This window comes from Panthera tigris, chromosome E1, assembly GCF_018350195.1.
Source record: "Panthera tigris isolate Pti1 chromosome E1, P.tigris_Pti1_mat1.1, whole genome shotgun sequence".
Lineage (NCBI taxonomy): Eukaryota > Metazoa > Chordata > Mammalia > Carnivora > Felidae > Panthera > Panthera tigris.
The window spans coordinates 36,106,564-36,167,511 of NC_056673.1; the positions used below are offsets into that span (position 1 = coordinate 36,106,564).

Below are 60,948 nucleotides of genomic sequence, written 5' to 3' on the forward strand. Positions count from 1 at the left end.
TTTTTCTTGCTGGAAGAGCCGGCAACCCCCAAAGCCTCTCTGCTGCTCGGGTTCTCATCCTGGGGCCTCAATCCAGAATCAGGAGGCTCTGGGGAGCAGGACCCTGGGTTCTCTTGCGACAATACTGCCATTATCCCTTCCTGTGCTGATTCCCTGGCTTCTGTGAGTCCTTAGGACACCCCCCCCCCAAAAAAAAAATACACACACACACACCCGCTCTCCACCTGTCTGGGCCATTGGCCTTTGTATCCGGGCTTCCTCCTGCCTTCCCGTCCCCTGTGACCTCTCTGACCCCCCACATCCTGGAAAGTTTCCCCAGTGGACTGAGGGTCTGCCACGTCCAGGGTCCCCCTCCCTGTCCCCACGGCTGCACTGTGCTGGAATCTGCACCCTCGGGCACTTATCGTGCGTGGACGGGCTGGTGGGGTTGCAGAGGATTGACTGAACTATTTTGATCAAGATCAGCAGGCTCTGATCCCCGGAAACGCGGAAGGCCATCTTTTCCGTTCTCCAGCCTCCCAATATGCCCTGGGCTGGGGGCTGGGGGTCTCCCTGGGCATCTGGCATCTTCTCTGATCTCCTCCTCTGGCCCTCCCTACATTCCTTCCTCCCCCAGGGCCCAGGGCACATTCTCTCTAGGCTGTCCACTGCCTGAGAGCCAAAGATCAAAGGGAAACAGGTTGGGGGACTGCAGAGAGGTCCCCTCCAAGACGGGGTGACGTGCGGGTTTGAGGCACAACTGGCCTTCGGAGGAGCCTGGCCCCCAAACAAATCCCCAGAGCACCAGGCAGGGACTTAGGGCTGCCAGGACCCATCCCAGAACCCTCCTCAAGTCTTGTTGGGCATTAGACCTAGGGGTCCCAGGGCATGATGTTCACCCTTCCTGGATACCTTGTGCCTCCAGGCAGGGGTGCCCAGGTTTTGACACAAACCCTTCCGAGCCAACCCATTAACTGTTGATCAACAGGAAACAGGATCACAAGCACCCCCACATCCTCTCTGGAGGCCAGATCTGAAATGATGCCTAATCTCTCCCCATTGAGAGCCGGGAGATGGAATTTGTAGAGCTTGCCGGGAGAGAAGTTCTTCTCGACGGTGAAACATAGGCGGCGGGTGGGCGAGGTTTCTAGGGAGCAGAGACGAGTTGCTCCCCTAGTCCAGTTACCCCCTCGTCCCACACAAGCACTTAACTTCACGCTGGAGCTGCTTCCCGGCTGCACAGTTTACCTGGAAAGGAAAGTGGCCTTTATCAGCCGAGCCTGGAGCTAATAGGCAGAGCACGAGCTTGGTTGTTTGGGGTTCAAAGTACCACGGCGAGCGGAGAAGGAAGGGCCTAGGAAGGAGGCCTTGGGGGTCTGCCCCAAATGCAGTGTCTGCCCTGCCCCTTCGAGCCTGAGCCCTGAAGACAGAGCCATGTGCTTAGTGCTTGGAGAGAGTCAGAGGCAGCTCCTTCAGGATGACCCTTAGCCTCACTCCGGAAGCTTCTGTGGGATGGGGAACAGGTAGGCTTTGGTTCACACTCCTGATCTCAGAGAGCCCCCCCCCCCCCAAGTCTGATCAGGGAGACAAAGCCGTGCCCTGGTGAGCCCTCCAGCCTGACAGGGACAGCATACCCTCAGATCCCCCAGTCTGATGGCAGAGACAGAACCACAGACTTCTCTTGTATAGGGCATTTGAGGAGAGAGGCTTGGGTCTCATAACTTTTTTTTTTAGGATTTATTTTATATTTTAGAGAGAAAGAGTATGTGAGCAGGGAGAGAGGGGCAGGGCGGGGAGGGAGAGGGAGAGAGAGAATCCCAAGCAGGCTCCACGCTGTCAGCATAGAGCCCTGTGAGGGGCTCCAACTCACGGACCTGAGTGGTGAAATCATGACCTGAGTCGAAATCGGGAGTTGGACGCTTAACCAACTGAGCCACCCGGGCGCCCCAATAAATCTTTACAGATAGAATTGTAGCTGCCCGCCTTCCCTCGAGTTCCCAAGGGGTAAATGTACCTCTTTCCCCACCCCACCCCCCCGCCTCTACCCTGCCCCTACGGAGGAAGGCAGCTTGGCTGTAAGTTTGTGGTTCCCAGCTACCCCAGGAACCCCCCATTCTTCGTGTTCCCTCAACGGTCTCACTCTCCAGCCCTTTCCCCCAGCCAGCTGGGATATCCCCCTAGATTTCGCAGCGGGGACATTGCTTCACTGCCAAAGCTGTGAGGCACTATCCAGGGCTGGGGTTCAAAGGACTGTGCCCCGCTCTCTCTGATCCAGGGGCGGCCTGTGGTCTGTGGGAGCGGTCCTACCCCAGGCAATGCCACCCTACTCAAGTGTGCCCTCACCCAGGGCATCCTTTCTGAGAGCACCTGTAAAGGAAGTGGGGCAGGAAGAATACAGGGCCCCGTGCCCAGAAGTGGGGGCGGGGGGAGAAGAAAGGGGACCCTTAAGGTAGCCTGCCTTCTGAGGCAGCTGGAGATACCCAAATGTTAATCATCGATTAGCACAGTTCAGGTGGAAAGGGCAACTTTATTACGCGTAAAATGGACTTAATGTGGCAGGAGCTGCGGACTTAATTTTTTGAGATAAGATGCTTTTAGGCTAATCAGCAGGTGTGCGATGCCTGGATATAAAGGAGCTACCGCCGACTCTCTTGAGAGAGGCTCCAAAGGTCCAGAAGGTGGGAGGAAGAAATCCCTGCCCTGTCCTCGATCTAAGGAAGAGCTGGAAAGGAAGCCAGGTAAGAGAGCAGCTGGGACAGGGAACGGACAGGATACTGGAGGGGCAGTGGATCTTGGCACCCATTAATGCTCAGCACCGTCACCCCTGCACCTCTCTTTCTTTTCCTCTACATGAGAAATAAGGCGGCGGTTCTCACGATTCCTGTAACACCCAGGTGGCCAAGGCAGGAGGGCACAGCAGGACTGACCCCATTTCATCCGGGGGTAGGGGGAGTCTTGAAAAGGGGTGAAAAGCAGTAATGAACCTTCCTCCCAAGCCCCGAGAAACCCAAGCCAGACCTAGAGATGTCTGGGCTCGTCTTCCTGCAGGGGGACCCTGGGTAGAAACAGTGAAGCTCGAGAAGGAGAGGATGAGACGGTCCGGTCCTGCTGGTGGCTTTCACTCGGGGCAAGAGGTTCTGTGATGGTTTAGGTGACGGCCGATCTGAGAGCCCCTGCCGCTCCCCAAGGCGCGGCTCCAGCCTCCCAGAAAAGCCCTGATCCCCAGAGCTCAGTGTCCCCAGCTTTCAGAACCCGCACAACGCTCTGAGGCGTCAGCGGGACGCGGCCGGCCACACCGGCTGTCCCTGAGCACGGTGCTTCCCTCATCCCGGTCCCCTTTTGTCTCTTCCCTCAGGAAATAACCCTTGGAAGATGGGAGCCATGAAGATCTTCAATCTGCTGCTGGGGTCCCTGCTCCTGGCCGCGGTGCTGGCAGAGAAAGGGGAGGGTCACTCCAGGTAGGGGTGCAGGGGAGGAGGCCGCAGAGGATGGCCGGGTTCTGGCTTTGAGGGGGCGGAGGGGATGAGAAAGGGAGGAATCCCAGGCCAAGAGGGAAGAACTGGAGGGAGAACCTGCCAGCAGTGTGTGTGCGCCGAGTGAGGACAGAACCAGAGGGTATTTATTCCGAGCTCCCATTGCCGCAAGAGACACTGCGGTTAGATCTCTGGAAGGACTTCCTCAGTGGCTCAGTGTCTGAACTAGAGGACGGCGCCTCCCTTCCTAGCGAAAGCCTTCAGCGTTCGCGTATGTTCATTCTTCGGTCAAACTGTAGAGAAGGCCTCCTGGGCGCCACCCACAGGACATAAACGTGCCGAGTGGTCCACAAATGCCTCGCGGAACGTACAGGCCCAAGGTGGGGGACAAAGAAACACCTAGGCGAGTTGCAGGCTGTCCCGAGAGCACCGCGAGGAAAGGCAGAATGTTCTGAGCCCGTGGAGCACGGGGCCTCTGTGCTCTGGAGGACCAGGAGGGACTTGTCTGAGCAAAGAGCTGGGCCTTGTCGGAGGCAAGGACTAGCCGTCTTCCCCACAAATCAGCCACGTCAGATGTGGACGAGGACGGGGGCCATCACATAGAAGCTGGGAACTTGGGCTCAGACTGCCCGAGGGTAGATCCTAGATCTGCCCCCTGCTCTGTGTGTGCTACATCAATCTCGCTGCACCTTGGTTTCCTCGTTCCCAAAAAGGGATAGAAAGAGCGTCTACCTGGGGCGCCTGGGTGGCTCAGGGGGTTAAATGTCCGACTGCGGCTCAGGCCGTGATCTCATGGTTCGTGGGTTCAAGCCCCGCATCAGGCTCCACACTTGGCACCTGCTTGGGATTCTCTCTTCTTCTCTCTCTCTCTCTCTCTCTCCCTCTCAAAATAAATAAATACACAAAAAAATATGGTGTCTGGGGGCACCTGGGTGGCTCAGTCGGTTGAGCGTCCGACTTCGGCTCAGGTCACGATCTCACGGTCCGTGAGTTTGAGCCCCGCGTCGGGCTCTGTGCTGACAGCTCAGAGCCCGGAGCCTGCTTCGGATTCTGTGTCTCCCTCTGTCTCTTCTCCTCCCTCACTCACGCTCTGTCTCTCTCTGTCTCTCAAAAAAATGAATAAGCGTTAAAAAAAAAATGTTTTTAAAAATATGGTGTCAACCTTGTAGGGGTGTTATCAGGGTCACATGAGTTTACGCAGTAAAGGGCTTATAGAGGATCTGGAACAGTAAGTGCTGTTACGTGAGGGCTCACTACTGTTGGTATGGATCAAGAACAAAGACTTGAATGGGGTTGGGCCAGGCAAGAGGAGTAAAGGAGGGACCTGAGATCAGTCCCCTGAGATCAGGGGGACCTCTGATCCCTCTCTGCCCAGAAGCGACAGCCACACCCACTAAGGATGCAGTGGGCCCTTGGGCTGAGGACAGAGTCCCAGGGGCTTGATGCTTAGACAACAGGGTGTCTCCATAAAAACTGAGTCCCAAGAAAGGGGGGAGGGTTGTTTTCAAACATCAGCCTCCTGTCAGTGACGATCGATCGTTTGTCCCCGCATCGTGAGTCCCCCTCGCCCCCTGCCCCTCCCACGGTGTCCTGCTTTCTCTCTCGTCTCCCCTCCCTGCCCCCCCCCCCCAGACTCCACACTAGGGTCAGTGGCTCCCGACCTCGAGGCCCCAGGTACGCCGAGGGGACTTTCATCAGTGACTACAGCATCGCTATGGACAAGATCCGCCAACAAGACTTTGTGAACTGGCTGCTGGCCCAGAAGGGGAAGAAGAATGAGTAAGTCAATGCACCTGCCCTCTCTTGGCCCCAGGCTGGCCGTGCCTTCGTTCGTGTAGACCGGACGTCACATGTGCCACGCGGGCCTGTACTTCAACTCCAGGCTGTGCCTTTCCCTTAGGCACCGATGGGGAGCTGGACAATATGGTGGCCCTGACCAGGGCTCAGGCGATAGCCCAGTCTGGCATGGGACTAAGGCAATTTTCCGGTCTTCTTCTAAGGAGAAGGATCAGGGAAGATGGCGGGCAGGGGGGGGGGAGCGGTGCGGGGGGGCTCACAGAGGATCTCCACTGGGCTGGGGACTAAGACAGAGATCGCTGAGCTGCTGACAATGACGATTTGGTGGTGGTCACTTCGGACTTAGGAAATAGGATACACTGCCCTTGTCCTTCTTCTTCTCTTGGCCAAGTCCCTTCCCCTGCCCTCGCTGTTTGCTCAGCACGGTAGACGCCGAAAAGCTCTTTGGCAGCTGAAGACAGGCAGTGGGGCGGCTGAACAAAGACGTCCCCTCTGCGACTTGGGTTAAGGTCCCCAAAGGTCGGAGCGCTTGGGGACTGGGGGACATCTGGAGTCTCCCCAGCCCCACCCACCCCCTAATCTTTACCTGACCAGCTGGAAGCACAACATCACCCAGAGGGAGGCCGGGGCCCTGGAGCTGGCCCATCAATCTAACAGGAAGGAGGGGGCGGCGAGGGAGCAGCAGGGGTGAGTCAGCCCACAAGGGAAGGAGTGGGGGCAGGGCCTCATTGTTCCCTCTCCCAGACCCTGGAGCAGGGCAAGGCCCCAGATAAGCATCCCCTTCCACTCTCAGTTCAAAGAGGGGTCTTCTCTGAGTTCCCGGAGGCCAGCCCAAGCTTAAGGGGAGAAGCCTGGGAGAAATCGGGGCTGGGGTCCAAGGAGGGGTTTGGGGGCCAGAGTCCTGATGACCTAGTATGCAGAGTCACAGAGGCAAGGAGAGGGGGCAGCGCCAGAGGCCTCAGGGATCTGGCTTCCCCGCTTCTCCCCGACAAACTTCAGGAAGGCCGTGTTTGAGGAATGGGGACCCTGCCACAGCCAGGCCCTTGACATCAGTGGCCCCCTCTCCGAGAAAGCTGAGGAAGCTTCGGATCATTCTAGAGAGTGAATGTGCCCTAAATCACCTCTCGGGTTTGGGGAAGGCATTCTGGGTGGGTGGGTGGGACATCTGTATTGAAGACCCCCTATTCCCCTGGCCTGCAGACCAGGGTGGAGCTTTGAAAGCTGAGATGAGAGAGAGAGAGCAGCTGTGTTGACTCCCTCCCCCCCCACCCCCGCTGCCCCTTGGAGTCCCGGGCCCTCTATTTACTCACTCCGGGTGGGGCCGAGGCTAAAAAAAAAAAAAAAATGGCCAAGCCCGCCGAAGGCTTTCTTCTTGGCAGCTCCCTACCCAAGAACCCCAGTGATGAAGATCTGCTAAAGGTTTTACTGATTCGAGAGCTGCTGGCTTGGATGGCGGACCAGATGGAAATCTGCAGGTTCAGGTGGGGGCGGCGGTCGGCGGCTTTGGGCATCCTACACAGCGCTCATAAGCTTGGGCTTCGGGGCCACACATGGGTTCAGATCGTCACCCCAGCAAACCCATAAGCCTCTCTGAACCTCCGTGTTTTCACGAAAATCAAGGCTTATTCAGACCACTCCATGGGACTGTTGTCAGGTTTAAGCGAGATAATCCAGGGAGAGAGCCGAGAGCAACATGTGAGGAATAGGAGTTCAGTGATGTTGGCGGCTATTATCCCTTCTTGAACTTCTGTCTCCACTGCGTCCAGGTGACGGGCTGCGCTCACCTCCCCGCCCACCCCATCCTATTCTCGGCTTTCCCACCGTACCCTTGTCCCATGGCCCCTTCCCAGTGACGGCGCTGGTAGAGTTGGAGGCATGTTTCCTCTCTCTGTGGGTCTCAGTGGTCCTTGAATCGACCTCACCGGCTAGGAAGTCCTTTAATCTATTATGTCCCAGAAGCAAGGGATGACTAACGCCGTGAAGAGATCTGCCTACCTAAAGGACACTCATTTCAAGACGCAAACACTGAGGCGTGGAAACCGAAACACATCTCAGGCTTCCATGCTGGCAAGCCGGGGACCAAATCTGGGATGGCTTCCGGTAGAGGGCAGGAAGGGAGAGGGGGAGGGGGGCGGGATCAGAACGATGGAGAAGAGTATGAGAAATTCTCCGTAGGAAGGTGGCTGCTTTCTGGACTTACTTTGATGACTTGTAATTAAGAAGGTAATTAGGAGGTAGGAGCTGCTGAACCATGGCTGAGCACCAGGATGGATTTGCTTTGCCGACTCTAAGTGGATAATGACCCCCCTCTCCAACCACTACCCCTCCTCTTTCCACTCTCCCCAGGTTTCAGTGACTCAGACCAAACCCGGCTCAGGCCCGGACTCTGCCCTTCACTTGCTCAGGCCTCAGCTGCACCCCAGGGCCCCCGAGAGAAGCCAAACCAATAAAGTTTGAGCCGAAATGAATCCTTGTGGCCACGGTCGAAACTTATTCCAACGTCTGTCGAGCGCTACCAGGGAATGGTCTTCTGTGTGTGTGTGCGTGCCGCCCAATGCAAAGGAGCTATGGCTCCCACCGGCACCCATAATTCATCTCTTTAGTCTACAAACACTTATTGGAAAGCTAACATTGGCAGGGACTGTGGTCACCACTGGGAATACGGCAGCCAAGGAAATGAGCACAGTCCTTGCCCTTGAGGAATTTGCAGTCCCGGGATGGAGACAGCCTTTAATCTTCAACAGACATACACACACGCGCGCGCGCACACACACACACACACACATTAATAATCACCTAACATCCTAAGCCATGTGAAGAAAGAGTAGGGTGCTAGGAGAAAGAATGGAGCAGCCTCATCTAGATAGAGTGGGGGGGGGGGAGGTCGGAAGGCCCTCTTTGAGAACGTGACGTCCAAGCGGAGTGAACTTGCAAGGATAAAATGGCCAAGGGATGAGGCGAGCCTTAATAAATATCGCCCCAGTGTTCTCACAAAGCAAAACAGGCCATGGGAGATTAGCAGGAACAGATGCTGGTTGGGTAGGCAGAGGCAGGGTCTTAAAGGTCATACTGAAGCTTTTGGAGTTTATCCTCAGACCAAGGGCAAGGTCCTGAAGGATTCTGAGCAGGGGCAGGTGGGAAGATCTAGAAGCGTTCCCAAACAATCATGAGTGAGGACTATATACTGAGATGAATAGAGATGAAAGCCGGAAGGGAAGACCACTGCAGGATTCCAGGCTTACCCTAGCATGATGGTGGTAGGAAAGGAAAGGGGCCAACTCCGTTTGTCCAAACGTCAGTACCTTTCTCTTCCAGTGTTCAAAGTCCCCCTTCCCCCCCTCCGCCCACCGCCTTCCCCCCAGTGCCTGGTGTCCACAGAAAACAGGGCTGTCTACCCACCCCTTTCACTCGGGTTATCTTACCTGGAATGCCCTCTCTCCCCTCGATCTAGTCCTATTTTAGGAGACAAGAGTCAAACGCACCTCGATTCAAAGATTCAAATCGCTTACTCAGTCCGTGACTTGGCAAGTTCGTTAGTTCCTCACTCTTGGCCTGTTTCCCGTCTGTGAAAAAGAAGATTCCTAACTACCCAACTCCTAGGGTTGAGGTATTAATTCAGATAATGCCCGGCACAAAGTAAATGGTCAATAAAAGTTAACTTTTGTTATCATTTACCCACCTAAACCTCAATTTAGAAATACAAGGGTATTGGTTTTAAATCAGGGAGTGGCCAGCTGGATCGGCTGAAGGGCCGGGCCAGTAGCATAATTGAGAAAAGTGGGGAGGCTGTAAGACAATGGGGAGGATGGGGACTGTGAAAATGGAAGAGACACGCTTTCTGCTGACCAAACAAAACGCTTTTGAGAACTGAATTTGCCTGAGGGCTGCCAGGCACTGTCTTCCAACTCCGATATTGTAGATTTCCTCTCCCCTGAACTCCTTGAGGTCGCAGAGAATGTGTGTCACACAATTCAGAGCATGCCTTTGCTCAGAGGATATAGTTTAGTGATTCTCTATGGTAGAGCTGGTTGTCCTGGGGAGAAGTTGGATCCCTGTCTCTGGAGTCTTGGGTTCTCCGGGGGTCAGGGAATCAGAAAGGGCGATTTAAAATAATCTTGGTACAGTGTTCTTATTACGGGCCAGGCATTGTGCTCGGTACCTTACAAACATCACTTAAAGCCTCATGACATCATTTTAAGAGAAGAACGTAATAGCTGTTAACCATGCACTACACTGCCTCCGTGAGGTAGAGAACTGAAGTCCCGTGCTCCGGCTAAGGCCAGTGAGTCACTGAAAGCAAGGGATGGCAAATGTGATGGGCTGCACACAGCGTATACTGGGGCTGAGCGCTTCTGGGAGCCGTCGTTAAGTTGTCAGGAATTTTGTGAGCAGGTTGTAGAATCATTGTTAGCTTGAAATTGGCCATGGCCAGGGTGCACCGTGGAAATTGACAAGTGCCATAAATCAGAGCTCCTCCCTCCCAGCCGGGAGAGGGGCTCGTTAAACATTTACCAGCACATTACTGGTCAACATACTTTCTCTAAAATTGTAAGAGAGAACAAACGTGTCCGAATAAGGGAGTGAAGGTGTCCGCGTAAGTGTGGTCACAAGGTTTGTCTCGGGCCAGTGTTTGCACCTATGGGAGTGAGTATGTGTGTGTGTGTGCATCTGAGGGTATGAATAGTTCAATTTGAAGACATGGGTGTGAGGGAGGGATCAGCGCATGTATCTCAAGGGGTCATACGGTGTGAGTCAAAGAGTGAGAAATGAAGCAGGTGTGTCTATTTGTGTCAGTGAGTCGCGAAGGGAGCAAATTTTTGTGTCAGGGAGTGGTGTAGGAAAAGTATGACGGTATGAGGGGCGCCTGGCTGGCTCAGTCAGTGGAGCGAGCAACTCTTGATCTCTGGGCTGTGAGTTTGAGCCCCACGTTGGGTGTGGAGATTACTAAAAAATAAAATCCGGCTCAGTCGGTCAGGCGTCCGACTTCGGCTCAGGTCAGAATCTCACAGTCCATGAGCTCGAGCCCCGCATCAGGCTCTGTGCTGACAGCTCGGAGCCGGGAGCCTGCTTCAGATTCTGTGTCTCCCTTTCTCTCTGCCCGTGCCCCGCTCCCCGCGCTCGCTCTGTCTCTGTCTCTCTCAAAAATAAAGGTCATCCAGAGGCAGGGAGCTCACGGCTGGTGTGACAGTGACAGTTCCGCTGCATGAAATCCTGACGGACCCAGGCTCATTGGCTCCTGGCTCCATAATCCCTTAAGGACCAAAATGGTGGCGGACGATCGCCCATCCTCTTCTAATCCTTTAACTTGAAACCTCTGGTAACATTCCTCACATTCACGATTTTACCTTGCTGCGGATTCTGGATCTGTGTAGCTCTGCCCAGCTCTTTCTGTGGACCTTCCTACTAGCACATCCCGATGACCACTGGCCATCTCTCCTGTGATGTTACAGAGACCTCGATTTCAACACGTTCAAAACCACTCTTAATTACCTCTCCAGCTTCATCCTGTGGTGTCAGTCCCTGTCTCCCCACGCCCCTTCTCTGAATAGCACCATCCTGTTGCCCAAGCCAGTAAACGGGAGCATTTCCCCCCACCCACACTGCCCTCATCTATCGGTTTTACCATTCTGCCTTCCAAATACCCGTCTGTCCCAAATATCCCGTCTGTCCCATTCTCCCTGTCCTCGTGGCCACTCTCTTAGTCCTAGCGTTCACCATTTCTTTTTTTGTGAGTTTTATTTATTTAAGTAATCTCGACACCCAGTGTGGGACTCAAATCCACAACTCTGGGATCAAGAGTGGGCATGCTCCTGGGGCTGAGCCAGCCAGGCACCCCCTAGCTCTCATTCCTAGGTTGGATTGCTATGACTGACTTAAGTCTCTCTAGGTTGTCACTGATTTTTCTGTTTTTAAAGTTTATTTATGTTTACATAGAGAGAGAGAGAGAGGGCTCATGTTAGCAGGGGGAGGGGCAGTGAAAGGGGAGAAAGAGGATCCCAAGCAGGCTCCCCACCGCCAGCGCAGAGCCCCATGTGGGGCTTGGTCTTGGGAACCAGGAGATCATGACCTGAGCAGAAATCAAAAGTCGGATGCTTACCCAACTGAGCCACCCAGGAGTCCTGGGCTGTCAGTTTTTGGAAAAAACCAGACTTTGATCTTCTTACTCCCTGACTTAAGAATCCTTCACTAGTCCTTTTGTTAGGCTCAATGCTATAGAAATCACTTATGGAGGGGCACCTGGGCAGCTCAGGTCGTTGAGTGCCTGACTTCCAGGTCATGATCTCACCGCTCGTGAGTTCGAGCCCTGCATCGGGCTCTGTGCTGACAGCTCAGAGTCTGGAGCCTGCTTCGGATTCTGTGTCTCCCTCTCTCTCTCTGCCCCTCCCCCACTCATTTTCTATCTCTCTCTCTGCCTCAAAAATAAATAAACATTAAAAAAATTAAAAAAAAAAAAACTTATGGAGCTTCCTAAACACACAGACGGATTCCACCCCACATCTGGTGAATAACAATCATAGCGGATGTTTACTTATGTGTCAGGCATCGCCCTAAATGCTTGGTTACATATTTTCTCCCTTCATCCTCACAACCACCTCACGAGTAGGTTACTCTAAACCAACCGTGGCCAGTAGACCACGAGAGGTTCAGGACTTTGCCGGAAGCTACTAGATCATAAGCAGCGGTCGTGGGCTCTGGGGCCAGGCTTTCCGATTCCAGAGTCCCAGTTCTTAACTGTAAGGCCTGCCCCAGTCAGAACCTCCGCGTTTAACTCCAACGGGGTCGGCTCCATTAGAGCAGAATACGTTGGGTTTCATGCTCAATGTGGAAGCTTCGGGACGACTCCGCGCCTGGCCCCGTATCAGGCGGCCGGAGGCTGGGTGGCGGCGGAAGGGCAGCCGCGCCAACAAGCGAGGGTCCCAGGCACCCACGTGGGTGGGGGAACGCGCGGCCGACAAGGAGGCCGCCGCCACGCGTCCTCGCCGCCTCGTCCTTCCCCGCCGCGGGGCTCCGCCGGGGCTTCTCCCAACCCGGCCACCCGAGGAAGGCGGGGCCGCTGTGCCCCGCGGCAGGAAGTCGGCGCGTAGCTTCCGGCGCGCGGAGATGACGCGCGGCCCGCGCTTCCGCGTCGGGAGCCGGCGGCGGATCCCGGGACGCGGAGACCCGGGGTCCCGGCAGCGGGGCGGCCCGCGGGCCCGGGGCTGGGATGCATCGCCGCGGGGTGGGAGCCGGCGCCATCGCCAAGAAGAAGCTGGCCGAGGTGAGGGGACGAAGGCCGACCCACAGCCACCCCCGACCCGACAGAGACTGAAGTCTTGGAGCGGAGAGCTCTGTACCCTCAAATCGCACCCCCCATCGCAGTCTGACAGCAGGCTGCTCGGGTCCCGGGGAACTGAGACTCTTCAGCTTCCGGTGGGTTGGAGTGTCAGCATCCCCGGGTCCACCAGCCCTTTCCCCCCGCGTCCCCAAATTTGGCTACAGACCAGTCGTCTATTGTTCTTCCTCATCCCTCTCCCTAAGGAAAACCATTTCAAAGACACCCTCCTCTTTTCATACTTCAGCCGGGGCAGTACAAGTGGGAGCCCCCAGTGCCCACTCTCAACTCACGCCGGTCTCTTTGTCTGACAGGCCAAGTACAAGGAGCGAGGAACTGTCTTGGCTGAGGACCAGCTGGCCCAGGTGAGTCGGTTGGAGGACTCCAGGCAGGAGGGGAGACCCGACAGGGTGGACAGGACGCCTTTAATGTAAACTAGATTGTGTGGATTAACATTTTGAAATCTTTATTTATTTTTGAGAGAGAGAGACAGAGTGTGAGCGGGGGGAGGAACAGAGAGAGAGAGGGAGACCCAGAATCCGAAGCAGGCTCCAGGCTCTGAGCTGTCAGCACAGAGCCTCCCGCGGGGGGCTGAACTCAAGAACCCCCGAGGTCGTGACCTGAGTCGAAGTCGGAGGCTTGACCGACTGAGCCACCGGGGTGCCCCTAGGTTGTTCGGATCGAACTAAAGCCCGACTCTTTGGCAAATCTTGGTTTCTGGACTGCTCAGACCATTTGCCGACTTGCTAATGACGGTGATAGCTGACATCTTTGAATGATTACATGCTTTCATCCTCCCATGCACGTGCCCGTTTTTTCTCGACCCTGTCTTGTTCATTCATCCTGACAGTCCTATCAGGAGAGAGCTCTGTTCTTCCCAGTTTAGAATTGAGGACATTCAGGGGATTTGTCCAAGGTTACCTGGGTAGTAGTTGGTAGAGCCGTTTGACTTAGATCTTTGGAGGCTTTCACTTGACGTGCCGGGGGATAACATGAAAATATTGCTTACTCTGTGCCATCCAGCCCCACCACTGTCCCCTCCAGAAGTGTGTGTCAGTGATGGGGCGCGGGGCCTGCAGTTTCCTTTTCTGTCCATGCCCCAAGTTTACTCAGTTATGACGACTGGGGAAGGAGAGGAGGAAGCAGTTAAGCAAGGAAATGGGGGTCCTTGAACTGAGGAAAGAGACACAGGCTGTGCTCTTCAAAAGCTCCCACTCATAAGGGAGATGACATACAGGAATCAACTGGAAATGGTGATTATAATGTTTCTAATATGTAGCAAGTGAGGAGTTGTTGGGCCAGGAGCGGTTACTCTCCTGGCAGGTAGAAAGTAGGCTTTGTTAATTAGAGAAAGGGAAGGAGTCACAGCCATAAGTCAGAAAATCCCCAAATCATTAGTACCTTAGCTTTGGAATGCAGTCTGGTAGGCCCCCACCCCTCCCTTAGGGATTCTTTTTTTTTTTTTTTAATTTTTTTTTTTTTAACGTTTATTTTTTGAGACAGAGAGAGACAGAGCATGAACGGGGGAGGGGCAGAGAGGGAGGGAGACACAGAATCGGAAGCAGGCTCCAGGCTCTGAGCCATCAGCCCAGAGCCCGATGCGGGGCTCGAACTCACGGACCGCGAGATCGTGACCTGAGCTGAAGTCGGACGCTTAACCGACTGAGCCACCCAGGCGCCCCAGGAATTCTTTCTTTTGGAGTTGATTCCAAGAAGGTCCATGACTGAAAGATTAAACAGTCACTGCACACCTAATTCATTTTCTCCTATTTAGCCTTTCTGTCAGTGACTGGAGATTTCCCTCTCTCTGAATGCTGCATTCCCTCGTTTTTAAAAGTTTATTTAGAGAGGGAGAGAGAGCAAGCTTGCGAGTACTCATGAGTAAGAGAGAGGGAGAGAGAGGATCCCAAGCAGGTTCCTCGCTGCAGGGCTCGATCTCAGGAACCATGAGATCATGACCTGAGCTGAAATCAAGAGTCAGATGTTTGACTGACTGAGCCACTCAGGCAATTCCCCCCCCCCCACCTCATTTTTAAGACAAAATGGATTATGAGGTGCACCTTCAATGTAATGACAGTTTCTGTGGGAAAAAGAAAAAGAAGGCACTACATTAGATGTGCCACTGATTGTTAGAGGCATCCTGTCTTTAGAACAGGAACACGTGGGGGGGGAAATGTGTTTTATTTTTTATTTATGTTTCTTTTTAAAATATCTTATTTGATTTATTTTTAAAATTTTTAGTTTTTTTAAAATTTATTTTTGAGAGACAGAGGGTGAGTGGGGGAGGGGCAGAGAGAGAAGGAGACACAGAATCTGAAGCAGGCTCCAGGCTCTGAGCTGTCAGTGCAGAGCCCGACATTGGGCTCGAACCCGTGAACCGCGAGGTCATGACCTGAGCTGAACTCGGCCGCTTAACTGACTGAGCCACCCAGGCGCCCCTAAAATATATTTTTTGATGTTTCTTTATTTATTTTTAAGACAGAGAGAGAGAGAGAGCATGAGCGGGGTTGGGGCAGAGAGAGAGGGAAACACAAAATCTGAAGCAGGCTCCAGGCTCCGAGCTGTCAGCACAGAGCCCGACGCGGGGCTCGAACTCACGAACCGTGAGATCATGACCTGAGCTGAAGTCGGACGCTCAACTGACTGAGCCACCCGGGCGCCCCTAAAACATTTTATTGTTAAGTAAACTCCACCCAATGTGGGGCTCAAACTCACAACCCTGAGATCAAGAGTTATGTGCTCCACTGACAGAGCCAGCCAGGCGTCCCCCAAAATGTATGTTTTAGAATTGAGGAAACATTATAGCATCCAAGTCAGCTGACAGCAGAACCACGAAGGAGAGTTAGGGATAAATAGAGAAGGAACAAGGGGCTCCCGGGTGGCTCAGTCGGTTGGGCATCTGACTGCGGCTCAGGTCATGATCGCGGTTCGTGAGTTCGAGCCCTGCATCGGGTTCTGTCCTGACAGCTCGGAGCCTGCTTCGGATACTGTGTCTCCCTCTCTGCCCTTCCCCTCCTCGGTCTCTCTCTCTCTCTCAAAAATGAATAAACATTAAAAAAAGATTTTTTTGTTTTTAAAAGAAAGGGGGGATAAGAAACAGCATAATAGTAGGCCTGGAGGAAATGGGTTATTTTAGCCCTTGCCCTGCCACTGGGCCAGGAACTTATTTTTGACATCTATCACTTAGCTGGGCTGCCCCTAACCTCCTCCTTGTCCACCCTACAGATGTCAAAGCAGTTGGACATGTTCAAGACCAACCTGGAGGAGTTTGCCAGCAAGCATAAGCAGGAGATCCGGAAGAATCCAGAATTCCGGGTGCAGTTCCAGGACATGTGTGCCACCATCGGGGTGGATCCTCTGGCCTGTAAGGAGTTGACTGTAGGGGTGTGGTATTCTCCTAGGGACAGGAGCGCATCTCCTTGTCATCACTGTTGTCAGGGCATCTTCTAGAAGGGCCTGCAGGGAGAGCCAGAGGATGTAGTCTTTGGTGTGGGCCTGGCAGGGTGGCTGAGGGCCCGGCTTTGATGGGAAAGCTGGAGAGGCTGGAGAGTAGGCTGGTAGCCAGTGTGCCTGACCTCCCCTTCGATGATCTACAGTGGAATTTTTTAATGGGTTTTTTCCCCTATTAAAAAAGAATTTCGGGGGCGCCTGGGTGGCTCAGTCGGTTCAGCGACCGACTTCGGTTCAGGTCATGATCTCACGGTTTGTGGGTTCGAGCCCCGCATTGGGCTCTGAGCTGACAGCTCAGAGCCTGGAGCCTGCTTCAGATTCTGTGTCTCCTCTCTCTGCCCCTCCCCTACTCGCTCTTTCTCTCTCTCTCTCTCTCTCTCTCTCTCAAAAATAAATAAAACATTAAAAAAAAAAAAAGAATGGAGCGTCTGGTTGGCTCAGTTGGTTAAGCGTCCGACTTCAGCTCAGGTCACGATCTCACGGTCCACGAGTTTGAGCCCCGCGTCGGGCTCTGGGCTGATGGCTCAGAGCCTGGATCCTGCTTCTGATTCTGTGTCTCCCTCTCTCTCTGCCCCTCCCCCATTCATGCTCTGTCTCTCTCTGTCTCAAAAATAAATAAACATTGAAAAAATTAAAAAAAAAAAAAAATTTCATTTTAATGAAAGTAGCATGTAATTATGCAGTCGGTCAACAAAGAAGAAAAGAGAAAAACAGAAAATAGAAGTCTCCTGATCCTGTCCCCTAATTACAGGGATACATATTAACAGTCTAAGGTTATCTTGCTGGACACATACATTGTATTTATAAACTTTTTTTTTTTTTTTTAACATATTGGATTATGCTATAATTACTACTCTATAGCCTGCATTTTTTACTCCATAAACTATGGCCTTCAATGGATTTTTGAATGCCCGGTCTGCATATTGGTTTTTTTTTTTTTTTAACGTTTATTTATTATTGAGAGACAGAGAGAGACAGAGCATGAGCAGGGGAGGGGCAGAGAGAGGAGGAGACACAGAATCCGAAGCAGGCTCCAGACTCTGAGCTGTCAGCAGACAGCCCGACACGGGGCTCGAACCCACAAACCGTGAGATCGTGACCCGAGCTGAAGTCGGCCGCTCAACCGACTGAGCCACCCAGGCACCCCTGCATATTCTTTTTTCTTAGCCTTGTCCCATTATATTTCCCTGTATGCTTTGGGAAAGGAAAACTCAGTTTCATAGTATCCTGGAGCCACTTAGCCAAACAGAAATGCCTTTTAGAAGGCCCACCCTTTACAACTGTCTGAGCCTGTTTTTTTTCTTTTAATGTTTATTTATTTTTGAGACAGAGAGAGAGAGAGACAGAGCATGAACGGGGGAGGAGCAGAGAGAGAGGGAGACACAGAATCGGAAGCAGGCTCCAGGCTCCGAGCCATCAGCCCAGAGCCCGACGCGGGGCTCGAACTCACGGACCGCGAGATCGCGAGATTGTGACCTGAGCTGAAGTCGGACGCTTAACCGACTGAGCCACCCGGGTGCCCCTGAGCCTGTTTTTTAGCAGGAATTTCCAAGAGTTCCAACTGTTTGGGGATCCTGAGTAGTAAATGGAGCACAAGGAGTTAGGCTAGGCAGGGCAGGCTTCCTACAGGATAGATGTTTTAATCTAGCTTTGAAAGAAACTACGGGCGTAGGCTAACATATGACCTAGACTGTTGCCTTTCTGTCTTTTAGCTGGAAAAGGATTTTGGTCTGAGATGCTAGGCGTGGGAGATTTCTATTATGAGCTGGGTGTTCAGATCATCGAAGTGTGCCTGGCCCTGAAGCACCGGAATGGAGGTGAGTGTGGCGAAGTCTCTTGACTGGGCTTTGGGCTTCCCTGAGAGAGAGAGAGAGAGAGAGAGAGAACCCTGAAAGATGAGCTTTTCCAGCCTTCAGTCTGCAGGCCAGTGAGATCTTGAGAAACTGTTTGGTCTTCTGAAGCGTCTCAGCCGCTTCATGCCCTTGAATCTATACCACGTCTCCATGGCCAGGGGTAAATGGAATGGCCTGGATGATTGTCCCTGTTCTCTAGAGACCTTTGCCCCGGGGAGGTCCAGCCCCTGGTTAGTATAGAAAACAGTAGGGAGGTAGGAGCTAAGGCCTTTTCCCCTGATACACAACGTGTCTGGGTTATGACTTTATCATGAGGAACTCTAGGTCTGCCCTGCCACTCCCAGGAAAGTAGGGTGATGCCGAGTTTCTGTGCTCCCCAAAATGTGACCTCCAAAATGGGCCTCCAGCGGCGTCCTCTTAATGAGCGCATCGAATGGGCTGTGTTGAAGTCAAGAAAGCAAGCGAGCTTAGACCCAGTTAGAAATCACTGGCCGTAAATAGATAACAGCCTCGACGTTGAGCGAGTGTTTATAGCTTTTGGGAGATGCTGCCGCCTTTGCTTTTTTTAATTGGTTTGGTTTAGCGGACTTCATCTGCTTTCCTGTCCCCTCCAACAGGTCTGATAACTCTGGAAGAACTACATCAGCAGGTGTTAAAAGGAAGGGGCAAATTCGCACAGGATGTCAGCCAGTAGGTCGTGCCTTCCAGTCCCTTGGAGTGTAGAAAAGCCTTTCTAGAAATCACATGAAATCTTTTCTCTTCACGGCTCGTATGTCTGGGCTTCTTTAGGAATCATTTTATTCCAACATGTTTTTTTAGAATGCCAAAAGTGCACAGATATAAAAAACCAAAAACCACCTGTAACTTCTCCAGCGAGAGATTACAACTGCCAGCGTTCCGGTGTATTTCCTTCTAAGCATCATTTATGTATTTTTTTCATGTCTACGTAATGTATTGTTGCTTTTTTTTTTAACTTGGGGCTGTGTAGACTCTGGATTACTTGGGGTTCAGGAAGCTAGCGCGCCCGCACGGAGAAAGGCTGGGGAGAGGGGTGGGGGCCAGAAGATGGGGGGAGATAGATTGATCTGGTTTGCCAGCCTCTCTGTGGGACTTCAGGGTGAGAAAAGGTTTAAAAAAACAAAAAGAAATGCTGTCAGCATGTGGGCTGGGTATGCGGACCCACCGTGTTGCGGGTTTTCTTTTTCCCTGGTTGGAGTTAGTGGGGAACTAGGGAAAAGCCACATGGCAGTAGTCAGCCGGGTGGCCCTCTGTAAAATGGAGAAGCGTTTTGCACTTGGCCGTAGTCCACGCCGCTCCCTGCTGTCCCCTGCCTTTAGCTCCTTCGTTCACATTTCCTGACGGGCCCCCGTAGGCGTATTTTTGACCTGTCTGGGGTTAGGAGGGTTTGCTGAGTGCGCGGGCTGATCGCCGGGCACCGTCTCCTTTGACAGGCAGCGGCACCATTTGGTGCCCTTTGACCCCGCCTCTTCGCTAATGTCACTGAACGTCGCCCGCCCTCTTGGGTCTCATGTCGGGGCGCTCAGGGCCGAGCCGGAAGTGCGTCGTTGCCAGGTCCGCTCGGCCCAAGGTGTTTCAGCAGCGTTTCCTCCCCTCAGAGACGACCTTATCAGGGCCATCAAGAAGCTGAAGGCGCTCGGCACCGGCTTTGGCATCATCCCCGTGGGTGGCACCTACCTCATTCAGTCTGTTCCGGCTGAGCTCAATATGGACCACACGGTGGTGCTGCAGCTGGCGGAGGTACCGCGGGCCTCGCGAGGGGCCAGGGCTCGCGGGGAGGGGAGGGGAGGCGTGTGCGTGCAAGTGTGTGGGCGGGGCTTCTGGAGCCGCGGGGCGGGGTGGGGGGCAGGGGGGCGGGGCGGTGGGGGGTCTTCTGCCCAGACTGCCTAGCGGATGCACCAGTCAGACCTGACCTTCTTTAGGAGACGTTTATTGAGCAGCTACAGTGCCAAGCACCGGGCCAGGCTGCGGGGCGCAGAACGACGGGTACCACGTGGTTCCTGCTCTGCGGGAGTTTACAGTCTAGCGGAATAGGCGGACATGCAGACGACGAACTGTATTTTCTTGGGTAGACAGGTTCTTTGAGGTCTTCTTAAAACTGGGTGTCGATTCCGCAGAACAAATGTGTAATCTTGTTCACCGTTCCCCCTGTTCCTCAGCACGTTCCCCCCCCCCCCCCCCCCCCCCCCCCGCCAAATCCTTACCATGGCTTTAAGAAAGAGGGGTTCGGGTTTCTTAAATCTATACCCCCGAACAAAACTCAAGAAGGAGAGGGCTTTTCTCCCTGGGGAATGGTCACCGTCCCTTCCTGTCCGTTCATTGTCCTGAATCAGATCATACTCCAAAGTTCTCTGAGAAAGTCTAATGTTTTAGTACCAGGGACCCCACTTTTTAAGACTCCCCCCCCCCCCCCCCCCCCCCCCCCCCCCCCACACCTCGTCACCCTGAAGGTTGCTTCTCTCTCTCTTTGCTGGGACTTCTAAACATTCTTTTTTTGTGCTCTCATAGGCTTCGCCCAAGGGCAGTTTTTTGTCCCATGTGGGTAAACCCGTTGTTCCTGGGCGGATGCTGGGCTCTTAGGGAAAGTACGCTGTTACCTGACTCCCCATCCCTCCTTCCTTCAGAAAAATGGCTACGTGACCGTCAGCGATATCAAAGCCAGTCTTAAATGGGAGACCGAGCGAGCGCGGCAAGTGCTGGTATGTGAATTTTGGAATGGCCCAGAAAAGATGGGCCCCAGATGGGAGGAGGGTAGACAGGCAGCACACGGGCAGGACCTAGCCTCGCTCCGCCGGCCTCTTGCCTTGAAGGCCCACAGAAGTGACCCCACGTCTCTGAGGGTGGCCCTGAGAGGTACAACCGAGGCAGGCTCCTGACTGTGGCAGGCGAGCCCCCCCACCCCGCCTCCTGTCTCTCGGCCTGGAGAGCCTGGTGAGACCATTCACGTAGTTTGTATCAGAAGTAACGCTGTTAATACAGAGTGAGAGGGTTGTGAACTACTTAATGACACATCCACGATCATATTCTGTTACATTGCGTGTTGTGGTTACAGTTTTATAGATACAGATTTCGTGGCGCTAACGAGAGGCCGATGTTACGAGAAGGAGTATGAGACCGTAAACCCTGGCCTTCAATACCTTCTTCCTCATCCAGGCAGTTAAACTAGATCTCCTTTTTTTCTGGAAAGCAGGGTAACAGAAACATCTATTTAATGCTGTGGGGCACAACCAGCCCCTCTTGGGCCTCTTTCCAGCTGTAGGAATCGGGAGTCCATTCTAAGCTAACACAGCCCTTTCGTTAACTTCTCCCTAAAGGTTTACCCGCGAGGTAACGGACGCGGAACTAAGCACGGTGGCTCCCATCGTGTAAACACGTGAAGGCACTCGTGTAGATGTAGCCCGAAAACCCCACTGAAGCCAAAACAGGTGGGGGGGGTTGTCAGTCTACCCTGCGGGGGCTCCCTTGTCCCAGAGGATTCTTCCTCCCCGTTCCCTCCAGGAACACCTGCTGAAGGAAGGGCTGGCCTGGCTGGACCTACAGGCGCCCGGGGAGGCCCACTACTGGCTGCCCGCTCTTTTCACGGACCTCTACTCCCAGGAGATTACAGCCGAGGAGGCCAGAGAAGCCCTCCCCTGACTCTGGGAGCGCCCGGGGGGTGGGGGCCGGGGGCCCGGCAGCTGGCAGGGAGAGGAGGGGAGAGCGGTTGGCGAATAAAACCCCAACAACTTTGCTTTTGTCTGTTTTCTTTCAAGAAGAAAGAGTTCCAAGTTTTCTTGCGCCCTCCGTACGCTTCACCCATTGGCTTGTTTTTTCTTAAAGTGCCTTCCCGTAGCATCTTTAGTGGAGAAAACCTCATTTATCCAGGAAGGAGGACCCGAGTTACACAGAACAGCGAGCACGGAGGGAAGGACCTCTACAGGCCGGTCTTCCAAGCTCACGGCGAAGCCGGGTCTAGGACGAAGGCTGTCCGCCTCCTGGCTCGACAGCCTAGTCTCTCTCTAGCCCTGAGGCATAAATCACAGCCCGCTGGCTCAAAGCTGGTCCCTAGGAAGATGTTTTGATCTCAAACCAGCAGACCCTAACGGACCCGTAAGTCATAGCCACTCGTCCGGTCTCATCCAGCTTCCTTGAGGGCCTGCAGGTTCTGACAGACACGGCTGAGTGTGAAGCAGAGGTCAAAGTCAAGTGGTGGTTAGAGGAAACCGTGGAATCTGGGGGAACTGACCGACAGTGGCCCTACACGGTGGTAGTTCTCCCGTTTCCTAGTGGGTTTCCCTCTCCCGTTGCTCACCGGGTCCCTCTAGCCTCAGTGGCGGCAAGGGCATTGTTTAGTGAACACCTACCCCACGCCATTTGCGAACCCCCTCTAATCCTCACGACTTTACTTGGGTAAGTAGGTCTCCTTAATGTCTCAGGCGAAGGGTCCAAGTCCTCTACCAGAGGCCACCAGGCGGAAGAAGCAGAGAAAAGCCAGAGCTAGGTCCACTCCCATCAGACCCCCTCACTTTCCCGTATCCTGGCTGCACACGGCACGGGGCGGCATTTTGCAAAGTTTCTCCCCACGCCCGTGGTCAGCCAGGAAGAAAAGCCTCTGCGCCGGAAAGCGGGGGCCTTGTTTACCCAGTAGGGACAGGGGTGTGGGGCGGAGGCTGCGCGAAGCAGCGTCTCCACGGTCTCCGAACGCTGGGCTCCTGAGGGCTGTTTGAGTGCCAGAAAACAGAAAACCCAGTGGTTTGGATTATCCCGAACATGGACACCCTATCCTTACCAAGGGACACTCGGGCCAAGCCCAGGTGCCCAGACTCGAGGCCTGCCCGTCCTTGTAGGACCTGGATCTCTCTGGAAGCAGCCGAGGCCAAGGTGGCACTCCTCTCCTTGGCGGCCCGAGGGGGGCTCACGAAACGCTCTTCTCCTTCTGGTGGGCGGGAAACTGGTCACCAGCAGCCCTGCATCCACCCAGGTCACATAGGCGGGAGCTTCCAGCTTCCAGACGGTTCACTGAGCGCTTTCTTCCTCCCTGACGGTTCCAGACCCAGGGGAGAGGTGTGGTTGTCGAGGAGACCCACGCTCCCTTCACGCAAACCCTCCCACACCCACAGGCGCTTCCTCCTTCTGCCAAAACAAACTTTATTGCACCAAAAAGAAAAAAAAAAAAACAAAAAACTTCATTTATGTACAGTCAGATATAAAGACATCTCTTTGACTCCTGTGCATATATTTCCTCAACTCAAGATTAGGGCGTAAAAGTCGGGCCGGTATGCCAGACATGCTCTGCCCATGGCAGGGCCAAGGAGAGGATTGTCACTTGAAAGTGGGAACACTTAAAATGGATGACAGACGACCACTGGACCAACAGACCAAGGGCATTCTTCTAAGCCCTGCGCTAGCTCTGGGAATGGAAGAGGGAAATGGGAAGCAGGGTCCCTCTTTTGAGTCTCGTTAAGAGACTCGGCCTTCGGTATCCAAGATAAACTTCCGTTCCCCAAGCCCACGTCCTGTCCAGTTTCTCAGCTTCCTGCCCTCCCAAGTAGGACATTCTCCTTTGTGCCCGACCCCCCCACCCCCGAACTCCCCCAGGGAAGTCCCACCACGACCCCCAGGCAGCCGCCTCCACGGCAGCGGGCGGGGCAGGTACGCCGTCTCCTCTCCCTTCTCCCTTCCACGTGGCTGGATGCTGCCTGAGGCCCTGCGTCACATGGGTCACCGACACCCCACTGGGAGCCTTAACGGGAAGAATCCGGAAAATATGGGGCGAACACACCAAAAAGGGGAAGGCTGGATTCCCTCAACGCCCAGTACCACAGGGCACCTAAAGCCCATTTTTCCGAGCCAACCGGCTAAAGAATCACTGTAGCTAGATACAGACAGAGAAGCGACACAGCCAGGGGACACCCCTTAGAGCCAGCGGCAGAGCAGCCGGGAGGGAGAGGGAGGGGAGTGGCGAGAAGGGGAGCCCAGAGTCCCAGCCACCCCCCCCCCGCCCCCCCGCCATTGCCTACCTTGCTCCCCACAGGTTCCTGGGCATTGAAGTTGAGGCGGGGGGCGGGGGGCGGTGGCGCGGGAGGGGCTGGGGTGAAAATACACAAGGACAGCCAAACGGAAACGCAACAGGACGAGCATCAGTCTCCCCGCCGCACCCCGCCCTCAGAAGTGCCCTCGTCGTGGCTACTAGCCTTTTTGAAAATCTGTAAGAAACTATTCTATGTAGTGGCTCCAATCCCATATACACAGCAGCTGGCTGTGTGGGGAACTTCTCAAATCAGTGATTGCGGGAACAAAATCAGCCTCTCAGGGTGCCTGTGCGGGCTTTTAACCAAGACTCGGTTCGGTCCCGGGGCCAGTCCCCTTCTGTCTTCAATCCGGGAAGGGGCGCGGGAATGCGGGGCAGAGGAGAAAGGTGCTCAGGTGCTAGGTAAAGCTTACTGATCAGCAGCCTAGACTCCACCACTGTTCCTTCTCTTTGGTCTGTCTAGAACAGTGACTATAAATTAGGAAACACAAAATTATGCTGGCCCATGGGAAGTAGTGGGAGAAGAGAGGCAGGGGGGAAAAGGGCGCTGGGAAGCCCTGCTTCGAGACTGCAGACAGACAGACAGACAACCACCCAGACTGCGTAAGTGTCACAGACAGCCCCCCCCCTCCCCAAAGCTCCCTTCCAGATAACCCCATACGTCGCGTGGGCACACTCCCTCTTGGAATTACAGCCTGTCTCCCACCTATCCCTAAGGAGCCGGCCCCGTGGAGAGGTGTGTCGGTTGCCGTGTTTTTGCCAGGGGCCCTCGCCCCGGGTGTTCCTGCATAGGTACCTGGGCCCCTGCTATGGGATGAACATGGCCCCGGATGCTCGAGAGCCAGGGAGGTCAGATCAGGAACGGCCTCCCCGCTCCCACACCCTGGGATCCGAGCTTGCTCGGTTCTTGCCATCTTGCAGGATGACGTCACGTCTGGAGGGAGATACACACTGCCTCTCCGTCCCTGGGGTGGGGGGGAAGGGACTTTGCCGGGACTCTTGAGTGGGGGAAGGGGAGAAGGGAGCAGGGTCTAAACCCTCAGGCTCCCGTGCAGGTCTGTCTCTGTCCCAGACGAACTGCTATCAGAGTCCATTTCGGCGTTCTCATTATGGAGCCTCTCCAGCACTTTCTGACGAATCAGTCCCAGGCGCATCAAGAGGGACTGGTAGTCAAAGTGGCCACGCTTCTCTCCAAAAGGGTCCTGTGGGGGAAAGGAGACAAGCGGGATGGAAGATTCGAGTCTGGACAGCTCACCCTAGAGACAGCAGCTCCGGGCCCACGCGGGACGCCCGCTCCGCTTCGGAGTCCCGGGAGCGGAGGAGGGCGTCGCACCGACGGGGGCCAACAGCGGACGACATGACACAGGACTAGTTCAGGAACGTTATGGCAGGTGAACCACCCCAGACAGGTCCGGCTGGGGCCAACGTGAAAATGTACTTTTGTTCCCTGAAAGCAAGCCACTATGCGGGAGGTCAGAGGAAAGGCGAGGTAGATAAGGAACAGAAATTGAAGACCAGAACCGTAATCATGAAGCGTGCCTGGGTTGGTTTTCAATTCACTTCACAAAAACCACACGAGAGAAGAGTTATCCTCCTTTCCCACACTCAACAAAGGGGAACTTGCTTTTCCAACGTCACAGGCAGGTCGAGAACTCAGGAGCTCTGACTTCCAGATTAAGCACCCGTGCACTCTTCCACGGAGACCTGTCACCACCTTCCTGTCCAGGTTTCTGGGCATGACTCCAGGGCCACCCAGCTCAATCCTAGATCAAAGATCTCCAAACACTCTGCAGAGAGGGGTTCACGGTCCCGAGAGTCTCGAGAAGAACTATGGTTGGAGCGGAGGGCATAAACAAAAGGAATTTAAAATGCCACAGAGAGGACACGGCGGCCAAGCAGCGGGGCCGGGGTTCAGGCGAGGGGACCGCCTTCCTCGAGAGTCCCGAAAAGCCAGCCGGTTTTCCCCTCACATTCTGCTTCTCGCACATAAACGCCTTCCACACTCTTACCCACACGTCACCCTCAGGGTCAGGGGCCAGGGAACACAGATCACAGTCCCCGGGGCGCCAGCGCGTTGCCACTTACGAGGGTTACGCTCCGCCAGGGCTGGACGCCACACTCCCTCTGTGGCGGTCAATTTTTCAAATCTTCCCTTTTTCATCCCGGGCTCCAGAGCCACCCACTTCCCTCCTCCCCAGACGCTGCTCCTCCCTCTCCTTCTCTCATCACGAGTTATTTTTCCTCCACAGGGTGAACGATGGAAATGCTTTTAAATACCAGCACTAAGGGTTCCTGAAACCATGGGAGGAAGCACCTCCCATGTCCCCTAAAAAGGGGATTAGGAAACAAGTTAACCCTGAGCCGCCCCTGCCCTCTGAGGTTGTTTCGTTTTGTTTGTTCAAGTAATCTCTACACCCAACGCTGGGGCTCAAACTTCCAGCCCTGAGATCAAGAGTCGCACATCCTACCCACTGAGCCAGCCAGGCGCCCCTGCCCTGTGAGTCTGCACGTGGCAGGTGGGTGGAAAGTCCGTGAAGGAAGGAAAGGGACACCGCCATTTGTAAGCAGCAGCGGAGGAAAGAAGACATTCACCCCCGCGGCTGGTGGCGAGGACCGGGCGGGGGAAAAGGCTCAGAAAGAGCTGGGGAGGGACCTCAAGGACATGTCAGTCACTTACCCAAGTCAGCAGGATTCTAAAGCAAGACGGCCAGTAAATGACCCAAAAGACACAAGACCTGGTCCTCGGGAGAGCAGGAGTCTCGTCCTCTTAACAACCGGGTTTTTTAATATTTGAGACCATTTACAATTTGGTTTAGTAAGAATCTCCTCTTGAAAACAAGTCTAAACTCTGCATTCTTTTTTTTTTTTTTAAAGGAGTTTTAAAGTTTATTTTAAGAAAGAGAGAGAGCACGTGAGAGAGTGCACTTGAGAGGGAGGGCATGAGGAAGGGAGGGAGGGAGAGAGAGGGAGGGAATCCCAAGCGGGTTCCGCACTGTCAGCACTGAGCCTGACTCGGCGCTCGATCTCACTAACCCAGAGATCTTGACCTGAGCCGACGGAAGCCTAACCGGAAGCCTAACCGACTGAGCCACCCAGGCGCCCCTAAGCACTGCATTCTTATTGGAAGTGGAAAGTACGTTTCCCCGGTAGAGGCAGAGACTACACAAGGGCTTGCTATCTTTTGCCACGGGAACCCTCCAACCCACAGCGCCACACATCTGACGCTTCCCGCGGCCTCGTTCTCTGAGCACCCCTCTGACCTAGGGACCGAACTCCAATAGGGGATTCGCCCTTGTAATCGCGGAGATTCCCAGAAGGCCGAAAGCTCTCGCGTTTGAAAAGACTACTACGAAGGGAAGGCATTCCAGACGAGCAAGCAGGACGGTTCGGACTCTACTCGTGAGCGCCTCGTTTAGGCCAAGAACGGAGAAGCGATGCCGCGTGTCTCAGGCAAGGCAGTCTCCTCTCTGGGCCGCGGCCGCTCAAACCGGACCAAGCTGCTCTCGGCTCTGACTTCTGAGGGCTGCGGGCGCTATCCTTGCCGGGGCGGGGGGCTTACAGGGTCTGCGGGAAGGCGTCTGGAGTCAGTGGCAGGGGCTGCGTTACCTGCATAGTCTGGCCCTGAAGGTGCAGCCGATCTTTGCAAGCCACCTCATAGAAGTCGTAATACTCCAGGAAGGACTTCTCCATCACCCCTCTGGAAAAGAGGCAGAGAAGCTGACGTGAGGAACACGGCAGGGGAGGGCTCCCCCCTTCGTCATCTAGCCTCGCTGCCAAACCAAGTAAGAGTTCCCGAGCCCGGGTGTGGCATCCTACAGAAATCTTTCGGTGGCAAATGGAAAAAGGAACAGCCGACGGCCCGTGGCTGATTTCTCTCCTACCTTAGGGATGATTCAAGGAGAGTGACTGTTAATACTTTCCCAGCAGGCTCGGCACTCTCCCAGGAAAAGAGAAGCTCTCCGAACTTCCTCTCGAGTAACCCTCGGGCACGAGCCACATCTTTCCTTTTTCCGTATCTCCCCTGGTGCCCAACGCTGGATTCTGCCCCGAAGACTCTCAAAGGTACGAACCAGCTAAACCTCCAAAAACAATACCGAGTACCAAGTGGGTACTGACTCTCCTGACGCATACATACCGTAAAGGTTCAGGGCAGGGACACTTTCCTTCCATCATGTCGCAGACCGCCACTCTGATGGTCTCATGCCGAATACATTCATTGTAATTTTTGCTGTCTCCTGGATGCCTCTCCTGCAACGTTAACAGATACCAGAGTATCCAAGTACAAAATTTAGGCAAAGAGAAAAGTCAACAGGAGGAGACTTCACGATGAGCACGGGGCACGTGACCCACGCAGACGAATCCAGAGAACACCTTTCCGGCTGGGTGGCAGATCCTCGAAGAGCAACCAAGTTTTTATTTTTGGGACCATTCACCTCCCCCGCCACTCGGGCCGATACCCATCCTCCGTTACGGGTCACTCGACCTGTAAGCAGCAACCTAGGTCCGTCACCGTTTTCCTAAGGCTGAAACGAGAGGCCTCTGAGGTCGATTCTGTGGGAAAGAAGCACCGGGAGGGATGGTGGCGGGACAAAAAAGGCACACTTATCAGGAGTCTCAGTGAAGAACTCTATAGACACCAGGATGCTTCCCGGTTAACTCCTTTTCAGGTCTGCAGGGATCCCCCATCACTGCACCAACTGATATGAATCTATCGAAGGGGAACTTGAATCTTCCAAAAGAAAACCCCAACTTGGAGAAAGCCGGTACGAGCGCACGGGTATAAATGGAAGGGGGTACGGTTTTCCATCCTCGTAACTCTTCCTTTACTCTTCAACGCTCCTCCTGCCACCAGCCCGGCAATCAGAACCCTGGCCTCTGATTAAAAACCCAGCACTTCTTTCAACAAGAAAGAGATACACACCCTCGGCCCATTGCCACGGTTTCCAAAATGCACCACAGTGAGATCACGGGGGTGCCGTGGGGCGTGCTGAACGTTTTGAGGAGAGCCACAGTAGTCCCCACCTGTCAAACACCACGCAAACTACTAGCTGGCGCTCAGCGGGTCGGTTCTCTGAACCCCAAGCAGGCTCCACGCTGTCAGCACAGAGCCCGACGCGGGGCTCGAACTCACAAACCATGAGATCAGGAACCTGGGGCGAAATCGGGAGTCGGACACTTAACTGACTGAGCCACCCAGGCGTCCCCCCGCGGGTCAGTTCTTTTGTTACCCGCATTATGTTCTTTCTGGTGATACGTTATCTTTGGGACGCTGGACTGTCAGTGACTACTTTGATAAACAGCAAGTAGCACGTGAAAACGGCGGGGAAGACAAATGAGGACAGTGGACCTCATCTGATTCCGAGATCTTCAAAGTTGGGTGGGGCCCAACAAGGGTACTTACTCTTCCTGTCATTAAGCCATTTCAGTCACTTAAGAAAGAAGTTGCTTAGCCTTAAGACTTAAGAAATGGGGGCGCCTGGGTGGCTCAGTCGGTTAAGCATCCAGCTTTGGCTCAGGTCATGATCTCACGGTTTGTGGGTTTGAGCCCCACGTCGGGCTCTGTGCTGACAGCTCGGAGCCCGGAGCCTGCTTCGGATGCAGTGTCTCCCTCTCTCTCTGCCCCTCCCCGACTTGTGCTCTGTCTCTATCAAAAATAAACATATATAAAAAAAAAAAAGACTTAAGAAATGGATCAGCTGGGCACTTCCTTCCTTCTGGGGAGCTGTGAAAAAGCCACCTGGACACCAGGAGGCTGTGAAGTGAGAATGTTTCGGGGTATTAAGAATAAAAGTCACAGGATGCCTGGCTGGGTCGGTCAGCGGAGCGTGCGACTCTTGATCTCAAGGTTGTGAGTTCGAACCCCACAGTGGGTGCAGAGATTACTTAAAAATGAAATCTTAAAAAAAAAAAAAAGAAAAGAAAAGAATCAGTCACCTCTGTTAAATTTCCAAACAAGGAAAGACCTTAAAATCAGCTCCTTGGTTAGTGAGTAAGGCCCTTTTCCATTTCTACCGAAGCCTGAAATCAAATACACTGTTTGGAAAGGATGGTTGTGGGAATAACTTTTGTTCATTCTTAAAAGGTACTTCCCTTTGTTCCACATAGTTTAAAACTCAGTTAACTGTTTTAATCACCTAGACAGAATTATAATCTTTGGGGATTATCACTGGAACTCTTTTCTTGTACTCATGAGTAATCCTGGCAGGCAGTTTTAAACAATGGAAGAACGCTGGGTTCCAGGCAAATGCTGGGTTCTACCATGATCTGGGTGTCTTTGTGAAAGTTAATCAACCTCTCCACGTGACCAACACCTCATCTGACAGTGGGGATAACAACAGCTACCCCGAGTAGAGATTAAATGAGATACTATATATAAAAATTCGGCAGTAGCTGGCAAATTGCAAACCTTTGGAAAATACAACTTTCCTCTGCCTTCTCTTCGGTAGCATTGACTAAAATATTCTTTTTTTCCTTTTTTTTTTTTTAAGGTTTATTTATTTTGAGAGAGTGCGTGCGCGCACGAGTGGGGGAGGGGCAGAGCAAGAGAGGGAAAGAGAGACAAGAGAGAGAGAGGGAGGGAGGAAGGAAGGGAGGTGGGGTGGGGGAATCTCAGGCAGGCTCTGCACCGCACCGTCAAGGCGGAGCCTGATGCAGCCTGATGCGGGGCTTGAACCCACGAACCGTGAGATCACGACCCGAGCCAAAATCAAGAGTCGGGACGCTTAACCGACCGACCCCCCCCCCCCCCCCCGGCGTCCCTTGACCAAAAATGGTTGCCCTGGCTAATGAGTAGCTCCCGTGGTTCTTTAGCTAACAGCACTTGGTAACTCCGGGAGTAGGAGTCACCAGGAAGTACCGTAAGGGGGTACTGGAGAATGGACACGTGCAGAAGAACCCACCGGCTGCAAAACAGCCCCCAAAGCAGGCTTAGAATTAATTTCCGGATGACTCCACTCATTCCCACGTTGCAGAGTCACCCAAGTCACGTGGCAAGAACTTGACGGTGTTATCAGGGCTTACGAGGAAAAAAAATTCATTTTTAAGGAGCCCACGAACCAGCTCCCTTTTCCTCCTATGGTGACAAACAAATAGGACCCCGAAGCAGACCTCTCTGATCTCTTCAAACCCAGTATTCTGCCCACAGTTCCGCGCCCCGCCCCGGTCTTACCTGCTCAAAGCCAGGCTCATTGTGATAGGGGTTCTCAGTCATTAGGGACTGGATGGAGATGAGCACAGAGGAGATGCTCTGGGCTGGGCTCCAGGCAGGGCCGGTCCACGTACTGCAAAACACAGCAGAGGGGAGTAGCCGGGTGAGGCCAGCTCGAAGGCCGTCACCGAAAGACTAGCGCACCAGTACCCTGGGGCCTGGCCACACCACAGCACCATCAGTGACTCAACGTTTCTCTTTCACTATTAATGCTCTGGAATTTCCCAGCCTGTCTCACCCTCATTCACCAGAAGTCAGTCAACTGCCTAATCCTCTTATCAAGTGGGACAAAAGAAAAGAGGGTAAAGCAAGCAAGATAACTTTGAAGGGATTTTCATTGGCCTAAGAAAGAAACAGTAACCAGGGAAGGTTCCATTCATCAAAATGAAAGGAATAAGGTAAGAAAACAGCCTCAAAGGCAGTCTAAATGTTAACCTCTGTGGATCTCAGAGCTTCCTTATTTAAGGGTGGCGAAGGAGTCAGGAGGAGACAGAAGCGGAGAGACAGGCACAGAGGGGCCCGAAGCCATCTGATTAGAGGCCATGTTGGGGGGGGGGTGTTGATGATCAGGGATCCCGTTCTGGATCCAGCCCCCAGAGAGCGTCGAATTCTCTGAAGACTACAGAACGCTGCCAAAGGACAGGAAGGGGGTAAGGGGCATTTCTACACTGCAGAGGGTCTGAAATAATAGAGTTGCAAAGCATCCAGAACAAGACCGGTCCTCTCCTCCACATACGTGACTGCGTATCGGAGGAGGAAGGCAGCTTGGACATGACATTTCTTAGCTCAGCTGGCACCTGATCTGGAGGCCGAACACAACCTAAGCCAGGACAGGCTTGTTCAAGCTGACTGGCCAATCTTCTACCCTATGACGCTTCATGGGAAAAGTTCACAATGTCAAGGTAGCTTCTCCTTTTCTACCCCACCCATTTCTGCCACGTTCACCCTGCCATCTAACTTCCCCTGTTTCTACTGTGGGCTGTTGTTTGTTCAAAACAGTTTTATCCTGGCCTAGCGGAGAACTTCGTACAGAGACGCTGTCACGCACAAATGTCACACGGAAACAACGGAGTGCCTTCACCACTGTGGGCTATATATACCGCTATCCTACCAGCAGAGACAAAAACCCCGACGACATAAAAGATCTCTTTAAGGGCAGCCTCTTTTGAAGGACTTCCTCACTGCCACCATCACAGAACACGTCCCTGGATCTAAGAGATTTAAAAAAAAAAAAAAAAAAAGAAATCCTGATCTCCAGTTTGATTCAGCTGCCTTCTCCCCCACGCACACTGGGAAACATGCTGGACAAGACAGACATTGCTGGACAAGAGAGAAAACCGTACCGCCGGTTTGGGCAACTTTCCCAACTTCAACCTGTACTTGTTCTCTGCCCTAGGGAAATTCACCCACACGAGAAAGAGCTATCCAGAAGACATTAGAAGGTGTTTCCACTCTGAACTGGTAACCCCCAAAGGGCAATGAAAGGGAACGAGTGAGAACTGCACGGAGCAAAATCTCAGTAGCACCCAGACTCAAAATGTTCCTGGAGCTTGTTTCTGACCTGATGTGATTTCCAACCTCGTTTTTCATTCAGCTGTTAACATATCAGAATCGTGTTCATCACTACCACCGCCTCCAAAGCCACTCACTGAGAGACTCAGAAACGAGACACCCACAACCTTACATGGCATAGACCCGCGGCCTTTCTCAACCCGTTCGGGAGAGAGGTTAAGCCCTGAGGCCCTAAGGGAGTGGTTCTCAGGCTGGACTGCGCCAGACATCGCCTGGAGGGCTTGGAAGACACGGACTGCTGGGCCCTACCCCTGGAGTTTCTGATGTGCTAAGTCTAGGGTGGAACCCCAGAATCTGCAGGGCTACAAGTTCCCAGGTGCCGCTGGCGCTCAGGGAGAAATCGCTTCGCTGAAGCATCCGTTGTGGGTCATAAATTAACTTCTCTCTTTTGCACCTAGAATGATATACGGTTGTGTACCATCCTGGGGAAAAATGAGGAAACGGTCACTCCAGTCATTTGCTGTGTTCCGTGCTTCAGGCGAGGAACCCTGGTTGATACAGGCTGGCCTGCAGGAATTATTTGCTAACAACCAACTTGGCCACTTAGAAGTCTCCTCTTACCCTAGAATACTCAAGCAGACTTTCCCATTGCGGTAGAAGTTGGGGTTAAACCTCACTGTGTTATTGCCCGTTGTCATCAGTTTGACCCGAGGTGGGTGGATGGGATAGTCGGGCGGACACCGAAACACGAACAGGAAGAAACCCCCTTCATAAGGAGTGTCAAATGGGCCTGTGATCAATGCATGAATCTGCAAAATAAAACCCCATCTCAAAATTGTGAGGTGATGTCCCATCCCAACCCCTCCTGGCTTCCACTCGCTACCCACACCAGAGGCAGGACCTTCATCTGGTATTCCATCCTCCATATCCTCACCGTGCAGCCCGAACAGCCTGTCCTCACTCATACCGAGAAGTTATGTCTGGAATTCTGAGAAATCCCACTCCGGTGGAGGGGCGCCTTACTCAGGGATTACGGTTCTAAGGTTAGAGCCCAAGGTGGAGATCGAATCGCGTCAAAATCACCCTCCCTCGAGGGTCCCTTAAAACTCCCTCGCGGCGTGCTTTTTTGTTTGGGCCTCCCTGATCAGTGTTAGATATACAAATGAAGATGGAACACCGCTGTGGAGTTAAAGTTGGCATGTGTAAAATATTATCCTAGCGTGTTTGATTTTAAGAAACGAATGCATGTTTTCACGGGAGTCCGTCCGTTTGGATCTGCGTAGGTTAAACATGCCTACGAGGCAACTCCACCCTGTTTACGTGGTACAAAGCTGGGCGTGGGGGGTGTAAGATGAATGGAAAAGAGCAGAGGGATTGGTGGCCACAGCACCAGTGGCAGTCACAGCGCAGAGCTGAGGGCTGTGACGGAGGCCGAGGGTGTCTGCTTCCTCCGCATGGGATCAAACCGACTGTGGAGGATGTGGCTCAGGCAGCCTCCAGCTGGGTCAAAGACACACAGAGTAACGGGGAAAACTCAGGGTCCATTTGGAGCCATCAGACCATCCCCAGAAATTTCCCCGATACTGTAGGTTAGTTTAAAAAGGAAAAAAAAAAAAAATCGGCAGCACTTAAAACAGAACGCTAAACTCTTTTCCTCCGGCCACAATCACTGAACGAGCTTTCCTCTCCTGAAAGGAGGAAAAGGTGAACGGACCCCGTTATATTTCTGTTTCTACAAAGGCTCCTAGGCATTTAGGTTTGCTCAGAATTTTAACAGCAAGACGAAAGAGGCCCTGCAATCCAATGCCTCAGTCCCAACTCTGCGCGGGTGGCACCCCGGATTATCTTTTTGCCCTCAGTCATTTGGAATAACAAGCTCAAATGGCATCAACATGACATCAGTTCTGGGACCCGGGGGACTGGCATAGGAACAGGGACACTTGACTGAGGACAAGATGTCCCAGGAAAAACATTTCCAACCACATAAAAAGAAAAAAAATCAATTTACAGGGAAACCTATTCAAAACAAAAAAATAGATATACCAACACTAGAACGTCTGAACTTTTAACTGTAAGGGAATGTGAAACTATGGAGAGTTTCCTCGATTTAGGAAATCTGATTTCTTCACAACATCAGATCAAGTGAACATTGACTCCCCGGGGTAGAGCACTCAATGACAGAGAGGCCTGGGTATCCACGCCAAGGGAATTTAAGCTTCCTCCATGTTTATGTGGAGGACAAGACAGGAACGGTCTTTGGGATGGAACGGATATTCGACAGTAACCAGTAAGGACAGGAGCCTGAACAAGGCCCTTTAAGCATAAACTGCTTACTCAGGCTCGCCCCATCCCAACCTTCTCCACATCTGATTTACAGCACCCTACTTAAAAGCCAAGAGTGGCAGGATGGGGAAGAACTGGGTAGTTAAAAGGAACAGGGTGATCATATCATTTATCAGCCAAACTGGAGCATTTTTGAGAGTGAAAGAGTGTCCTGACAATAGTCAGGCTGGGACAAGAGGCATCAACAGGGATTTTCCAAGCCAGACCGACTGGCACCCAAATAAAAGACACCTGTTCAAGTCTCTGCTCCACCTCACCGGGTGACCTTGGGCAAGCCACGGACTCTCTTGGGATCTCGATTTATTCATTTCTGTAATCAGAGGTGTGGGCTGGATACTCTTTTAGGCTCTTCCAACTTTCTGGGCCCAATTTCCCAGTAGCCCCCGACCCCTTCCGAGTTACATACCTTAGTCATGTCAACAGTATCAGGAACAACGAACATTCCTGGAGGAGGCTCCTTATAAATGGACATGATATCCCTGTATAACACCAAGAGGAGGTGGGGAAGGGAGTGAGGGAAAGGAGAAAAAAGGGGAATCCCTTGAGCAGAACAGTTGTTATCACCTCAATGAGGCCAGGGTTCGAGAAAGTGGTGCTTGGTACCACAAATGTCTGCACTGTCTCGCTGGCTGAGAAACCTCAGCTGAGTACTCGTCAGGCAAGCAGAGAGCGGAATTATTATCAAAAGGGCATTGTTTCCTCAGGGGGAGGGGGAAAAAAAAATCAGAGATCCCAATGGCATCAGATGTCACCCTGGAAAAGCCACATCCCATTTACTCTCTCTTCCTCCCACAGGGCAATTCATTCACTCCCCACCTCCGAGATTCCCAGGTACTACCGCTGAATGCTAAATGAAGAGTGCTCAGTAGCTGGGAAGACATCACCAACTCCACTAAGAAACGAATGCTGTAAACCATACAGCGGACCGTTGTTGGCAAGGGGATTGTAGGAAGCAAGTGAGCTAGCGAGGGGCAGTAATGGTCTGCCTGCCCAGGAGTCCAAGGCGGGGGGGGGGGGGATCTCTTCAGACTGGAGGTGGGTGGAACGGGAGGGGGAGGAGGACCCTCTGAAATAGCCGAGAATCTCACACCGGGAAGGAGAGAAGGACACGCAGCGGCTGCTGTAGACGGGAGGATTTGTAGGGTGGATTGCACAACCTAGAACGCATCAGCCGTCAGCAAGGGTCTAAAGGACATTCTAGGTGGGAAAAGCCTGGGGACTTGCTAGGGTACATAGGGACATCAAGGGCAAACAAGTGACAGAGCAGAGGGGAAACAGTACTGGCGCAACTCACAGGTAAGTCGGGGATGGAAGACTGTACAGGAGTAGAGAGGGGGGTGCTGAGGTTCTGAAGTTAGAGGTGGCAACCCGGATGGAGCTGGCATGGCACTGGGCCAGACACTTCACACACAGCGGGCTGCTCAATTTTATCACCACCTTGAAAGGTAGGTAGAGACACGGGAAGGGACTCCGAGCGTGGGGGATGGGACTACCCAGGGGAGGATGGCTGCAGTGGGGGGTACGGGGAGAGGAAGAGGCTGGTCATCAAGAAACAGGTCTCAGGATCAGAAGCGGCTAAAAAGCATTACTCTTTTCCTATGCAGTAAACACTACGCCAAGCATTTTTGCAAAAAAACATTATCTATTAAATGATAGGATCTGAGGTCAGTCACCCAAGAAATAGGCACAGAAAGGACTTGGGCCTTTGTTCCTATATTTGAGCAGGGTGGATTTGCTTCGGAAAAGTAAACCAGATGACCCAGAGGGAAAAACACAAGAAAGTCCTGAGTGGGATATTACAAGCCAGAGTGAGACTCGGGTGGGGGGAGAAAGCGTGCGTTTCCTGGAACAGGTGTGAGAGCGGACAGCTTCGGGGTTCTGCAGAAGTGATTCAAGGGGAGACTGCGGGTACGTGAGGGAAGCGATCCAGACTTGGGGAGAGGGTCTGAAGAGATGGGGAATAAAAAGAAAGGTTGGCCTCGAGTCTGAAGCCAAGGAAAGCAAGCCGTGTTACAAACGGGGCTCCGGAGGAGACGACGCGGGGGTGGGGGGGGGGACGATGGGTGGGGCCTCCGGGCAGCATCTAGCGAGGCTGGGGTGGGGAAGGGGGGAGAGAGGCGGCGCGGAAGACGGGAGGGGGTGTTGCTGAAGCGCGAAAGGGTCGGGTTTCGGGCGGGAGGTATGGGGGAGGGTATGGGGCACCGAGACGAAGGGCTCAAGGGAGGGAGCCGAGGGGCGGGGTCGGACCTGGGCACTCGAGGAGGGGTTTGGTACGTGTGGAGCTGCGGGCGGGGGAAGAGGGGACTTGGATCGCGACGTTCCGGGCTGGCAAGACGTGGGCCTTGGAGCTGGGCCGCCGCGAGGGAAGCGCGGAGGCAGCGGGCGGCGGGGCGGGGGGGGGGGGGTAGTGGGTAAAAGCGGGGGCGGGGAAGGTCGAGCCCCGGAGCTCGGGGCTGGGGGAGGAAAAACCCCGGCTCACCGCTTGATCCGAAGTAGACACTGCGGCGCGGTTCGCTCGCCGTCCCAGTCGGAGCTGAGTGTGGGGTCCCAGTGGCTAAGCAGCGCGGCCCCGTGGGCAGCGGCCGAGGGCGGGAGCCCGGGCAGCGGAGCCAGGCCGCTCCCCGGCCCCCCGGCCCCGCCCGCCGCCGCCGCCGCCGCCCACACATCCGGCAGGAAAGGCGGCCCGAACCCGCTGCCGCTAACGCCAACAACACCGGCGACGCCGCTCGCCCCGGGGCCTGCCGCCCCGGCGCCCGCCGTCGCCGTCGCCGCCTCCTCAGTTGGACTCTCCGCCATCGCTGCTTCGCTTCCGGGACTGCTCGGCAGCACGTCCGCCGACCAGAGCGGCCGCTGCTCCCTCCCGCTCCCGCACCACCGAGAGCCGGGCCAGAGTGTCCCCACCCTCCGCTTCCACAGCCCGGGCGGCGCTGGCTCCGCCCACCCCCGCCCGACCAGCGAGAGGCGTTCTGCAAGAGCGTCCACCCACGGTCCTCCAGGGCGAGAGGGGGTGGGAGCGAGCCGGCTCCGCCAGGGCTACGGGCCTGCGTCGGTCCCCCGCTTTGTGGGAGGAGGATCTGAGGCGTGCCGGGACGTCGAGGTGCGGCCGAGAGCCCAGTGCCGTGGAATATTTTATTTTCAAGTGTGATAAGAGGAGGAAGGAAGGATCCTCTCCCCACCCTTAGCGGGAGCGACCCTCGGTTGTGTCCGTGGGATAGAATTGGGGATCCAGCTTCCTTGGGGGAGCGTCGAGTAGATGAGCCGACTTGCTGCGGGCTCTTTTACTGTCTGAAAACCTCTAATTTATCCTTGCTCCCCGCACCTTCACCCACGGAGGGCAGGCTGCCATTGCCCCCGGCGTGCAACAGGACCAAGAGGAAGGAATCCGAGCCTGCGAGTGAAAAACTCCCGCATTTGAGTGTATCCAATATACATTTATGGAGGGGCTACTAAATGCCAGGCACTGTTGCTAGGCGTTGCCATAGGAATAACGAAACAGACCTAGAGAAGCTTGGTAAAAGGAAGAAAAATCAGGCCTCCTGACTCCAAGCTCGTGTCTGTTTTTTGTTTTTTTTTTTCTTTCTTCCCACAAGTCCTTGAATACACAGGAATCCAGGGACTGTGAGTTTCAATTCTGGGAGGCTTCCTCAAGACCCCTGAGACATGTAAGGTGAAAGACCATACTATGGGCTAAGAAAAACAGAAGCCTTCTAAAAAAAGCTTTCCCTTGTCTCCCTGGCAAGAACACAGGCTCATAGTCTTATCGGGACACCCTTGGCCAGATGTGTTTCAGAATTTAGAGTAACGCTCCCAGGAAGGTCTGGAGCAGCACCCAGTAACAACATTGGTATTTCGACAGCAAAGTGTATGAATATTCATACAAGCCAAACAACTAGCCGCACTCTATTATATTTAGCCGCCCGGCTTGTTTTTTAGAAGAGAAGTCCAGTTTTCACTGTGTCGTGAATTTTCCAGTAAGGGACCATGGACTTGCATGATAATGGGGAACATTTATTGAGGCTCGACGTTTGTTTCTTTAGCTGACATTTATTGAGTGCTTAATATGTGCCAAGTACTTTGTATACCTTGTCTTATTTATTCCTTTCAACGACTCTATGAAGTACTATTATTAGTCCCTTCTGATAGATGGAAAAACAGAGGCTTACAGAGGTTCTGTCACTTCACACAAGTCACGCTGAGAGCAAGCAACAGATTTGGGGCTGTAAGCCAAATCTGTCTGACTCCAGAGAAAAAGTTTTTTTGTTTTGGTTTTTTTTTTTTAATGTATTTATTTTGAGAGAGAGAGAGAGAGAGAGAGAGAGAGAGAGTGTGTGTGTGTGTGTGTGTGTGTGTGTGCGCGCACGCGTGTGAGAGTGGGGGAGGGCCAGAGAGAGAATCCCAAGCAGGCTCTACCCGAGTGGAGCCCCGGGCAAGGCTTGAACCCATGAACCGTGAGATCGTGATGTGAGCTGAAATCAAGAGTCACCCAACTGAGCCCCCCAGCTGCCCCTCCAGAGAAAAAGTTCTAACCACTGTGTGCATCTATTGCCTATTCGGATTATGTTTTATTCATGTTTGGAGGATTCTGGAATTTTGTTTGGGTATTGTTTATTTAGGAAGATGGTCAAAAGTCGACTCGCTGATAATCTCACACCAAGAAAAACAATACTCCATTACTCCACGGCTCCAGACTGCAGAGGCCCGAAGTCGGCCCACGGGGTGAGAGGGTTCCTCGGTGTGGTCCCCTCCTTACTACTGGACTGTTGTTTTCAATGGACACAAAACATTTACCTTAGATCCAGAGGAAAGAGAGCCCAGCTCTTCATCTGTACCTCTCTGCACATATCCTCTTTTGAGTCTATTTCTGCATCCAGAGGATGGTGAGGATTCCTACCTCTCAGAGCTTTTCTGAGGATGATGTGTGACAATCCCAGAAATGTTTTGTAGAGTGGCAAGCACCGTCCAAATAATTAGCCTCCCATTTGCCCATGTACCGTCTCTCCTCCAGGCCTTTGCTCATATTTTTTCTTTTTTCAAAAATTTTTTAATGTTTGCTTATTTTGAGAGACAGAGAGACAGAGCTTGAGAAGGGAAGGGCCAGAGAGAGAGGGAGACCCAGAATCCGAAGCAGGCTCCGGGCTCCAAGCTGTCAGCGGCACAGCCCGATGTGGGGCTCGAACTCACGAACCGCGAGATCGTGACCTGAGCCGAAGCCGGACGCTTCACTGACTGAACCACCCAGGCGCCCCTTTGCTCATATTTTCTCTATCTGGAATACTCTTCCCCTCTACTCTACCAGGGGAAATCCTAGTTTTTGAAACTCTGAGCCTCTGTTCCTCATCAGTCATATTGGTAACATGACAGTAGCTATAATAAAGCAGAGATGATGTGATGATGTGAGAATGAATGTGCACCATACCTGGCCGAAGTGAATGTTCAATAATTATTAACTCTTAGTCTTACTCATCTTCGAGGCAGGTTGGAATACTACGTTCTCTGCCAAACCTTACCACCTCCAGGCGTATTATTATTACTATTAACTAGTCATTTACAATTACTCCATCCTCGGGAGTAATTCATGCCTTTATTATAGCACCTACTTTTTACTTTAGTGGTTTGGTTACTCATCTGTCTAGCTACTGCATATGACATAATCGAGGGCAGAAAACATGGGGCACCCATCCTGTATCTCTAGGAACTGACATTCAGTGACTGCTGCAGACCCGGGGACAGAGAGGAAATGAGGCCACGGTAGCCAGTTGGCCTCCCCCACCGGCCATGAATGATCTCTAGAATTCTCCCTCCTTCCGCCGCCCCCCCCTCCATTTTCTTTCCAAGGGGCTGGGCCAAGCTTGCACAATGAATCTTCAAGTCAAGGCCTGACCGGGCTGTAGAGCATGGCAGCTGCTTAAAGGACCAGCTCACCACTTACCAGGGGAACTCCAGGAAGCCTCTAAGCTGGGGACGAGAAGGGCCAGGAAGAGGTGAGCAGAATGTTTCAAGCTGGCATTACTTCGTCCAGTGTTGACCGGCTTGTAAGAAAACACCTGGCGGCTTTTCTGGCAACGTGGCTAGAGGGCAGGAGTGTGCCTTCTGAAGCCTCTCCCATGTCCTCTGGGGACAGATGACCAACTAAGCGATCTTCCCACCTGAATTTGGATCCAAGCACTGGAGAGTGCCCTGCACTGAGCCATCTCTTAGTGCGACAAAGGTTGGTAGCACCTTGCTCATGACCTCAAGGCAAGTGTCCTCCCCCAAGGACAGAGGCCAGCGAGTGTCCTAGAGTTCAGGTCACTCCACCCTGTCTAAAAAAGCTAAATCACGAAGATCCTTCTCCTCCCTTCCCCAAAGTCCTGTGCCCCTCCGGAGCAGTCCTTTCCCTACAGGGCCCCCGGCCTTTGGTCTTGGGCTCGATGCCAGGGATAGATTAAGAGCTCCCATCCAGGTCATAAACCCTGGACTAAAAGGAAAACTCAGAACTTGGACTGGAGGTTTGAGGCTTCTGAGTAATAATAGCTATATTAAATTGTTTTTTGTATGTGTTTACTTGTATTAGCCCACGTGGTTGTCCCAACCACCATGAATTGTCCTCATCCCCATTTTAGAGATGAGGAAACTGAGTCTCAGGGGAGTGAACCACCCAGTTAGGAAGTGGCAGGGATGGCGTTTGCACTCCCCTCTGAGTCCCAAATCCATGCTGAACTCTTAAGGTAGTGGTCACTACCTCTCTTGAGAATATAATGAATATAATGAACATAATGGGTCCTCTCTCAATACACCTCTGTGTCTACTTACCAATATTTTGCACTAAGCAAAATGGTTCCGCCCACGGACCATAGACTAAAGAATCTCATTGGTAATGGACTGACTAGCCTTGCTACAGGCGGGGGAGCATTCTCCCCTGATTCTCTAGGGTTCCACGGGTCCACCAACTACCTTCTCAACTTGGCTGATTTAGACTCGTAAGTCCAGTGATTCCAAGGCTGTTTGGAGCCCGATGACCAAGGTAAATTCCCGCCAGCCCCTTGGCAAAAACTATCTTCCCTGGAGGCCACGCCTTGATTACCATTAGAGGGTAGCGACCTGGGAAGGATGCCAGCCTGACATCCCAAAGGGTTACTCGTTCCGTTTTCATAACATTACCAGTTAATCCATTGCTCCCTTGGGGACACCTCGGCGGCCAGTTCGACCTTAGTTCCATTCCTTGTCTTTTGCCTGGAGGTTCCTGGGCTCCGCTTCAGGGTCTGTCACTGGCTTGCTGTGGACAACCTTGAGAGAGTTACTTAAGGTAAAGAGGCTAAGAGGACCAAAGCAGGACAACCCACCACAACAATGAATTGTCTGGCCCCAGACGTGCCAAGGTTGAGAAACCCTGTGGCAGCCGACCATCGCTTGTTGAATGAATCTTAGAGGGGCCTGGACTGGAATCCATGGCCTGCTGTGTGTGATACGGAGCACGTCGGTGAACTTCTGTGAAGCTTAGAGGAATCAGCACAGTGCTAAGAGCCTGGGTCCTGGAATTTGAATTCCGGCTTCACTGATCAGCTGCGTGACTTACACAGGTCCCCACACCTGCCTTTCTTTTTCCTTACCCACCAAATGACTTATTTCGTAGGGATGTTGGAAGCCATTCACAGAAAGTGCTTAGCACTATGCCAGACATACAGGTCCTCAAACGTTAGCTGATGTTATTACAACACTAGCTTCCTTGCTTTTCCTCGTCTATAGCACGCGGCTTTCATACCCAGGTATTCAACGTGCAGTACCGTTTACTGTTCACGGTCCTGCAATACTGTTCATGGTTTAAGGACTCTCTTCAGGCCCCAAACTCCTTAAGGGCAGGACCTTAGATTTCCTTGCCTTCCCCGGGACAACTAGCAGGGTGTTTATTTACCACTTGAGGATTGTTCTCTGCATATCAATTCAATCCATTCTTAATTTTTTTTTTTTTAACGTTTATTTATTTTTGAGACAGAGAGAGACAGAGCATGAACAGGGGAGGGGCAGAGAGAGAGGGAGACACAGAATCCGAAACAGGCTCCAGGCTCTGAGCTGTCAGCACAGAGCCCGACGCGGGGCTCGAACTCACGGACCACGAGATCGTGACCTGAGCCGAAGTTGGCCACTTAACCGACTGAGCCACCCAGGCGCCGCACAATTCAATCCATTCTTATTAAACTCAGTTTTTGGTCTTTAACCCTCTTTGCTAGCTGCCCTTCAGCTAAGAAGGTGTTCTTGACGTTAATTAGGGATATTCTTGGTTTCACTGTCTCCCCAAGTTGTGAGTTAAGTTGAGGGATAGGGTTTTCACAAGCGGACCCCACTTTTACTCCTTTAGAAGCCATCCAATTGGAGACAAAGCGTGGTACATTTTGTTCGGGCTGTAGCTAATGGAAGCAGCAGCTATGGACTTACCAGCTGGGCCGTCAGCCCCGCGTTAGCCAAGCTGGGGAAGCCTGCTGGGCACAGGCTGAGATAAAGATGGGCACAAGGCTCTCTAACCAATTCGTTAGTTGGTTCAACCAAAAACCAACCAACCAACCAAAAAAAAAAAAAAAAAAAAAAAACCCAACAAAACCAAACAACAAACAAAAAAAAAAACCTCACCCTTCTTACCCCTCCCAAGGCTAAGATCGTAAATTCTCCAAGAAAAGGGACTGTACCTCCCAGAACGTTCAGACACTCAAAGGAAGGCTAATTGAGAATGAAAATGAAACGTACAAGTGGGGCTAAACGCAGCCAGGAGGCCCCCCTCCATTTCTTTCCAACGGGCCTCTGTAACTTCTTTGGGACGGTTTCCCTGTCCGTGCCACCTTCATCGTGTGACCACAGTGAAAACAGACGGGACAACACAGGCAGTTAAAGGGTTAAAGGCCTGAGGTGGGCTCCCCAGTTCTTCCACTGACCAGCTCTGTCACACTGGACGCGCGTTACGCTGTGCTTCCCTAAGCCTCGGTCCCCTCGTGTGCCCAACAGGTATAACCACTGTACCTAGAATTCTAGGGTGGCTGACACACACGTAAAACACTTGGATGAGACCTTGGTGCAAATTAGGCCCCTCAAAAGGGTGACCTGTTGTTGTATTAAATTTGAAGGGAAAAACAAGCACCAATCACTCAGGCAAGTCCGTGCTCCCTCCGGGGAGCGAAGGGAACCCTCCATGTTCTTACATCACTGCAGTGCTATTTCTCAGCCCTGGGGAGTTCCAAACCACCAACTGGTGACCCGCTCCCGCTCCCCTGTCCCTCCTTTCCACCAAGCCCCTCCCCCCCCCCGCCCCAGGGGCAAAGGAGAGAGGCGCAGGCATATGGGTTTACAGAAACGTTGTGTTTAATGGTAAAGCTTAGCACACTCCAGCACCAGGCACGGCCTGAAGTCCAAGCAGCAGGGACGGGTGGGCGACCCTCGTGGAACCTCACATGGCGAAGAGGATGAGGAAGGCGACCATCAAACAGAAGAGCCCCATGGCCTCAGACAGGGCAAAGCCCAGAATGGCATAGGAGAAGAGTTGCTGCTTGAGAGACGGGTTCCTGCCAGGGACAAGAGATCGATGCCAGCCAAGGGGAGAGGAAGAGGGGAGGGAGAGAGGACACACGTCAGTTAGGTGACTGGGGGCTGCTGAAACTGGGAAAGGGCCTAGCCTGTCTATATCCTGGGGATCTGGACAGGGAAGCAGCGTGCCAACAAGGTTAAGTTTAAATGACTCAGGCTGGAAATGCATTTAAATTCTGATTCAAAGATCCCTGGAGAGAACAGGAGGTCGATGAAATCCCCCCCAAGCTAGTGGGAGCTCCCGCTGAGGCCTCCCCCAGACAGGGTGGCATTTATGTTAGGAGATGCTCTAGGCCACCCCCCATCTTACCTGGCATAGCCAATGATCAGGCTGCCAAACACTGTTCCGATGCCAGCCCCTGAGCCAGCCACACCAACTGTGGCAGCCCCGGCGCCAATAAACTTGGCTGCTGTGTCAATGTCCCGGGAGACGACACTGGTCTGGAACTCCCGCCGGGCCACCTGGAGCGGGGAGCTGCGGTAGGACGGCTAGAGGGGCAAGTCGGGAAGGAGAGGTAGTGAGCCCTAAGGACAGGTGGCTGACTCCATCCCAACCCGACCTACCGGGGCCCCGAAACCGTTGGCAAACTGCCTGGCAGGTAGGTTGCAGGGCATGCCGGGAATTAGTCTCGGGGCCCATTTTCAGACCAGGGGCCAGGGAGACCTCACTTTTGCAAACTTCTCACCTCCGGTGCTCTCACCTTGGGGCACTTAGAACTGTTAAGGCACCATGGGTTGTCTGTCCTCCCCCTTTGGCCCGCAGTCCACTATCTTGAAGAACCCCTCTCTGGAGAAATTAATTATTTCCCAAGATTTTATTTTATTTATTTTTTTTAATGTTTATTTATTTTTGAGACAGAGAGAGACACAGCATGAGCAGGGAAGGGGCAGAGAGAGAGGGAGACACAGAATGTGAAGCAGGCTCCAGGCTCTGAGCTATCAGCACAGAGCCCAACGCGGGGCTCGAGCTCACAAACTGTGAGATCATGACCTGAGCCGAAGTCAGACGCTTAACCGACTGAGCCACCCAGGTGCCCCTCCCAAGATTTTATTTTTAAGTAATCTCTACACCCGTGGTAGGGACGTTGTCAAACGTACAACCCTGTGATAAAGAGTCACATGCTCCACCGTCTGAGCCAGCCAGGTGCCCCTGGGCAAATTTATAAGAGGGCCCATATTCCTTTACCTGTTTAGATGGGATCTCTGACCTACTCAAGAAGGATGCAGACACAGGCCGGATGAGATCCCTGGTACAACAGCGGATCTGTAAAGTGAAAGACACATGCTCCAGATCAAGCAAGGGGTACAGAAAAACCCACACGCCGAACTTCTGTCAAAAACAACTACAAGTACCAACAGGAAAGAAGCCCAATATATTTCAAGGTCAATTAATGTATTCCTGTTCCTACCGGATAGGCCTGCACCAGAGACCGCTGCCCTGAGACCCAGGTGTAGTTGGCGGTGGCAACTTTCCCATTTAAAAGCAGGTACCAAAGTTCACTTCCATGGGCACAGCCCTTGTCGGTATGTCAGAAGGGAACAAGAACCCACACTAACATCAAACCGGGTAGGAGGGTTTGGAGCCAGATCACCAATGAATCAGAAGGGGGAAATCTTACTTTGTTGAAGTGTACTCACTGTTACACTCCCTGAATGGACTGGGCCAGTAAGCCTGGTGAGGCTCCTGAAACAACAACCATCTAAGCAGAGCCCTCTGTAACGTGGCTTTCTTGAAATATTTCCGTGGAAGGCAGTGGTTCTCAAACATGGCTGAACATGAGAATCACCTGGGGAGTTCTAAAAAATACAGATGCATGGATTCCACCACCATAGGGTGTAGCCTGGCCATTAGGATTTTTTTAAAGCTCCCCAGATGATTCCAACACGCAGCCGAGGTTGAGAATGACCGCCTCCGTGGGCTATCCGGCTATGGCCAAGCCAGAATGGGGGTAAAGGTCATATCCAGACTCCGATCACATTCCAAAGCCAAGAAAGCTTGGTGTACACGTCTCAATAAACAGGGGTTAACTGCATCACTACGGCCTCCCCAGAGAGCCAACATCATCAGGATGTCAAGCTCCTCTCAGTTCATTCATTAAACATCGATGGCTCCCACATCGGGCACTACAGATCACACCGGAGCCGCAGCTTACCAGAGCAGAAGGAATGAGTAGTGCCCCGGTGGTCTGCATTTTCTCACTCTGCAGAGGAAAAAAAGATTCATTGACAACCTAGTCGTTTGCTTATAGTGGCGCCCTTCGGTCGTCTCCTACACCCCGCCCGTCCTCCCTGGACCACGTTGTTCCTTGCACCGTGCCCCAGATGAGGAGGGCATTAGAGGTCAGAGGATAGCGCGAAAGGATCTGCAAAGGAAGGTCACGGAGATCTTCGGTAGAGGAAAAAGGCCCGAACCCCAGGAAGGAAATGTTGCTAAAGAGGATGGTCTCCCGGGAAGACTTTTGGAGGCAGCTACTGGGTAGGTGCCGTGCAGAGTCTTGCCCATTTTACACAGCTGTCCTCGGCCCGCCTTAGTGGGGACAGTTAATCGCTCATTACCGTTGGGAATTAACATTAATAGTTAAGGATATAGACGCCCATCGCTTCTCCCGGCCGTGGGGGCAAACGCCCTTTCGCACAGCCCAGCCCACACCCCTGCCAATCGCTGGCTTCCGGCCCCAAGTCACCTGCACTCCCACTGCCCCGCTGCCCCTGCTCGGACCACAGCGCTTGCCCCGCTCAAGGTGACTGACTCACCTCCCAGCTTTAGCTCTAGGTCTCAGCGTCCAGCTCCCCCACCCACGTGTCCCGAGGTCCCACCACTCTCATTGGCCGCAATCCCCCCGCATCCCTATTGGCTAGCGTCCTCAAGTCCTCCTTTCTTATTGGCTTTCCGCAGCTTCTTCCTCTCTCTCCACAGGAGCTTCGTGGCAGTTCCCGCCTCCATGCGGGTGAAGGCGGGGTTTTCCTCCGAGATCTGGCTTCCGATTGGTCGATCCCCGAAATGCTCAACCATAGAGTCGGCGGGCTCAGAGGTTCCATAACCTCCCTCACAAAATGGCGGCCAAGGTGGAAGCTGCAGAAAAAGGCGTGGGAGAGATGACCGGGCGTCTTACGCAGTTAGACACATGACCTTGGACCTGAGCCTTCATTCGGGCGCTTGGGCCTTGAGGCGCATTGTATGTCGGGATTTGTAGTTCAGTCCGAGGCCCCAAGGACGGCTGAGATCCCGCGAGACGTTCCTCCAGAAGCCGGGAGAGCCAACGCCTTTGCAGCAATTCGCGCCCTCGTGATTTGTGGAAGCCTTGCTTCCACCTTGGAGAAAAAAGGCGCCCGCTGGTCTATAAAGTTCGCTAGTGGGCGATCGGGGTTTTGTGGTCTTTGGCCGGAGTTCAGCAGTCCTGGACTACCAGCCAGATTTTTTTTTTTTTTTTGTATTTTTTTGTATTGTGAAAAGCAAATTCGAAGGATGAAACACTTAATACCCCTGTAGAAAAACGAGCAAAGAACAGGCACAGGCAATCCGCTAAAGAAGAAATACACATAGAAGGAAAGAATTTTTAATTCCGCTAATCATATAGTAGGTTAAGCACACCGTTTGACATCTATCAAAAGAGCAGAATTCTTTTTATTAATGGGAGCCAAGCCCTGTCCTATACTGTTGCCGGTGAAAGTATATGAGTTAGGAAACCTTTACAGAAAATGTGGATAGGAAGAAAATAAAATATTAATGGTTAATTCTGGATTGTGAAGAAAATAAAATGGTTAATTTTATTAATGGTTAATTCTGGATTGTGTAGTAAGTAAGGTTGATTTATATTTTTATGAGTATATTACATTTATAATAGAAAAATATTAAAAATTATACTCATCTGGAGAGTTGGAACTCTGGACTCTTGAGACTTAAAACAGCTTGCCAACATAGTATAATGGAAAGAGTGTGGATGACACAGACTTGAGTTCCTATGGTGGCTTCACCATGTAACTGGATTTGCATATCTCTGAGATTACCAACTCTCTCTTGGCTTTAGTGTTATAAACTACCATTGATAGAAGCCTCACCATATGGCAAGCATTGTGTCAGGTTCCTTCAACTGTTACCTGATTTAATCCTTAGGACAACCCTTTAAGTAGGTATTATTACCCCCATTTTACAGATTACCTCATTTCACAGAACGGCTTTCTTCAGTTTGACGTATTTGGTTAAGAGGTAAAGTCAGTATTTGAACCCAAGTCTGCCTGGGTCCAAACCAGAAGCTCTTAACCTAATGGTTAAGGGAGTTCTCGGGCCACGTAAAACCGAGGAACATGTTAAAACAGGGTTCATACTATTTGCCTTACAGAAATATGAACTCAAATAAATATGAGGCATAGGTCACTGGGTGGTGAATGTACTCTTTCTGTTCCAACTCTAAAATAAATTATATTTTCATGTGGATTATCTCTTTGTCTGCATGTTTGTTTGTTTTTCACAAACAGATTTATCATAAAGCTCTACTCCGACGTACTCAAAGTTGTCAAGTTTATCCTGTGACCTGCTGGAAATCAGGCAGTTCAATGTCATGTTTAGAATGTGAATTTGGGGGTCAAACTAGCAGGTTTCGAATCCTGACATCATCACTATTGCTGTGTGATCTCTTTAAGACTCAGTCTTTATTTGTAAAAGGGAGATATGCCTTTTTCAACAAGATTGTTTATTTTATTTTTATGGTATCTATTTATTTATTTATTTTTGAGAGAGAGCTCGTGTGTGCACATAGCAGGGGAGGGGCATTCTCTCTCAACAAAACGATACAGGACCTTTTTTTTTTTTTTTTAATGTTTATTTTTGAGAGAAAGAGACAGAATGTGAGCAGGGGAGGGACAGAGGGAGAGGGAGACAGCGAATCCAAAGCAAGCAGGCTCCGGGCTCTCTCAGCACAGAGCCTGACTCAGGGCTCAAACCCACAAGCTGTGAGATTGTGACCTGAGCTGAAGCTGGACGCTTAACCGACTGAGCCACCCAGCGGCCCTTAGAGAGAGAGAGAGAGAGAGAGAGAGAGAGTCTTAAGCAGACTCCATGCCCAGCTTGGAGCCAGACAGGGCTCGATCTCACAACTGAGATCATGACTTGAGCCAAAATCAAGAGTCAGGTGCTTGACTGACAGAGCCACCCAGGCGCCCCAAGATTTATTTTTAAGTAATCTCTGCACGCAGCACAGGGCTCGAACTCACAACCCTGAGATCAAGAGTCACATGCTCTGCCGACTGAGCCAGCCAGGCGCCCCTCAACAGGATTGTTATAAGGAGTAAATGAGATAGTCTATGTGGAGGTGGTCTTTTAATTATTGAAATAAAAAGTACTAGTAAACCAGAAGAGCATGTGTGAAAATGAAAGTTTGTTGGGAACCGAAATCAAGAGTCAGGCGCTTAGCCGACTGAGCCAGCCAGGCGCCCCTGGAAATAAAATTTTAAGCCTCATTTCCAATGTAAAACTTGGTAGAAATGTAATCAAAGCTGGAGATGACAAGCTTTAATTAGTCACGTAATGAGAAATTATTAGGATGGGAAAACATGTCATAAGGAAACAAGATAACTCTGCTAGATAAATTTATTAGATAAATGAGAGGTTGGCAATTATTTCCTGATCGGCATTAAATTTCAGTTTATACTTCATGTTATACTTGTCTAAAGTCTTAGTGGTTTATACTTGTGTATCTTATTATAATTGAGTTTTTAACTCTGTTTGCTAAGGGCAAATAGCATTCCTATGATATTGAAAGGCTTCCTTTAATAGACCCGAGGGTCGGTTTCAAACCTTAAGACTGTGAATGGATGCTATCGACCATGGCTACTGTTTATTCCTTTTTTTTTTTAATTTTTTTTAACGTTTATTTATTTTTGAGACAGAGAGAGGCAGAGCATGAACGGGGGAGGGTCAGAGAGAGGGGGAGACACAGAATCGGAAGCAGGCTCCAGGCTCTGAGCCATCAGCACAGAGCCTGACGTGGGGCTTGAACTCATGGACTGTGAGATCGCGACCTGAGCCGAAGTCGGCCGCTCAACCGACTGAGCCACCCAGGCGCCCCTGGCTACTGTTTATTCTAATGCAAAAAATTGATTTTTTTTTTAACAGGTCCAGCAATACACGGTTAGAAAAGAGACATTTTTAAAAAACACCAAAAAAAAAAAAAAAAAGTTGCTGGGAAACCTCAAATCCGGACCTGGCATTTTGGGGTTAGACTAGCTGTCTTGAAGGAGGCCAAAAAACTGTGGGAACCCTGAGAGGATTGCTGCGTAGACAGACATGCTGTTGATATAGTGGCAAAGAGCAAACTTGTGAATAACAAGCCAGGAGATCTCTCTTTCCAAAGGCATTTCTGAGTCTTCAAACACACCTTCTCTCAAAATCTTCCCTCTTCCCCCTCAAGCCCAGTTCCTCCCTCGTTAGGAATTCAATTTTTCAGCCCGGACGAATAATACCAGCTTCCGCCCTAGACAAGCACGAAACCAGCAGGAAAATAAGTACGCAAACAGGCAATTAAGATCAAGAGCGTCTTAATGGGCATCACAAGGAAACTACCCACAAAATCCAAAGAAGGGAGAGACTAACTTCATCTGGCCAGAACCAAGGAAGGTCTTGGTTGAAGAAAAGAAAAAAAAAAAAAAAAAAAAGATTTCTGGGCTGAGTTCTGAGGATAAATACAAGTTAGCTAGATATGTCAGGGGAGAGGGTGAGAATGTACGAGGTTATTCCAGGCAGAGTGAACAACACGTAGAAAAACACGGGGAGAGTTGGGGCAGCCGGTCTGAGACCAGTCAGCCACGGCCAGGACATAGTGCAAACACGCCTGCGACATTTCCACTTCTGGCACCGTGGCTGGATGAAATATTCTGAAAATCCACCTGCCACACCTATAGATGTTACCTAAGGATGAAATAGAACAAATATATTTTTAACGTGCATGGCCTTGCTTTTGACAGCTAAGGTAAAGTGCGTTCTCTATCATATCAAATTACCAATTTTCCACAGTCTGAAAAAAAAACAAAACAAAACACCTCCTCTCCCAAATGACCCTGCTGGTGATGATATATTCTGTGACCGCAATAGGAACAAATATAAAAGGAGGGGTTTTTCGGGGGGAGGGGGAAGGATGACTCATGGTGATAAATGCTAGCTTTTATTTTATTTTATTTTTTAAATTTTTTTTATTTTTTTATTTTTATTTATTTTTATTTTTTTTGGAACAGAGAGAGACAGAGCATGAACGGGGGAGGAGCAGAGAGAGAGGGAGACACAGAATAGGAAACAGGCTCCAGGCTCCGAGCCATCAGCCCAAAGCCTGACGCCGGGCTCGAACTCACAGACTGCGAGATCGTGACCTGGCTGAAGTCGGACGCTTAACCGACTGCGCCACCCAGGCGCCCCAAATGCTAGCTTTTAAATGCATAGCTGGGCTCACAAGAAAGTAAGGAAAGTCTGTAGGGACCCAAAACAAAGCAGGAACATAAAACCATAGCAGTAAACGTGTAATGTTAAAGTGAAGCAGCCATGGCTGGGGATATGGTGCAGTAGAGGAAGGGGTGTCAGTCGCAGGAATTAAGTGGCTTGAGTTTGAATCCTCCAAGGGGACAGAAGAGTTTGGTGCCTGCGTGAGAAAGGGGGTTGGAATTGAAATTTCCAAATAAAGCTAAGACCCTCAAAAGGCTACACCCTTTGAAGGGTGGACTTAAAACACACACACACACACACACACACACACACACATACACACATCCCCAGGGAGGTAACAAGGAAGATTTTCTACCTGCTTCTGGCTCTGGGTGAAAACACACACGCACACACGCATACACACACGGGCACCTGGATGGCTCGGTCAGTTAAGCGTCGGATTTCAGCTCAGGTCATGATCTCACAGCTTGTGAGTTCGAGCCCTGCGTTGGGCTCTGTGCTGACCGCTCAGAGCCTGGAGCCTGCTTCAGGTACTGTGTCCCTCTCTCTCGGCCTCTCCCCCACTCAGGCTGTCCCTCTCTGTCTCTGTCTCAAAAATAAATAATCATTAAAAAAGAAAATAAAACACACAGAAAACTTTCCTGAGAATTTGTAACTACAAGATGATTTTTTATGTTGATTTTGAATTCAAGTCTATACCCTGTTGGGTGCCTGGCTGGCTCAGTGGATAGAGTGTGTGAATCTTTTTTTTAAGTTTATCTTGGGACAGAGACACACACACAGGAGGGGCAGAGAGAGAGGGAGGGAGAGAGAATCCCAAGCAGGCTCTGCATTGTCAGCACAGAGCCTGATGTGGGGCTCAAAATCATGAGCTGTGAGATTGACCTGAGCCGAAACCAAGAGCCAGTCAATGCTTAACTGACTGAGCCCCCCAGGAGCCCCGAGCATGTGACTCTTTTTTTTTTTTTTAATTTTTTTTTTAACGTTTATTTATTTTTGAGAGACAGAGAGAGACAGAGCATGAACGGGGGAGGGTCAGAGAGAGGGAGACACAGAATCTGAAACAGGCTCCAGGCTCTGAGCCGTCAGCACAGAGCCCGACGCGGGGCTCGAACTCACAGACCGCGAGATCGTGACCTGAGCCGAAGTCGGCCGCTCAACCGACTGAGCCACCCAGGCGCCCCCCGAGCATGTGACTCTTAATCTTGGGGTCGTGAGTTCAAGCCCCATGTTGGGTGTAGAGATTACATAAATAAATAAATAAATAAATAAATGCAAGCACAATTAAAAAAAAATCAATACCCTATTGTCTAGGAATGTCCAAGATAAGGAATTGGCATTAAAAGTGGTTCTGGGGGTGCCTGTGTGGCTCAGCCAGTTGAATGCTGACTTTGGCTCAGGTCATGATCTCACGGTTAGTGAGTTCGAGCCCCGCATTGGGCTCACTGCTCTCAGTGCAGAGCCCGCTTTGGATCCTTTGTCTCCTTCTCTCTCTGCCCCTTCCTTGCTCAAGCATACGCGCACATGCTCTCTCTCTCTCTCTCTCTCAAAAATAAATAAAACATTAAAAAAAAAAAAAAAGTAGTCTGGACCGGGGATGCCCTTGGGCTGAAACAGTGTAAAACTTCTCTGGACCCATGCAAGATTCCCACAATAACTGAAAAGTGATCTGCATAAAGAAATAATTCACAATGAGCAAGGATGAACAAACGTAGCAAACAGCAAGGATTTCGGATAACATAATTTTTCAGATGACAACTCAACTATAAAAGAGGCAGTAAGGTACAGTGGTTTAAGGTATAGGTTCTAAAGTCACCCTGCCTAGATTATACTCCAAGTTCTGTATTTACTATCCGGGTGACCTTGGGTAAGTTGATTAGCTTCTCTGTGCCTCCATTTCCTTATTCAGGGATGTTATGAAAAGAAATGAGTTAATAATATTGTATAATACAGTGCTTGGCATATAGTGTCACTGATGCCTTTGTTGTTATTTAAAATTAAGTATGTTTACATACTTTTAAATGCTTCTTAAAGTACTCAGAACATAAGGAATAATAATAACAAAGAGATCAATATGATATAAAAAAGAACTCACAGATTTGAAAAAGAAATAAATGGAACTTTAAAAACTACAGGGGTGCCTGGCTGGCTCAGCCAGTGGAGTGTGTGACTCTTGATCTTGGGTTTGTGAGTTTGAGCCCCACATCAGATACAGAGATTGCCTAAAACAAAATCTTAAAAAAGAAAAAAGAAAAAAGAAAAATGCAGCAATTGAAATTAAAAAAATGGATAGGTTAAACAAGAGATTAATAACAGCCGAAGGAAAAATTAGCAAATTGGAAAATAGATCTGAGGAAAATGTTCGGAATGAAGCACAGAGAAATAAAAGAACAAAAATATGAAAAAGAGTTTAAGAAACATGAAGGGCCAAATGAGAGCTAACATTCATCTAATTAGAATATTAGAAGGAAAGAATAGAGAGAATGGGAAAGAGACAATATTTTAAAATATCGTGGCTGAGAAATTTTCAGACTGATGAAATACATGAATCCTGTGGTTAAGGAATCTCAACAAATCCCAAATAGGATAAGTATAAAAAAAGAAAAATCCACACCTATTCTCATTTTAGTGAAACTACAGGCCACTCTACAAAGAGAAGATATTAATCTTCGATTAAATCCTTACCACAGAGGGAGGAAGAAACTTATTTAGAATGGAAAATTTCACCGAGAAGGTAACATGTGAACAAAGATTTGAAGGAGAAGAGTAAGATATAAGGATATCTGGGGGACAAGTGTTCCAAAAAACAAGTGCAACAGCCCTGTGGTTAAAGACTCCATGCTTTCTAGCCTGAACAGCTGGGGTGATGGATTTGCCATCAAATGGGGTAAGTTTTGACTGTGATCAGAGCATTTGCTTTTTTGAAAGCAGGATTAGGATCTCCGTTTTACCCTATTAAGTTTGAGGTAATGATTCCAGTGAAGACGACGAGTAGGCTTTTGACTATATGAGTCTGGAATCCCGAAGGAGTCTGGGTTTGAAATATCGATCTGGGAGTCATCAGTAAATAGTTGGCATTTAACATCCTGAGACTGGATGAGATCATCAAAGAAAGAATGTATCGCACCTGGAAGTATCATAGCCAAACTGTGAAAAGACCTAGACAGAGAATCTTGAAAACAGCAAGAGGAAAGCAACTCATCATGGGTAAGGGTCCCCAATAAGATTCACAGCTGATTTCTCACCTAAAACTATTGAGGCCAGAAGACAGTGGGATGACATATTCAAAGCACTGAAAGAAAACGACCGTCAGCCAAGAATTCTATATCTAGCAAAACTATCCTTCAACAACCACAGGAGAAATTGAGGCCTTCCCAGATAAACAAAAATTGAGTCAATTGATCACTAGCAGAACTGCCCTACAAGCAATATTATAGGGAGTCCTTCCGGCTGAAATGGTAGGACACTAGACAGTAACCCAGATCCACAGGAAGAAATAGAGAGTTCTAGCAAATGTCAACACACTAGTAAATATAAAAGACAATATAAATATGTTTTTGTTTATAACTCTTTTCTCTTCTATCTGATTTAAAAGGCAATTACATAAAGCAATAATTATAAAGCTGTGTTAGCGGGGTTTAGAATATCTAAAGATGTAATTCGTATAACAATAATAGTAAAAGGGAGAGTGGGGGAAATGAAGCTATATTTGAGTAAAGGTTTTGTATACAATCGAAATTAAGTTTGTATTAATATGAACTATATTGCTTTTTTTTAATTTTGAAAGAATGTTTATTTTTGAAAGAGCGTGAGAGAATGCAAGCAGGGGGAGGGGCAGAGAGAGAGGGGGGACAGAGGATCCAAAGCAGGCTCTGCTCGTAGCAGAGCCCAACATGGGGCTTGAGCTCCGAACCACAAGACCATGACCTGAGCTGAAGCTGGACACTTAACCTACTGAGCCACCCAGGCGTCCCTGGAGTAGACTATTTTAAATCAAGCTGTTAATTGTAATCCCTAGGGCAGCTACTAAGTAATAACTCAAAAAATACACTATAAGAAACAAGAGAAGTAAAATGATATACGAGAGGGGTGCCTGGGTGGCTCAGTTGGTTAAGTGTCTGACTCCTAGTTTCGGCTCAGGTCATAATCTCATGGTTTGCGAGTTTGAGCCCTAAATTGGGCTCTGCACTGGTGGCTAGGAGCCTGCTTGAGATTCTCTCTCTCTCTATCTCTCTCTCTCCCCCTCCCCTACTCTCTCTCTCTCTCAAAATAAACGATAAACTTAAAAAATAAAATAAAATAAAATCACATACTAGAAATATCTACTTGACACAAAAGAAAAAAAATCACAAATATGTGGGAATTAAACACATGCTCCTAAATAACCAATGTATCAAAGAAGAAATCATGAGGGAAATTAAAAACTACTGTAAGATGAATGAAAATGAAAACATAATGTACCAAACTTTATAGGATGCAGCTTAAGGCTGTACTTATGGGTAACTTTATACCTGTAAACACCTATATTTAAAAAAGAGGCAAGGGTCGCCTGGGTGGCTCAGTCGGTTAGGCCTCCGACTTCGGCTCAGGTCACGATCTCGCGGTCCGTGAGTTCGAGCCCCGCGTCGGGCTCTGGGCTGACGGCTCAGAGCCTGGAGCCTGCTTCCGATTCTGTGTCTCCCTCTCTCTCTGACCCTCCCCTGTTCATGCTCTGTCTCTCTCTGTCTCAAAAATAAATAAATGTTAAAAAAAAAAAAAAAAAAAAAGAGGCAAGATCTCCAATCAATAACCTGCTATTCCACCTTAAGAAACTAGAAAAGAGAAGAGAACTAAACCCAGAGCAGGTAGAAGGAAGGAAATAATAAAGATAACATGAGAATAAATGAAATGGGAAATAGATGGTAAATAAAATCAACAAACCTAAAAATTGATTCTTTGACAAGATTGACAATATAGAAATAAAACGGATTATAAGGAAATACTATGAACAGTTATATTCCAACAAATTACAGGACTTAGATGACATGGGCAAATTCCTAGAAAGACACAAACTACTGAAACTGACTTAAGAAGAAATAGAAAATCTCAACAGATCTATAACAAGAGATTGAATCCATAATTTAAAAACTCCCCAAAAGAGCAGCTCAGGTCCAGATGGCTTCACCAGTGAATTCTACCAAACACTTAAAGAACTAATATTAGTTCTCTACAAACTCTTTATGTATGTATGTATTTTTATTTATTAAAATTTTTTTTAACGTTTATTCATTTTTGAGAGACAGAGAGCAGCAGCGGGGGGGGGGGGGCAGACAGAGAGGGAGACACAGAATTTCAAGCAGGCTCCAGGCTCTGAGCTGTCAGCACAGAGCCCAACATGGGGCTTGAACTCACAGAATGTGAGATCAGACCTGAGCCGAAGTCAGATGCTCAACTGGCTGAGCCACCCCGGTGCCCCTAATGTTTATTTATTTTTGAGAGAGAGAGAGAGAGAGAGAGAGAGAGAGAGAGAGAGAGAGAATGAGTGGAGTAGGGGCAGAGAGAGAGGGAGACAGAGGATCCACTCTGACAGCAGAGAATTGGATGTGGGGCTTGAACTCATGAACTGTGAGATCATGACTTGAGCCCAAATCAAGCGTTGGATGTTTAACCCACTGAGCCACCCGGGTGCCCACAAACTCCTTTTTTAAAGTAAGCTCTCTGCTCAACATGGGGCTCGAACTCATGACCCCAAGATCAAGAGTTACATGCTCTACAGACTGAGCCAGCCAGGGCGCCCTTCCTTTACAAACTCTTTAAAATATAGACGAGCTTAAGAAGCAGCACTTTTCAATCGTTCTATGAAACCTGTATTACCCTGATTCCAAAACCAGATAAAAAGATCACAAGAGAAGAAAACTACACACCAAATATCTTTTGGATGCAAGGGGCCTCAACAAAATACTAACAAACCATATCCAGCAACATTTAAAAAGGATTATATGCCGTAAGTGAATGGGTTTTATACTAGAAATGTAAGGTTGGTCTAAGGTACAAAAACAATTCATGTAGGGGCGCCTGGGTGGCTCAGTCAGTTAAATGTCCGACTTTGGCTCAGGTCATGATGTCACAGCTCGTGAGTTTGAGCCTCGCATCAGGCTCTGCGCTGACAGCTCGGAGCCTGAAGCCTGCTTCGGATTCTGTGTCTCCCTCTCTCTCTGCCCCTCCCTCACTCGTGGTCTCTTTCTCTCTCTCTCAAAAATAAATAAAACATTTTTAAAAACCCCAACGATGCGTATAGCATGTTAATAGAATAAAGATCAAAAACCCACAACCATCTCCATAAGTGCAGAAGAAGCATTGACAAAATGCAACATACTTCCACGATAAACACATTCAGTAAAAGAGAATAGAAGGGAATTTCATCAGCTTGATAAAGCCCATCTATGAAAAACTCACAGCCAACATCATACTTAATGGTGAAGGACTGGTGCTTTCCCCCCCAGGAACAGAAACAAGACAAAGATTTCTGCTTTCACCACTTCTATTCAATATTGTGGTTGGAGGGTGTAGCCAGGGAAATTAGGAATGAAAAAGAAGTAAAAGACATTCATAGGAGGAAGGAAGAAGTGGGGCACCTGGGTGGCTCAGTAGGTTAAGCGTCCGACTTCAGCCCAGGTCATGGTCTCTCGGTTCACGGTTTCAAGCCCCACGTTGGGCTCTCTGAGGTTAGCGCAGAGCCTGCTTCAGATCCTCTGTCTCCGTCTCTCTGCCCACCCCACCCCCTCCCCAGTCCCTCACACTCTCTTTCTGTGTCTCAAAAATAAATAAGCATTAAAACAAAACAAACAAACAAACAACAAAAAAAGGTAAAAAGTAAAACTATCTCTATTTGCAGATGACTTATCTATCTATCTATCTATCTATCTATCTGATCTCTGCACCCAACATGGGGCTCAAACTCACGACCCTGAGATCAAGAGTCACACACTTTCTGGACTGAGCTGACCAGGCACCCTGACATGATCTTTTATTTTTAATAAACTTTTTTTTCTGTGCTAAAAGGTGTTTTTTTTTGTTTTTGTTTTTGTTTTTTTTTTTAAAGCACGGGGGCAGGACCATGGGCAGAAAGAGCTGCCTATAAAATTTTTTTAAAGTTTTTATTTTATTTGACAGAGAGAGAGCAAATGGGGGGAGGGAGAGAGAGAGGGGGAGAGAGGATCTGAAGCAGTGTCCATGTTCAGTGCAGAGCCCAACACAGTCTCAATCCCGTGACCCTGGGATCACGACCTGAGCTGAAATCAGGAGTTGGACACTCAGCCAACTGAGCCACCTAGGAGCCCCTGACATGGTCTTTTATATTCTTGAAGAATTCTCCTGAATCTACTAGAATAAGTTCAGCAAGGTGGCAGAACACAAGATAAATATACAAAAATTAATTGTATTTCCATACACTAGCAATGAACAATCTAAAAAATGAAATTAAGAAAACAATTGCATTTGTAATAGCATCCAAAAGAATAAAGTTACTGAGAATAAACTTAATAAATTAAGTATAAGACTTGTACACTGAAAAGTACAAAAGTTATTGAAAGCAATTAGAAAGAAATTAAAGACTTACATAAGTGGAAAGGTATTCCAGGCTTATGGGGTTGGAAAACTTAACATTGTTAAGAGGACAACGCTCCCAAGTTGATCTACAGATTCAGCGCAATCCCTATCCAAATCCCAGCTGACTTCTTTGCAGAAATTGAAGAGTTGATGCCAAAATTCGAATGCAAATGCAAGGCACCCACAACAGCAAAAACAATCTTGAAAAAGAAGAACAAAGGTGGAAGACTCATACCTCCTAATTTAAAAAGTTACTACAGGGGCGCCTGAGTGGCTCAGTCGGTTAAGCGGCCGACTTTGGCTCAGGTCATGATCTCACGGTCCGTGAGTTCAAGCCCCACGTCGGGCTCTGTGCTGCCAGCTCAGAGCCCGGAGCCTGTTTCAGATTCTGTCTCCCTCTCTCTGACCCTCCCCCGTTCATGCTCTGTCTCTCCCTGTCTCAAAAATAAATAAAATGTTAAAAAAAAAAGTTACTACAAACTACAATACTCAGGACAGTATGGTACTAGCATAAGGATAGATGACAGATCAACGTAAAAGAAGTAAGAATCCAGAACTAAATCCTTAAATTTACAGTCGATTCATTTTCAACAAGGGTTCGAAGACGACTCAACAGAGGAAAGAATACCAGTGTCAACAAACGGGTGCTGGGGAAACAGTATCCACATCCTAAAGGATAAAGCTGGACCCCTACCTCACACCGGCTACAAAACTTAGTTCAAAATGCATAACAGATCTAAACGTAACAGCTAAAACTGCAATAATTCTGAGAATAAGAAAAATAAGTATAAATCTTCCTGACCTTGGATACACTATATTTTCTTAGGACACCAAAAACACCAGTGACAAAATAAAAAGTTAGATAAATTGGATGTAATTAACATTAAAACCTTTTGTGTTTCAAAGGATACCATCAAGACAGTGAGAGGACAACTTGGGGCGCCCAGCTGGCCCAGACAGTAGAGCATGTGGCTCTTGATCTCGGGGTGGTGAGTTCGAGCCACATTGGGCATAGAGCTCACACACACACACAAATGATGGTGAGAGGACAACCCACAGAGTGCAAGAAAATGTTTGCAAGTCATATATGTTTAATAAGGGACTCATGTCAAAATATATGAACAACTCTTATAACTCAGTAATAAAAATGAAGCCAAATTAAACATAGGCAAAAGAAGGGCACCTGGGTGCCTCAGTCGGTTAAGCGTCCAATGCTCGATTTGGGCTCAGGCCATGATCTCACAGTTTGTGAGCTTGAGACCTGCATCAGGCTCTGTGCTGACAGGGCAGAGCCTGCTTGGGATTCTCTCTGTCTCTCTCTCTCTCTGTCCCCCCACCCCACCCCCATTCTCTCTCTCTCAAAATAAATAAATAAACATTGAAAAAAGAAACTATTTAAAAAAATAGGCAAAAGATCTGAAGAGACATC

The 60,948-nt window shown here is 50.6% G+C and overlaps 4 protein-coding genes across 5 annotated transcripts; 2 read left to right on the top strand and 2 right to left on the bottom strand.

The window, feature by feature from the left end:
- The first annotated feature begins 3,213 nt into the window (after positions 1 to 3,213).
- LOC102954839 (gastric inhibitory polypeptide) lies at positions 3,214 to 6,846 on the top strand. Its single transcript, XM_042967523.1, has 4 exons — positions 3,214 to 3,433; positions 5,051 to 5,231; positions 5,844 to 5,936; positions 6,629 to 6,846. The coding sequence occupies exons 1-4, from the start codon at positions 3,352 to 3,354 to the stop codon at positions 6,831 to 6,833; spliced, it is 561 nt and encodes a 186-aa protein (XP_042823457.1). The 5' UTR covers positions 3,214 to 3,351; the 3' UTR covers positions 6,834 to 6,846.
- Positions 6,847 to 12,360: 5,514 nt separating this feature from the next.
- SNF8 (SNF8 subunit of ESCRT-II) lies at positions 12,361 to 21,611 on the top strand. The gene is made up of 8 exons (XM_007085719.2): positions 12,361 to 12,507; positions 12,876 to 12,926; positions 15,787 to 15,925; positions 17,724 to 17,828; positions 18,482 to 18,554; positions 19,481 to 19,622; positions 20,507 to 20,581; positions 21,381 to 21,611. The coding sequence occupies exons 1-8, from the start codon at positions 12,454 to 12,456 to the stop codon at positions 21,516 to 21,518; spliced, it is 777 nt and encodes a 258-aa protein (XP_007085781.1). The 5' UTR covers positions 12,361 to 12,453; the 3' UTR covers positions 21,519 to 21,611.
- A 1,398-nt stretch (positions 21,612 to 23,009) lies between these two features.
- On the bottom strand, positions 23,010 to 37,865 carry UBE2Z (ubiquitin conjugating enzyme E2 Z). Its single transcript, XM_042965844.1, has 7 exons — positions 37,434 to 37,865; positions 35,361 to 35,433; positions 33,233 to 33,420; positions 31,061 to 31,172; positions 28,028 to 28,140; positions 27,499 to 27,589; positions 23,010 to 25,094 (listed from the first exon to the last, which is right to left on the bottom strand). The coding sequence occupies exons 1-7, from the start codon at positions 37,748 to 37,750 to the stop codon at positions 24,924 to 24,926; spliced, it is 1,065 nt and encodes a 354-aa protein (XP_042821778.1). The 5' UTR covers positions 37,751 to 37,865; the 3' UTR covers positions 23,010 to 24,923.
- A 6,394-nt stretch (positions 37,866 to 44,259) lies between these two features.
- On the bottom strand, positions 44,260 to 47,350 carry ATP5MC1 (ATP synthase membrane subunit c locus 1). Of its 2 annotated transcripts, none has more exons than XM_007085722.3 (5): positions 47,258 to 47,350; positions 46,657 to 46,704; positions 45,690 to 45,767; positions 44,814 to 44,992; positions 44,260 to 44,481 (listed from the first exon to the last, which is right to left on the bottom strand). In XM_007085722.3, the coding sequence occupies exons 2-5, from the start codon at positions 46,693 to 46,695 to the stop codon at positions 44,367 to 44,369; spliced, it is 411 nt and encodes a 136-aa protein (XP_007085784.1). In that variant the 5' UTR covers positions 46,696 to 46,704; positions 47,258 to 47,350; the 3' UTR covers positions 44,260 to 44,366. The 2 variants fall into 2 exon arrangements, with proteins under 2 accessions (XP_007085784.1, XP_007085783.1); XM_007085721.3 differs by having other exon boundaries at positions 47,188 to 47,265.
- Positions 47,351 to 60,948: the final 13,598 nt, after the last annotated feature.

Bases quoted from the DNA above. Each gene is read 5' to 3' on its own strand.
- ATP5MC1 (XM_007085722.3), bottom strand. From the start codon at position 46,695: ATGCAGACCACCGGGGCACTACTCATTCCTTCTGCTCTG. The intron at 45,768-46,656 runs GTAAGCTGCGGC...TTCACTTTACAG, and splicing joins TACTCATTCCTTCTGCTCTG to ATCCGCTGTTGTACCAGGGA. The intron at 44,993-45,689 runs GTAAAGGAATAT...TTGCCCCTCTAG, and splicing joins CAGAGATCCCATCTAAACAG to CCGTCCTACCGCAGCTCCCC.
- SNF8 (XM_007085719.2), top strand. From the start codon at position 12,454: ATGCATCGCCGCGGGGTGGGAGCCGGCGCCATCGCCAAGAAGAAGCTG. The intron at 12,508-12,875 runs GTGAGGGGACGA...TTTGTCTGACAG, and splicing joins CCAAGAAGAAGCTGGCCGAG to GCCAAGTACAAGGAGCGAGG. The intron at 18,555-19,480 runs GTAGGTCGTGCC...TCCTCCCCTCAG, and splicing joins TTCGCACAGGATGTCAGCCA to AGACGACCTTATCAGGGCCA.
- UBE2Z (XM_042965844.1), bottom strand. From the start codon at position 37,750: ATGGCGGAGAGTCCAACTGAGGAGGCGGCGACGGCGACGGCGGGCGCC. The intron at 33,421-35,360 runs GTATGTAACTCG...TTTATTTTGCAG, and splicing joins ATACTGTTGACATGACTAAG to ATTCATGCATTGATCACAGG. The intron at 27,590-28,027 runs GTATGTATGCGT...CCTCTTTTCCAG, and splicing joins CCCTGCCCTGAACCTTTACG to AGGGGTGATGGAGAAGTCCT.
- LOC102954839 (XM_042967523.1), top strand. From the start codon at position 3,352: ATGGGAGCCATGAAGATCTTCAATCTGCTGCTGGGGTCCCTGCTCCTG. The intron at 5,232-5,843 runs GTAAGTCAATGC...TTACCTGACCAG, and splicing joins CAGAAGGGGAAGAAGAATGA to CTGGAAGCACAACATCACCC. The intron at 5,937-6,628 runs GTGAGTCAGCCC...TCTTCTTGGCAG, and splicing joins GCGGCGAGGGAGCAGCAGGG to CTCCCTACCCAAGAACCCCA.